This window comes from Aquarana catesbeiana, linkage group LG03 (assembly GCF_042186555.1).
Source record: "Aquarana catesbeiana isolate 2022-GZ linkage group LG03, ASM4218655v1, whole genome shotgun sequence".
Taxonomy (NCBI): domain Eukaryota; kingdom Metazoa; phylum Chordata; class Amphibia; order Anura; family Ranidae; genus Aquarana; species Aquarana catesbeiana.
In genome coordinates this window covers 133,370,290-133,442,378 of record NC_133326.1, presented here as the reverse complement: position 1 = coordinate 133,442,378, position 72,089 = coordinate 133,370,290, and the positions used below count along the sequence as shown (strand labels likewise).

At 45.4% G+C, this 72,089-nt stretch overlaps 1 protein-coding gene and 1 pseudogene across 2 annotated transcripts; both read left to right on the top strand.

Annotated features, from left to right (window-relative positions):
* The first annotated feature begins 15,367 nt into the window (after positions 1–15,367).
* Positions 15,368–44,234, top strand: GTF3C6 (general transcription factor IIIC subunit 6). Of its 2 annotated transcripts, none has more exons than XM_073619296.1 (7): positions 15,368–15,441; positions 23,879–23,992; positions 26,036–26,116; positions 31,835–31,898; positions 31,997–32,041; positions 38,807–38,914; positions 40,211–44,233. In XM_073619296.1, exons 1-7 carry the CDS (start codon positions 15,400–15,402, stop codon positions 40,528–40,530), a joined length of 774 nt encoding a protein of 257 aa, XP_073475397.1. In that variant the 5' UTR covers positions 15,368–15,399; the 3' UTR covers positions 40,531–44,233. The 2 variants fall into 2 exon arrangements, with proteins under 2 accessions (XP_073475397.1, XP_073475398.1); XM_073619297.1 differs by lacking the exon at positions 15,368–15,441 and adding an exon at positions 15,450–15,732 and having other exon boundaries at positions 40,211–44,234.
* Positions 24,466–24,590, top strand: LOC141135804 (U2 spliceosomal RNA; annotated as a pseudogene).
* Positions 44,235–72,089: the final 27,855 nt, after the last annotated feature.

Below are 72,089 nucleotides of genomic sequence, written 5' to 3'. Positions count from 1 at the left end.
TTCAGTTTTAATTTGTTAGTCGGGTCCCTCTAAATCAGGGGTCTCAAACTGGCGGCCCTCCAGCTGTTGCGAAACTACAAGTCCCATGAGGCATTGCAAGGCTGACAGTTATAAGCATGACTCCCAGAGGCATAATGGGACTTGTAGTTTCCCAACAGCTGTAAGGCTGCCAGTTTGAGACCCCTGCTCTAAATCTACTAGGACATCTAACACTACCCTCTCCACAGATCAACAATGCAGCTGTCCAAGAATGTCTCTGTTGGTCTTCCATCCAGAGTGGAGACACCCTAAGACAGGAAGTCTGTTATTGGCCAGATTGCCAGGTGAAAATAGGGGGGAAAAGGCCTAAAAAAAGAAGCCACTGTATTTAAAGCAGAACTGCACCCATAACAACTTGATAAAAATTGACAGTTACTTACCGATAACTGTTTTTCTAGGATATCTTCCAGGACGGCACACCTGAGAGATGAGAGGCTCCTCCCTACAGGAAACACAATCAATCGACAGCTGTTTTAAGTCCCCACCCTTCCCCTTGATCCTCAGTTTGTAGAGAAGTAACTCCTGAACCTGGTTCACAAGGGAAATCATTCCTCATAGGTACTCACCTTCTAGTGTTCTACCATTTTCCCTCCTCCAACGGGCGGGAAGTAGGCCTGCCGTCCTGGAAGATATCCTAGAAAAACAGTTATCGGTAAGTAACTGTCAATTTTCTCTAGTCATCTTCCAGGACGGCACACCTGAGAGGATAATCAAGTACCTCAGGCCTACCTTAGGGTGGGACCACTGCAAGACCCTCTTGGCGGACCTTGGTTCTGCAGTAAGTTTTACCTCCACTCCATATGCTTGATGAAGGTATTATAGCTGGATCATGCGGCTGATCTGCAGGTCTACTCCACCGATGTCCCTGCCTTCTCTGCTTCGGATGCAGGACCTAGGTGGGCTCTTAAAGATGGAATCAGAAAACATGTTAAACTTGTAGGTTATCAATGTTGCCTATCTCACACATCTAACAACCATGGCCTATTGTGCCTGTAGGTGCTACTTAGAACCCTTAAAGATTAATCAGAGACCTGTGTTGTAAGACAAGGACACTAATTGATCCCTAAGAGGGCCTGTCTTAAGCATACCCTGTTCAGGGAATTAAAACTGCAAAAAAAAGGTGGGCCCCTAACAGACAACCTTTTTTGTTCATTTTTATCTTTACATCAGCAAAGACTAAAGGGAAGCCTACTTAAGGGTAATAGATTAACCGAGGCTTAATCCCTGGGTTTAAGGCATGCCCACTCTGTGGCTTTACTTACGCCTGAGTGCCTACTTCAGGAGAATAAAGTCCATAGCAGGAGTATAACACTTATACTGCTACATCTAGTTCTGCTAGAAGGGTGAGATGAAGGCCATGCACCGAGCCGTAACCTATTCGGTCGGATATACATCTTTATACTTCATCTTCAGGTCATAATACTCCTCTGAACAGAACTTCCCAAGTTCTTACTAAGCAGGGTGATTCTTTATCGCCTTCCTCCAGTGTCCTATAACCCTACTGGGCTTCAACCCTAGGAAATGGTTCCAGCATCCCTGAATGTAAGGGGCTGAGGCTTTCGGACATGTGACGTCTGCAGCCAGAACTCCAGGCCCCTCCACGGAAAAGAGGGCTGAAATACAAAAGGTGATACATGCATTATTAATATCACAAATTAAAAAAGACCATAGATTGTGGACCCAGCACAATAGATTTAGACAGAAAGGACACAAGCATAGACAATAATGTGTATCTGAGTGTGGCTAGCTAAACCAACATATCAAATATGGGAGAGACCCAAATCTGAACTTTAATGTAGACAAACAGTCCTCACAGTCTGGTTTTCTGATGTGCAGCCAATCTGTAAAAACATTAAGATACACGCAAACCCTCAGCCTTGGTTCACACTGGGACGACTTGTCAGGCGACCTAGTCACCTGACAAGTAGCGTCCTGTTCTGTGCAATGGAGCCATTCTAAATCGGCACGATGCAAGTCGCTCCGACTTAGAAAAAGGTTCCTGTACGACTTTGGGGGCGACTTGCATTGACTTCTATACAGAAGTCGTTTCGCAAGTCGCCGCTGAGTCATGTCCTGGGTCGCCTGAGGCAGTCGCGCTGTAAGTCGTGCTGCCTCAGTGTGAACCGACCCTAAATGCTGCGTGTTTCTGAAGTGCAGCTAGCTAGGTCATAACTGATATATATACATAAAGGACGGGAGTCCTGTTTACGGTGGAGTTTTACTGATGTACAGCAAAACAGGGCCATAAATATAAGACAGAAAGACCCAAACTTCTATGTTGCGTATTTCTGATGAACCACCAAATACAGTTATAAGATCAATATGGCCCTGGCTAGCTAAACCAACATAAGACAATATCTTTTCTGTTATGCAGTTCTGTAGTGCAGTCACATAGAACCAACATGGAAAGGACCCAAGCAACCTGCAGCATTGTGTTTTTCTGAAGTGCAGTAAGGTAAGGCAATATGAAACAGAAAGCACCAACAAGCTTCAATGTTGAGTATTTCTGCTGTACAGACAGCCTTCCCAGCTGCGATCTTTCTGGTGTATTGCAAAGTAAGGCAATAAACTCCATGATGTCTATTCTTGTGTGTAGCAAAACCTCAACCAGAAGGGAACTTCGGGCTCCCACTCCTGTGCGACCCAACCTGCAACCGCAAAAACGCAAGAGAATCACTATGGCTTCCAATGGGAACCATTTGTGTCTGTGCAACTCCAGGTCGCAGCGCCACCAAGCAGACCCTGCTTTCTGGATCCACAGACCTCAAGATTACACAGGTCGCAGGTAACTTGCAATTTTCAGGTTGAACAAGCGAGGGGTCCCCAATGCTCTATCTCCCTGGAGGCGTGCAGCCAACAACACCCTGCTGTGTATCCCCAAGAAGCAGCAAGGTAGAACAATGAGAAACAGAAAAGACATCGCTCACTGCTGTGCCTTTCTGATATGCAGCCGATAGGGCAGTAAATATAGAACATACAGGACACAAACAATCTTCAATCTTTGTGTATGTCTAATGTGTAGTAATATACCAATACTGAGCAGATACGCCACCATCCTCAATGTGTCTCCCTGCTGAGGCAGCAAAAACAAATCAGAAAAGGACAAGCAACCTTCACTGCTGTGTCCTTTCTGATATGCAGCCAATAAGGCAGTAAATGTAAGACATAAAAAGGACAGACAACCTTCAATCTTGTATATGCCTGATGTGCAACAATATAACAATCTGAATAGAGATAGCACATCCATATTGAAGGGATTTGGCATGTGACTCAACATGTCAAATCGCATGCCTAAAATCGGCAACCTTTGCCGTTAATAGCACTGTCAGCCTGACGCCACTTTGCGGGGCTGCACCGATTACCAAAGGCAGTACTAGTACTACCCCTGGCACAGGTTCAATTTGTATTTCCCAACAATTCAGGACCATCAATCTTCACTACTGCCTATCTAATAAGCAACCAATAAGGCAGTAATACAGGACACAAAAAAACCCCAGACAGAACTCAATTTTGAGTATGTCTGATGTGCAGCAATATAACAAATATGAGCAGAGATGTCATAAGACTAAATGATGTGCATTTCCGCCATGCATCACAAGACCAGAAAGTACAGACCACCTTCCCTGTTGTATTTTTCTGATCTGTAGCCAAATAAAGCAGTACCTTTAGGATATAAACAGACAACAACAAAGCTTCAGTGCAGTGCATTTCTGATGTACAGCACTATACCCCTTATGAGCAGAGATGTCACAAATCTCAATGTGTATTTCTGCTGTGCCACAAAACATCCCAGCAAGGACAAACCTTCACTACTGAGGTCTACTGGTGTGCAACCAAGGAGGAGTCATGGTGTATCCCTTTATGAAATAACCAAACAGAGCAATTTGATCTCTAGGCATAGCCTGGGCTGTAGATACTAACACTTCACCCCCCAGTGAAGGAACAAATTCTAAAAATGGTTAGACACCTTACTATAGTATGATGTGCATTTCCGCTGTTTCCTACCTTACCTCCGTAGACTGAGCTGGCCAGCTCACACACAGGTGGGGCTGATCAGAAACTAAAGTCTCAATGAGCCCAGCCCTAGAGACCAGTTTAGGACAGCCTCTAGAAAAGGTGATCACCAATTTAGCCTGGAGGAAAATAGCCACCTGCAGGCTTTAAACAAGCAATCATGTATCTATCTAGCTCTTGCATATGTTTGCACAGAAAATCCTTAATTAAAGGATATAGGAAGCGATTTATGGTAAATCGCCTTTAGATCTGTCACTGAGTTGCCTGCAGCCCAAACCAACAAAAAGGTCTTTCTTACCTCCTGCACTTCAATATAACCACAATGTAAAGGTGGAGTGGGAGGTTGGAGCTTATGACTTCAGATTCCTAGCAGCTGGGCTAATAGGGCCATAACCTAGTGCACCTGCTGACCAGGAGAGCTTACTCCTGAATCCTTCAACCATTGCACAATCCATAAATTGTTCAGTGGTATACCTGGCCTGTAAGGAACTCTTTGTATCTACCAGGTCCTCCCCCCCGCTCTATTCATCCCTACTAATGTCCCACAACCGGACATGTAGGGAGAGTGTTGGAAACCTACTGTTGTGATCACCACAGTGTCTCTGCTGTAAGAGGGAGCTGTGGATGGTGGTTTTAGCAGTAGCTTCTGGGCTATTTTGTTATGCAGACCCCAGGTCCTGCACTGCACCACTTAGTAAATTCAGGGGGAAGGGGAAGAAATGCCTTACCTACCTCTTTCCCATCTGAGGTGGTTTAGGCACACTCACTCCGATGCACCACTTGTCCACCATACAGCATCTCTGATGTAAGAGGGAGCTGTAGCTGGTGTTTTTAGCAGAAGCTTCTGGGCTATTTGAATCCAGACCCCAGGGGAGATTATCTCAAATGCCCAGAAACCATCTGGCTGGGATTGGGGATTTTGCAGCTAAATTCCCAAGGTAAAGGAAAGTACTCACCGTTGTAGTCTTCCCCTTTTTCCACAGCCACAGGGCTTGCTTTTCCATCCTTATGGTCCACACGCAAGGAGGATAGCCGCCAAAGTGCCCCCCCCAACTGCTGTCCCCGTAGGGAGCTGCAAGGTTAGGCTGTGTCCTGCCAGTCAGTATATACATCTGGGGGGGGCAATGCCGTACGTTCCTTATTCCATTCTGAGGTGGTTTAGGCAGACATCCACCGTAGTGAACTGGTGCCTCCTCGAAAGGAGGATGTGGGCGCCTGCTCCTGCTGACTCTCAGCCTTCCCACCTGGGTAAGAACGTGGGTCGTTCAGGCGGCGCCCTCCCCAGCAGCCCACGCGAGCTACCAGGGGCCCAGGAGTCGGGGGCCCTGGAAAGAACTGACAGCCAGCACCCCTGTCTGAACGGACGCCCGGACAGGTAAGGGGGGGAGACAGGAAAAAGGCCCCTGAAGTTCTGGGGACACCACTGTACCCAGGGGCCTTCAGCTCTCAGGGGGGCTCTTCCAGTTTCTGCTGCCCCCCCTGAGGAAAGGATAGGGGAACCCCCCAGGAAGGATAAATATATCCGGCCAGACCCAGAGGCCCATCAGGTACTAACCAGGCCCGACCCTGCTTTGCCTCCGAGATCATACGAGATCGGGCAGGCGGCGCCCTCTTTCACTTTCAGGGTGATGTGGCCGTAGGCCTTCCCCAGGCATTTGGTCCGGCTCCCAGGGGGGGACCACCAGCCCCAGGCTTCGGGTCATTTGGAAAAAAAAAAACAAACGGTTTCGCTGCGTAGGGAGAAACACAATCAAAAACTGAGGATCAAGGGGAAGGGTGGGGACTTAAAACAGCTGTCGATTGATTGTGTTTCCTGTAGGGAGGAGCCTCTCATCTCTCAGGTGTGCCGTCCTGGAAGATGACTAGAGAAAAAATAACGTTCTTAAGCAAGGAACACTTTAATTCCACATTAATAATTATGCTACCAAAATTAGTGTGTGCTGTGAATTGCCTCCAGCATTGCTCCTGTTTCTTCTGGATGCTGCTATTTTGCTGAAGCCCAGAGCCCCTGAACAGCAGTAAATCATAAAGTGGAACTAAACCCATTGATTAGGTGGTTTAAAAAAGTTGTTACATTTCTGGAATGCCGGGATTGCTGTCACATTTGCTTGTGTCCTCAACCAAACTGTCAAACCATCAAATGGCTGTGTTGTAACTGACCACATGTGCAGCAACATGGCAGTTGCAGATCAAACAGAAGGAGCTTCCTTGGCTACCCCTTTCACACTGTAGCATGGCTGCGTCAGCAGTAAAGCGCCTCTAGTTTTAGCGGCACTTTTCGGCGCTAGCAGGGAGTTTTTAACCCCTGCTAGCGGCCGAAGAAAGGGTTAAAAGCGCCCTTGTTGCGGCCTTGCAGAAGCGCTTTGCAGGCGCTTCGGCAGCACTGTCCATTCATTTCAATGGGCAGGGGCATTTTGGGAGCGGTGTATACACCGCTCCCAAACCGCCCAAAAGATGCTGCTTGCAGGACTTTTTTCTTAATGTCCCGCAAGCACACCACCCCTGTGTGAAAGCATACTTTTAATATTAGGATACTTACCTGTCCAAGAATCCAGCGGTGTCTTCACCCGAGATGATTTTTCAATCGGCTATCTGGTGCTGCCACCACCATCTCCATTAAGGGAAACTGGCAGTGAAGCCGTATGGCTTCACAGCCAGTTCCCTACTGTGCATGCGTGAAGTACGCTGTGCTCTCTAATTTGGTCGGCTGCAAGGGAAGGATGAGGGGAGCTGAACTTCTGGCTGAGCTCACCGAGGCACCCTAGGCAAAACCTCATTTTGCCGCCCCCCTTGGCTCCACCCCTGACCCCACCCCCTTTGCCCTGCCCATGTATAACCCACCTTTTTAATGGAGCACCCATCTAATGCAGCTCATCAGCACCCATCAAATGCCGTCTACCAGGGCCCATGAAGTGCAGCCTACCAGCACCCATCAAATGCAACCCACCTGCGCCCATCAAATGCAGCCTACCAGCGCCCATCAAATGCAGCCCACAAGCGCCCATCAAATGCAGCCTACCAGTGCCCATCAAATGCAGCCCACCTGCGCCCATCAAATGCAGCCCACCTGCGCCCATCAAATGCAGCCCACCAGCGCCCATCAAATGCAGCCCACCAGCGCCCATCAAATGCAGCCCACCAGCGCCCATCAAATGCAGCCTACTAACACCCATCAAATGCAGCCCATCAGTGCCCATCAAATGCAGCCCATCAAATGCAGCCTACCAGCACCCATCAAATGCCGTCTACCAGGGCCCATGAAGTGCAGCCTACCAGCACCCATCAAATGCAACCCACCTGCGCCCATCAAATGCAGCCCACAAGCGCCCATCAAATGCAGCCTACCATTGCCCATCAAATGCAGTCCACCTGCGCCCATCAAATGCAGCCTACAAACACCCATCAAATGTAGCCCATCAGTGCCCATCAAATGCAGCCCATCAAATGCAGCCTACCAGCACCCATCAAATGCAGCCTACCAGCACCCATCAAATGCAGCCTCACCAGCGCCCATCAATAAATGTTTGCTTGCTTCCATTCATTCAGGAGTCAGGACACAGACACAGTCCTCTGTCCCCGCTGCGCCTCTGACACTATGTACGAACCGAACGGCAGCTGCCTGCTAATGCTGAGCCTTAGTTGCTTGCTGCAGAGAGAAGAGAGTAGGAACACCAGTGGCCGGTCGTCCTAGGCAGCAGTGCACCCTAGGCGGCTGCCTAGTTTGCCTACTGGTAGCACCGGCCCTGGGTATCTGTCAAAACCAGGTATCCGCTCCTTCCTCCCCCCTAAAAGGTGCCAAATATGGGAGCAGAGAGGGGGAGGAAGCAGATAAGCGGAGCTTCCCCTTTTGGGTGGAGCTCTGCTTTAACCCCTGTTTGACCTGCAGATATGATCAGTTATGACACCAGCTATTTGATGGCTTGATAGTTCAGGTGAGAACACAAGCAGCTGTAAAAGTTACCAATCAGGGCATGTCCTGAACGTGACGGTTTTGGGAAACGATTAAATTGACGGGTTTCTACTTTTCCTGAGCTGAATTAGTCTCCGTTCACATCCCTTGCATTACTGCTATGCACAGAACAGCACGCTCCTTGTGTTGGTGTCATTCAGTGCCATCTATCCTAAGTGGCATCCAATGCACCTTGCCAACAGACCTGTATTGCAGTGCAGCATGTTGTGGTTTAATGTGCTGCTAGAAAATAGAGCAACTTTTTGGGCTGTTGAATAGGCTGCCTAATGTGCAAAAAATGCACAAGCATTAACACAATGCACCTCAGCGGTTAGATGTGAACCTAACCAGAATTGTACCTGTGGTGTGCGCTCAGATACTTCTGTATAGAGAGCGGTGTGCTCTGAGCCACTCCTGTAGAGAGAGCGGTGTGCTCTGAGCCACTCCTGTAGAGAGAGCTGTGTGCGCTAAGTCACTCCTGTATAGAGAGAGCTGTGTGCTCTGAGCCACTCTTGTATAGAGAGCTGTGTGCGCTCAGTCACTCCTGTATGGAGAACGGTGTGCGCTCAGTCACTCCTGTATAGAGAGCTGTGTGCGCTCAGTCACTCCTGTATAGAGAGCTGTGTGCGCTCAGTCACTCCTGTATAGAGAGCGGTGTGCGCTCAGTCACTCCTGTATGGAGAGCGGTGTGCGCTCAGTCACTCCTGTATGGAGAGCGGTGTGCGCTCAGTCACTCCTGTATGGAGAGCGGTGTGCGCTCAGTCACTCCTGTATGGAGAGCGGTGTGCGCTCAGTCACTCCTGTATGGAGAGCGGTGTGCGCTCAGTCACTCCTGTATGGAGAGCGGTGTGCGCTCAGTCACTCCTGTATGGAGAGCGGTGTGCGCTCAGTCACTCCTGTATGGAGAGCGGTGTGCGCTCAGTCACTCCTGTATGGAGAGCGGTGTGCGCTCAGTCACTCCTGTATGGAGAGCGGTGTGCGCTCAGTCACTCCTGTATGGAGAGCGGTGTGCGCTCAGTCACTCCTGTATGGAGAGCGGTGTGCGCTCAGTCACTCCTGTATGGAGAGCGGTGTGCGCTCAGTCACTCCTGTATGGAGAGCGGTGTGCGCTCAGTCACTCCTGTATGGAGAGCGGTGTGCGCTCAGTCACTCCTGTATGGAGAGCGGTGTGCGCTCAGTCACTCCTGTATGGAGAGCGGTGTGCGCTCAGTCACTCCTGTATGGAGAGCGGTGTGCGCTCAGTCACTCCTGTATGGAGAGCGGTGTGCGCTCAGTCACTCCTGTATGGAGAGCGGTGTGCGCTCAGTCACTCCTGTATGGAGAGCGGTGTGCGCTCAGATACTTCTGTATAGAGAGCGGTGTGCTCTGAGCCACTCCTGTAGAGAGAGCGGTGTGCTCTGAGCCACTCCTGTAGAGAGAGCTGTGTGCGCTAAGTCACTCCTGTATAGAGAGAGCTGTGTGCTCTGAGCCACTCTTGTATAGAGAGCTGTGTGCGCTCAGTCACTCCTGTATGGAGAACGGTGTGCGCTCAGTCACTCCTGTATAGAGAGCTGTATGCGCTCAGTCACTCCTGTATAGAGAGCGGTGTGCGCTCAGTCACTCCTGTATAGGGAGCGGTGTGCGCTCAGTCACTCCTGTTCGGAGAGCGGTGTGCGCTCAGTCACTCCTGTTCGGAGAGCGGTGTGCGCTCAGTCACTCCTGTTCGGAGAGCAGTGTGCGCTCAGACACTCCTGTTCGGAGAGCAGTGTGCGCTCAGACACTCCTGTAAAGAGAGAGGTGTGCGCTCAGTCTCTCCTTTAAAGAGAGCGGTGTGCGCTCAGTCACTCCTGTAAAGAGAGCAGTGTGCGCTCAGTCACTCCTGTAAGGAGAGCGGTGTGCGCTCAGTCACTCCTGTATGGAGAGCGGTGTGCGCTCAGTCACTCCTGTTCGGAGAGCGGTGTGCGCTCAGTCACTCCTGTTCGGAGAGCGGTGTGCGCTCAGTCACTCCTGTTCGGAGAGCGGTGTGCGCTCAGTCACTCCTGTTCGGAGAGCGGTGTGCGCTCAGTCACTCCTGTTCGGAGAGCGGTGTGCGCTCAGTCACTCCTGTACGGAGAGCGATGTGCGCTCAGTCACTCCTGTTCGGAGAGCGGTGTGCGCTCAGTCACTCCTGTTCGGAGAGCGGTGTGCGCTCAGTCACTCCTGTTCGGAGAGCGGTGTGCGCTCAGTCACTCCTGTACGGAGAGCGGTGTGCGCTCAGTCACTCCTGTTCGGAGAGCGGTGTGCGCTCAGTCACTCCTGTACGGAGAGCGGTGTGCGCTCAGTCACTCCTGTTCGGAGAGCGGTGTGCGCTCAGTCACTCCTGTTCGGAGAGCGGTGTGCGCTCACTCACTCTTATTAGGAGAGCTGTGTGCGCTCACTCACTCCTGTTCGGAGAGCAGTGTGCGCTCAGTCACTCCTGTTCGGAGAGCGGTGTGCGCTCAGTCACTCCTGTTCGGAGAGCGGTGTGCGCTCAGTCACTCCTGTTCGGAGAGCGGTGTGCGCTCAGTCACTCCTGTTCGGAGAGCGGTGTGCGCTCAGTCACTCCTGTTCGGAGAGCGGTGTGCGCTCAGTCACTCCTGTTCGGAGAGCGGTGTGCGCTCAGTCACTCCTGTTCGGAGAGCGGTGTGCGCTCAGTCACTCCTGTTCGGAGAGCGGTGTGCGCTCAGTCACTCCTGTTCGGAGAGCGGTGTGCGCTCAGTCACTCCTGTTCGGAGAGCGGTGTGCGCTCAGTCACTCCTGTTCGGAGAGCGGTGTGCGCTCAGTCACTCCTGTTCGGAGAGCGGTGTGCGCTCAGTCACTCCTGTTCGGAGAGCGGTGTGCGCTCAGTCACTCCTGTTCGGAGAGCGGTGTGCGCTCAGTCACTCCTGTTCGGAGAGCGGTGTGCGCTCAGTCACTCCTGTTCGGAGAGCGGTGTGCGCTCAGTCACTCCTGTTCGGAGAGCAGTGTGCGCTCAGACACTCCTGTTCGGAGAGCAGTGTGCGCTCAGACACTCCTGTAAAGAGAGAGGTGTGCGCTCAGTCTCTCCTTTAAAGAGAGCGGTGTGCGCTCAGTCACTCCTGTAAGGAGAGCGGTGTGCGCTCAGTCACTCCTGTATGGAGAGCGGTGTGCGCTCAGTCACTCCTGTATGGAGAGCGGTGTGCGCTCAGTCACTCCTGTTCGGAGAGCGGTGTGCGCTCAGTCACTCCTGTTCGGAGAGCGGTGTGCGCTCAGTCACTCCTGTTCGGAGAGCGGTGTGCGCTCAGTCACTCCTGTTCGGAGAGCGGTGTGCGCTCAGTCACTCCTGTACGGAGAGCGGTGTGCGCTCAGTCACTCCTGTTCGGAGAGCGGTGTGCGCTCAGTCACTCCTGTTCGGAGAGCGGTGTGCGCTCAGTCACTCCTGTTCGGAGAGCGGTGTGCGCTCAGTCACTCCTGTACGGAGAGCGGTGTGCGCTCAGTCACTCCTGTTCGGAGAGCGGTGTGCGCTCAGTCACTCCTGTACGGAGAGCGGTGTGCGCTCAGTCACTCCTGTTCGGAGAGCGGTGTGCGCTCAGTCACTCCTGTTCGGAGAGCGGTGTGCGCTCACTCACTCTTATTAGGAGAGCAGTGTGCGCTCACTCACTCCTGTTCGGAGAGCAGTGTGCGCTCAGTCACTCCTGTTCGGAGAGCGGTGTGCGCTCAGTCACTCCTGTTCGGAGAGCGGTGTGCGCTCAGTCACTCCTGTTCGGAGAGCGGTGTGCGCTCAGTCACTCCTGTTCGGAGAGCGGTGTGCGCTCAGTCACTCCTGTTCGGAGAGCGGTGTGCGCTCAGTCACTCCTGTTCGGAGAGCGGTGTGCGCTCAGTCACTCCTGTTCGGAGAGCGGTGTGCGCTCAGTCACTCCTGTTCGGAGAGCGGTGTGCGCTCAGTCACTCCTGTTCGGAGAGCGGTGTGCGCTCAGTCACTCCTGTTCGGAGAGCGGTGTGCGCTCAGTCACTCCTGTTCGGAGAGCGGTGTGCGCTCAGTCACTCCTGTTCGGAGAGCGGTGTGCGCTCAGTCACTCCTGTTCGGAGAGCGGTGTGCGCTCAGTCACTCCTGTTCGGAGAGCGGTGTGCGCTCAGTCACTCCTGTTCGGAGAGCGGTGTGCGCTCAGTCACTCCTGTTCGGAGAGCGGTGTGCGCTCAGACACTCCTGTTCGGAGAGCAGTGTGCGCTCAGACACTCCTGTAAAGAGAGAGGTGTGCGCTCAGTCTCTCCTTTAAAGAGAGCGGTGTGCGCTCAGTCACTCCTGTAAGGAGAGCGGTGTGCGCTCAGTCACTCCTGTATGGAGAGCGGTGTGCGCTCAGTCACTCCTGTTCGGAGAGCGGTGTGCGCTCAGTCACTCCTGTTCGGAGAGCGGTGTGCGCTCAGTCACTCCTGTTCGGAGAGCGGTGTGCGCTCAGTCACTCCTGTTCGGAGAGCGGTGTGCGCTCAGTCACTCCTGTACGGAGAGCGATGTGCGCTCAGTCACTCCTGTTCGGAGAGCGGTGTGCGCTCAGTCACTCCTGTTCGGAGAGCGGTGTGCGCTCAGTCACTCCTGTTCGGAGAGCGGTGTGCGCTCAGTCACTCCTGTTCGGAGAGCGGTGTGCGCTCAGTCACTCCTGTACGGAGAGCGGTGTGCGCTCAGTCACTCCTGTTCGGAGAGCGGTGTGTGCTCAGTCACTCCTGTTCGGAGAGCGGTGTGCGCTCAGTCACTCCTGTTCGGAGAGCGGTGTGCGCTCAGTCACTCCTGTTCGGAGAGCGGTGTGCGCTCAGTCACTCCTGTACGGAGAGCGGTGTGCGCTCAGTCACTCCTGTTCGGAGAGCGGTGTGTGCTCAGTCACTCCTGTTCGGAGAGCGGTGTGCGCTCAGTCACTCCTGTTCGGAGAGCGGTGTGCGCTCAGTCACTCCTGTTCGGAGAGCGGTGTGCGCTCAGTCACTCCTGTTCGGAGAGCGGTGTGCGCTCACTCACTCTTATTAGGAGAGCTGTGTGCGCTCACTCACTCCTGTTCGGAGAGCAGTGTGCGCTCAGTCACTCCTGTTCGGAGAGCGGTGTGCGCTTAGTCACTCCTGTTCGGAGAGCGGTGTGCGCTCAGTCACTCCTGTTCGGAGAGCGGTGTGCGCTCAGTCACTCCTGTTCGGAGAGCGGTGTGCGCTCAGTCACTCCTGTTCGGAGAGCGGTGTGCGCTCAGTCACTCCTGTTCGGAGAGCGGTGTGCGCTCAGTCACTCCTGTTCGGAGAGCGGTGTGCGCTCAGTCACTCCTGTTCGGAGAGCGGTGTGCGCTCAGTCACTCCTGTTCGGAGAGCGGTGTGCGCTCAGTCACTCCTGTTCGGAGAGCGGTGTGCGCTCAGTCACTCCTGTTCGGAGAGCGGTGTGCGCTCAGTCACTCCTGTTCGGAGAGCAGTGTGCGCTCAGACACTCCTGTTCGGAGAGCAGTGTGCGCTCAGACACTCCTGTAAAGAGAGAGGTGTGCGCTCAGTCTCTCCTTTAAAGAGAGCGGTGTGCGCTCAGTCACTCCTGTAAAGAGAGCAGTGTGCGCTCAGTCACTCCTGTAAGGAGAGCGGTGTGCGCTCAGTCACTCCTGTATGGAGAGCGGTGTGCGCTCAGTCACTCCTGTTCGGAGAGCGGTGTGCGCTCAGTCACTCCTGTTCGGAGAGCGGTGTGCGCTCAGTCACTCCTGTTCGGAGAGCGGTGTGCGCTCAGTCACTCCTGTTCGGAGAGCGGTGTGCGCTCAGTCACTCCTGTACGGAGAGCGATGTGCGCTCAGTCACTCCTGTTCGGAGAGCGGTGTGCGCTCAGTCACTCCTGTTCGGAGAGCGGTGTGCGCTCAGTCACTCCTGTACGGAGAGCGGTGTGCGCTCAGTCACTCCTGTTCGGAGAGCGGTGTGCGCTCAGTCACTCCTGTTCGGAGAGCGGTGTGCGCTCACTCACTCTTATTAGGAGAGCTGTGTGCGCTCACTCACTCCTGTTCGGAGAGCGGTGTGCGCTCAGTCACTCCTGTTCGGAGAGCGGTGTGCGCTCAGTCACTCCTGTTCGGAGAGCGGTGTGCGCTCAGTCACTCCTGTTCGGAGAGCGGTGTGCGCTCAGTCACTCCTGTTCGGAGAGCGGTGTGCGCTCAGTCACTCCTGTTCGGAGAGCGGTGTGCGCTCAGTCACTCCTGTTCGGAGAGCGGTGTGCGCTCAGTCACTCCTGTTCGGAGAGCGGTGTGCGCTCAGTCACTCCTGTTCGGAGAGCGGTGTGCGCTCAGTCACTCCTGTTCGGAGAGCGGTGTGCGCTCACTCACTCCTGTTCGGAGAGCGGTGTGCGCTCACTCACTCCTGTTCGGAGAGCGGTGTGCGCTCACTCACTCCTGTTCGGAGAGCGGTGTGCGCTCACTCACTCCTGTTCGGAGAGCGGTGTGCGCTCACTCACTCCTGTTCGGAGAGCGGTGTGCGCTCACTCACTCCTGTTCGGAGAGCGGTGTGCGCTCACTCACTCCTGTTCGGAGAGCGGTGTGCGCTCACTCACTCTTATTAGGAGAGCTGTGTGCGCTCAGTCACTCCTGTTCGGAGAGCGGTGTGCGCTCAGTCACTCCTGTACGGAGAGTGGTGTGCGCTCAGTCACTTCTGTACGGAGAGCGGTGTGCGCTCAGCCACTCCTGTTCGGAGAGCGGTGTGCGCTCAGTCACTCCTGTATAGATAGTGGTGTGCGCTCAGTCACTCCTGTACGGAGAGCTGTGTGCGCTCAGTCACTCCTGTATAGATAGTGGTGTGCGCTCAGTCACTCCTGTATGGAGAGCGGTGTGCGCTCAGTCACTCCTGTATAGATAGTGGTGTGCGCTCAGTCACTCCTGTACGGAGAGCGGTGTGCGCTCAGTCGCTCCTGTTCGGAGAGCGGTGTGCGCTCAGTCACTCCTGTATAGATAGTGGTGTGCGCTCAGTCACTCCTGTACGGAGATCGGTGCGCGCTCAGTCGCTCCTGTACGGAGATCGGTGCGCACTCAGTCGCTCCTGTACGGAGATCGGTGCGCGCTCAGTCGCTCCTGTACGGAGATCGGTGCGCGCTCGATCGCTCCTGTACGGAGATCGGTGAGCGCTCAGTCGCTCCTGTATGAAGAGCGGTGTGCGCTCAGTCAATCCTGTATAGAGAGCTGCAATTCATCCCTCAAAAAACAAACGTCTCCCTATGGCGGGGTCATTGTAGGACGGGTCCCTTCACACAACAGGACTGTACCAGAACAGTGTGTACAACTGAAACGTATCTACTATGGGACGGTGACTGACACCTTATCACAGACTCACTCCACGCAGCCTGACCATACTCTGCCTAACCTCAGCTTTCTACGCCCACTCAGAAGGTGCATTTTCCAGACCCAGCTCTCTCCCATGACCACCAATCAACCGGCGTGACGTCAGCGGAAGCAGTGCCCATGTGCTCTGTCTCAGCTTCCGGAGTGGCTAGAAAGGAGGAGGTAGGTTGATATGAAAAGTGTAGCGTGGTGGGAGGCGGTGTTTTGTACAGGTCATGTCAGATACTGCATGCAGGCTGACGTGGGACGAGCTGTGTACATGTGAGAGTGTCCAGGGAGGACAGCGCCGTGTGTGCATCATTATTGTCTTCCCAGCATTAACAGGGAAACATAGAGAGAGTCACCGGCGTTCCTTTTCTGAAGAGGCATAACTGCTCTGTGACCGACACCTGACACTTCTGTTGTGTAGACGGGGTGGGAAGTCAATCCCTGGAACGCAGAACCCTGTTGGAGGTTGGGCTTTGCCTTATTATTATTATTATACAGAATTGATATGGCGCTAACAGTTATAACAGTATGAATGGACACTGTTTATTTTAGCTCCTTTCACAGGGGGAGGTAAAGCTGACAGTTGAGGCTGTGTTTTTTTTTTTTGCTCTTCCTGACCACACACTGAAATTCTGCATTTTCAGTTGAATTGGGCTGTACACAATGCATTGCACAACTAAAGGGTTAATACTTTTTTCTACCAGTCCCTCGCTGGCACCTGCATCTTCTCCTGTGTGCCGGGTTTTGTTTATCTTCATTGGCCGGTGTTCTGACATATAGTGTCCTCCTATCAGATAGTGTCCGCCCCGTACTGCGCAGGCGCAGCACGGAGCAGCAGGAGATGCCGAAAATGTCCGAAGTTGATCAGCTGACCATCAGCTGTACACGGCGCTCGGGCACCTGTTAGCGATGGCTGTGTAAGAGGGCCCCTCGCGGGCTTGCTTCGCTCGCCACGCTTCGGGCACTGCCTCGCTGCGCTCGGCAACTATTTATTCTAACTCTATGTCCACTTGGATAGTAGGGAATGATCCTGGACATAGGGTAAGAATAAATGCGCAGGCGCCATGTACAGCTGACGATCAGCTGTTGAACTTCGGAGACTTTCGGCGTCTCGTTTGTCCTCCGTACTGCGCCTGCGCAGTACAGGGCGGACACTTCTGGATAGGGGACTGTATTCGACAAGACACCGGTGCAGAATGATGTCACTTCTGTGCATGCGCAGCTCAGTTTACAGTCCAGACATTGCATGTCTCTTCTGCAATAAAATGGGTGCCTGCTCACAGTATGGATTTAGTTCTGCTCCAGCTCTGCCCAGTTTTATAGACAGCACTGCCTGTAAGACTCGCCCATGAAGGACAAAAGGCTCACGCTACAACCGCGAGCCAAGTGCTTGGCCGGCCGTGTGAAGGAGACCTTGTATAATTCTAGATTAGAGGATTAATAAGACCCTATTCATGACCGCTTAAAATCTAAAAGGAATACACTTTCAAGCGCATTAAAAACAAAAAAGTTATATGTTCTAGCTTGCTGATTCTTGATGTTATGGCTGCATTAGTTTTTTCTTGTTTTTTTTTTTCTGTCTGTTAACTGGCCAGTAAGTCTGTTTTTCTGTCTTTAGCAGAACAAGCAAAGAAGCAGAGGGTTGAGACAAATCATTATTACTGATAGGGGTGCTTACAACAATCAATTTTTTTATATAAAAACCCAAATCTGTTGCGTTGGGGACATATAATCATATAAGTTGAATTTAAAATAAGCAGCTGGCACAATATGCATAGATGAACATAAACAGGAATATGGAAAAGGGTGCCGCGTTAATTAGATAACAATCAACATTTATTTATGTAAAAATGTATTCCAAAAAGAAAAGAAAATTGTTGCTGTAAGTGCTTAAAGTGATCGTAAAGTTATTATTTTTTTTTTTTAAATGACAAACATGTTATACTTGCCTGCACTGTGCATTTGGATTTGCACAGAGCTGTCTGGATCCTGCTCTTCTCAGGTCCCTCTTCGGCTCTCCTGACGAGTGCCCCCCCTCCGCAGTAAGCAGCTTGCTATGGGGGCACCTGAGCCAAGCTGCAGCTCCGTGTGTCCATTCAGACACAGAGCTGCCGTTCGGCCCCACCCCCTCTCTCTCCTGATTGGCTAACTGACTTTGACAGCAGCGGGAGCCAATGGTGCTGCTGTGTCTCAGCCAGTCAGGAGGGAGATTCTTGGATGGCAAAGACAATCGTTTACATCGCTGGACAGAGATGGGGCTCAGGTGAGTATTAAAGGGTGCTGAGGAGGCTGCTGCACACAGAAGGCTTTTTATCTTCCTTCTGCCTTTACAACTTCTTAAAGCAGAACTAAATGCATTAATTTAACGGCTTCAAAAATCAGTTACCCGGCATGTTCCCAGGATGCTAACTGTCATATTGTTTGTGCTCTCAATTAAACTGTCAAACTATCAAATGTCTGGTGTCATAACTGATCACATGTGCAGCATCATGGCAGTTGCAGATCAAACAGACTAAGATGGCAGCTTCCTTGGTTGAAAAGGATAGGGGGGTTAGTTGTGCTTTAAAACGTGTTGTCTGGAGTTTAGTTTTTAATTTGTCAGTCACATCCCTCTAAATCTGCTAGTACGTCTAACGCCGCTTACACACGAGCGGGCTTCTCATCCGCCTGAACTCCGAAGGACTTTTCAACGGAGTTCCAACGAAACGGACTTGCCTACACACAATCACGCCAAAGTCCGATCGTTTTGAACGTGATGACGTACGACCGGACTAGAATAAGGAAGTTCATAGCCAGTAGCCAATAGCTGCCCTTGCGTCCTTTTTTGTCCGTTGGACTAGCATACAGACGAACTTCTTTTTCGTTCGGACTCGAGTCTGTCGGAAAGATTTGAAACATGTACTATTTCTAGGTCCGTCGGAATTTTCGACAGAAAAGGTCCGATGAAGCCCACACATGATCGGAATGTCCGACGGAATCGTTCCACTCGTGTGTAGCATTACACTACGCTCTCCACAGATTAACAATACAACTGTTCACAGATGTCTCTATTGGTCTTCCGTCCAGAGTGGAGACACCCTGAGACAGGAAGTCTGTTACTGGTCAGATCACCAGGTGAAAATAAGGGGGAAAAAGAGAAGCTACCATATTTAAAGCGGAATTTTACCCATAACAATTTAATAACAAATAATGTTCTTTAGCAAGGAACATACGTTCCACATTAATAATTATGCTACCAAAAACTAGTGTGTGCTGTAAATTGCCTGCAGCATTGCTCCTGTTTCTTCTTGCTGGAGGCTGCCATTTTGCTGAAGCCCAGAGCACATGAGCAGCAGTAAATCATAAAGCGGAATTAAACCTGTCAATTTAACTGTTTTAGAAAACAGTTACATTCCTTGAATGCCAGGATTGTTAAGGCCCCTTTCACACTGGGGCGGTTTGCAGGGGCTATTGCGCTAAAAATAGCGCCTGCAAACCAACCCGAAACAGCCGCTGCTGTGTCTCCAGTGTGAAAGCCCGAGGGCTTTTACACTGGAGCGGTGTGCTGGCAGGACGGGAAAAAAGTCCTGCTATCAGCATCTTCGGAGCAGTGAAGGAGCGGTGTATACACCGCTTATGCCCATTGAAATCATTGGGACAGCTCGGCTATACCGCCGGCAAAGCGCCTCAGCAGAGGTGCTTTGTGGTGGTTTTTAACCCTTTCTCGGCCGCTACCGGGGCGGTTTTACCCCCACTAGCCCCGGTAGCGGCCGAATACCGAAGGTAAAGCGCTGCTAACAATAGCGGCGCTTTACCGCCGGCCCCGCCCCACTGTGAGAGGGGCCTAACTGTCACGTTTGCTTGTGTTCTCAACAACACTGTTAAACCATCATATGGCTGGTTTTGTAACTGATCACATGTGCAGCAGCATGGCCGTTGCAGATCAAACAGAAGCAGCTTCCTTGGCTGTAAAGGATAGGAGGGCTTAATTCTGCTTTAAAGCTGTCAGCAGATCGGCCTCAACAAACTTGTGCCTAAAAATGGAGAGCAGCTGACCATCTGCAGAGCAGGGTGAGAACAGTGTATTACTGGATTTTACACAGTATTGGCGCACATTTTTTTTACGTTTTACATAGCTATAACTGCAAAAGGGGCCAGCCTGAAGGGATCTGATAGCAGGTCTTAGTTTTCTGACTAAAGTTCAATTTTAAGGATTGGTAAAAAATGCAATATATTAAAAACATGCTTTGGGGTTTAATACACCTCTAGTGTTACAGCCCTGGAGACTTTTGCATTTTTGTTTTGTTTTCCCTATCCCTGTGAAAGGCATATTAGATACAGGCATGAAAAAGTCTAATTGAAAGAACTAAAATACATATGAAGCTGCTGCCACCTTGTGGCCAAAAAGTAGCATTTATATAGTAAATGTAACCATTTTGGTCTTTTTATAGTTGATTTAATTGTTGCCGTATTAGTGTAATTGTGACAGAGAAAATTGAGTACTATCCGTGATACTTTTTTTATTTGCACTAACATACAATTGTTCAGGACAAGCTTTCGGGGTATGTCCCCTTCTTCAAGGTCCAAGCAGTACTGGTTCACAAATTTTTAAGCAGCATGTTAAAGAAGAAGGAAAAAAAAAAAGAGAAAACCAAACATATACAAATCAATGGTAATAAAGATAGCAGCAGAGTTAGTGAGATAAGACAGAGGGAGAGCTATACAGAGGATGAAACTCTGAAATGAATATTCCAACAACCCCCATTATTGGCTTTCAGACAACCACCCAACCTCAGACACAAACTAATCAGCAGGAAACTTCACTCTGATTATGAAGTCACAAATAATGGAAGCAAACCCTGCAATAAAAAAATGCTGCAAACTATGCAACCAGATCAATCTATCCAAAAGTGTTACACACACAAATGGGACCTTCAATATCATGGGATCTTACAGCTGTACCTCCAGTAATGTTGTGTACCTCATCCAATGCAAAAGGTGCAGCAAAGGATCTTATGTTGGTGAAACAGGACAGAAGTTGCAAGTGAGGATGAATTTGCACAGACATACCATCAAAGAACATAAAGAAGACAGTTTATGCACACCTGTGGGACATCATTTCTCACAACCGGACCACACTATAGAAGATCTCAGTGCTTTAGTTCTTAAAGGGAATTTCAGAACTATCCAGGAAAGGAAAACATTTGAACTAAGAATGATACTTCTTTTTCACACGAAAAATAACGGCCTGAATTTAGATATTGGTTTCCTTACACATTATGCTAAAGTTTTACGACCCCTCTGTGACTAGTATCCCCCCCTGCATTCTATAGCTCTCCCTCTGTCTTATCTCACTAACTCTGCTGCTATCTTTATTACCATTGATTTGTATGTGTTTGGTTTCTTTTTTTTTTTTTTTCCTTCTTTAACATGCTGCTTAAAAATGTGTGAATCAGTACTGCTTGGACCTTGAAGAAGGGGACATACCCCGAAAGCTTGTCCTGAAAAATTGTATGTTAGTGCAAATAAAAAAAGTATCACGGACAGTACTCAATTTCCTCGGTCTGTTATAGTAAAACTCCAAGCGTTTTTTTAAAATCATCTCTCGTATTGGAAAAAAAACATATTACTAATTTCTGCTTACCTTCTCCAGGCTCCATTGCTGTCCCCAGCTTCATGGGGTGGTAAAAAGCTGCAGCTCTGCTTTAAAGATATAATTGGAAGCATTTTGTTATCTATTAAAGCGGAAATTTACCCATTACAGTTTGATAACAATTAATGTTCTTTAACAAAAGACCTACAATCCACATTAATAATTGTGTTACTAAAATTAGTGTGTGCTGGAAATTGCCTCCAGCATTGCTCCTTTTTCTTCTTGCTCGAGGCTGCCATTTTGTTGAAGCCCAGAGCGATCACTTTCTTATGGAAACTCTCCCCCTCTCCTGGTCTCAAACTATCTCACTTTCTTCAATTAAAATATGTACATTTCCAGTCTTGTATATCTTGGCAAAGTTAAAGAGGAAGAAACGTTAGTGCTGATGTTAACAGGCTTCCTGAGGGAAATATTCGGGAGATAAAAAGACGCAATCTTTTTAAGTTTCACTTATTTGTGTCTCTGTTACCTCTTCTTCTGCTTTTCTTTTCTCTCTCCCTAATCTGTGTTCCATCATCATAGTCTGTGTCATTTTTGTTGCTTCCTTCCCCCTTCAGCAACAGTATATCCTAAAGCTGTGAGCTAATCAGCCTCTAGTGGCACAGTGCCGAGAATAGAGAGCAACTGAGCATGCGCAGAGCAGGGTGAGACAGTGTGTTGCTGTATTTTAAACATTTATAAACCAGCCCTCAAATTTTCCACTCACATTTTGATTGGCGAGTGTGCGCTGCCTCGGAGGGTGGGGGGGGGGCGAGCACCACTGGCAGGTGGGGTTGAAAGGGAACCGTTCTCCCAGCGATCACCAAGGGGCAGAGAGAGGAGAGCAGGCAGCCGGATCATCGGAGAAAGGGAACATCTCTGTAGCAGCTTTCATTTGAATTGCCAAGTGTTCCCCGTGCTCGCTGTCACATACAGCCCCGCCTCCTGGTCCAGGTACATTGATAGACAGAACACCCGTCCAATGCCGGACCGTGTGACGTATAGCAAAGTACCTGGGCCAGGAGGCGAGGCTGTATGTGACAGTGAGCGCGAGAAATACTTGGCAATTCAAATGAAAGCTGCTACAGCGATGTTCCCCACTTCTGTGATGATCCGCCCGGCAATCCTCTTCCTCTCCTCTCTTCCCCTGCACAGGTGAAGCAGCATTGATGAACACAGGTAGGCTGCGTTGTTGGGCACGGGTGAGGCTGCGTTGTTGGGCACGGGTGAGGCTGCGTTGTTGGGCACGGGTGAGGCTGCGTTGTTGGGCACGGGTGAGGCTGCGTTGTTGGGCACGGGTGAGGCTGCGTTGTTGGGCACGGGTGAGGCTGCGTTGTTGGGCACGGGTGAGGCTGCGTTGTTGGGCACGGGTGAGGCTGCATTGTTGGGCACAAGTGAGGCTGCATTGTTGGGCACAAGTGAGGCTGCACTGATGGCCATTGATAAAGTTGTTAATTATTTTTATAACTTAACTCTACATAAAACATTTAGGTGCCATTTCATTAGATGATTTATGAGGGCGTGTTTAGGGGTGGAATTAGGGGCGGGGCAGGGTGGGGCAACTGGTGGCGAGTAACCCTTAAAGCCTGGCTAGTAGCTCAGGACTTAAACTTTTTAGCCCCGGTATAGACACTTATTTTTAATGTTTTACATAGCTATATGTGAAAGAGGCCAGCCTGAAGTGATTTATCAGGGCTTTTTCTGACTAAAGTTCCACTTTTAAGTGGTAAACAAATACCTGTTGATATTGTCAGGAATTTTAGAGCTGTAATGTGTCCCTCCCTGCATTATCTGAAGGAGTTGAATTGGCCTTCCTAGTTATCATGGAACTTCAGGATAGTTGGTGTCCCATGGTAGAGAGTATTATTGGGAGAGTGTTCAACCACTTGCGGACCGCCCGCCCGCAGTGTGCTGCAGACAGGCCACCCGTACAGGCAAAGCAACATACCCATATGTCACTGCCTGCTTCCAGGTTTAGGACGTGTCCCCCACGCCACCTGCTGTGATTGTACACAGCGGGCATCTGTCAACAAGTCCCGGCCAATGATTCTTTGCCAGGACCTGCTGATTGACTGTGTTGAGAAACATGGAGCTCTAGTAGTGAAACAAGCACACTTTACATATATTACACATAGTTGGGCACACATTTAACCCCTTGATTGCCCTAGATATTAACACCTTCCCAGCCAGTGTCATTAGCACAGTGACAGTGTACTGTATAATCCCTGTCCCTGATTACTGTATTAATGTCAGTGGCAGTTAATCAGTCCCCCCCAGTGTCACTTAGTGTCAGATTGCTCTCCGTACTATCGCAGTCCCATTATAATTCGCCAATCACCGCCATTGCTAGTATAAAAATAAATAATAAAACTGCCATAGTTTGTAGCCGCTATATCTTTCATGCAAACCAATCAATATACTGTTCACTTATTGGGATTTTTTAAACAAAGACATGTAGCAGAATACATTTTGGACAACATTTATGAAGATTTTATTTCTTTTTTTCCTTGGATATGTTTTGTAGCAGAAAGTAAATTTTTTTTTTTTTTTTTTTTTTTTTTTTTTTTCCAAATTTTCGGTCTATTTTTGTTCATATTGGGGAAAAAATAAACAACACGGTGATAAAATACCAGCAAAAGAAAGCTCCATTTGTGTAAAAAGAAATGATATAAATTTAGTTTGGGTACAGTGTTGCATTACCGTGCAATTACCAGTTGAAATAGTGCAGTGCTAAATAGCACAAAATGCCTGTTATGAAGGGGACAAAATCCTCTGGAGGTGAAGTGGTTAAGTAGTTTAGAAAACACAACTGGCAGGGACTGATGCCACTTAGCCGCTAAAATGCTGTGGGACCTGAGTGCATTTCTGGCAGATCAACAGGTGTTTTTCTGTACATACTTATTTCCTCATCTTTTATCCTTTTTAGAAACCTGCATGTATTGCAATGACTTACTGCATATGTTTTGTTCTTTGTCTTTATTTTGGTCTAAAAAATTATAGCTGCTGGCTGCTCCTTCCAACATGACCTCCAAAAGTCTTGGGAACACTGACGTCCAGCAGGGAAGTTTGGAAACAGGTTGTGTACATGACAGCGATGATGAGTATGAGGAGGAGGTAAGAGAGAAAGTCACACTGGTTATATTTAAAAAACGTTAAAGGAGAAGTCCAGCCTGAGCTTGTTTGGCTGGACTTCTGCTATGGGTCACTGGATGCAACTAGTTTTGCACTCCGGTGACCCGTTTTCAGCAGAGAGTGGTCTGAAGTCTGCTCTCTGCTGACGTCACACAGATCAGCCCAGGCATCGCAGCATCCTGACTCTGGAAGTCTGGATCCACCAGGTACCTTGACTGATGGCTGTCTTAGCCTCTCAGCGAGCTGCTGAGACGGCCACTCCCCACCCCTCCATAGCTCAGCGCACCAGTGAGAGCGTGGGGGAGCAGAGCAGGAGAGCTTCTGATTGACAGTCAGCAGTGCTACGGTGGGTTGTGGTTTACTGCAGCTTGCTGCAACACATATTGTTGGGGTGCCGTTTAAAGCACATTTGTCTAAATGGTCCCTCAATAACTTATAAAGTAAGTATGACGAGTATCGCTTCTCGGCCTTTTGGCTAAGATCAAGTGTAGTATCTGTTCTTATCAGTTTCCAGGAGGTGGCGCTTGCTTCCGTCCCTGATCTATGGCGAAGTAGAGATGGTTGCTATGCAAAACCTGCTGGAGTAAAGGTGACCTGGAGCAGTTCGTAGCCGAAAGGGAAGCCTTCTGATTGGGATGGAGACCACGGGGTCTGATCCGGAGGGTCCGGTCCCTGGCCTTCTGGCCTAGATTGGGGTAGCTCTAGCTCCAGCCAGTTTTTCGGGAGAGAACGCTCACTCCTCCTTTGGGGGGGGGAGTGGTCAGTATTTCCCGAATGTAATTAGGCAGGAGGGATGGAACGACTGTGGAGCCTGATGGTAAAGGGCTCTCACCAAGTTTCCTCCAGGCCTTCCTGGTTGGGGTGGGGGCTGCTGTGGTCTGGGCTGTGGGTCAGGGTTGATTTGAAAAGCCAGTGGTGAATGTGCCCCTGAAGTGGCAGTTCAGTGGTGCCGTACAGTCACTGTGTTTAGGCACTTGATTTTATGGCACCATGGTCACTTCACCACTACACACGTTTTTCACACCTGCCTCTTGGGCCAAGCCTTTTAGCTAGGACCAGGGGAAATTTTTATTCCTGGCCGGAGGGCCGGCCATTGTATTACACAATGGTCACTTTCACTCTCCCACCTCCCTATCTCCCCACTCTTTTTATTTATCCCCGTGTTTGTCACTTTTTTTTGTATTTTTTTGTTTGTAGTGTATACACGTTTGTCACTGTGTGATGAGTAGGGTGTGGGTCCTCGGGCCTACTCTGAAAGTCTTGGAAAGGGGTGGACAAAGGCCTTCTGACTTGGTTCGCCCTCTCCTTTGGGGGTCTCCCTTCGGGGGAGCCCCACCTAGTACTTGGGTGGGTCTGTTTCGGCAGACCTTCCAGAGAATGGGGGCCTGCCTGGTTTTGACCAGATGGACCCATTGTAATGTACCTCAGTCCCTGTCGAGTCTAACACCCCGGGGGATCGGGGTAAGGTCTTTCCCTAGTGGAGGACACTGAACACCTGTTGCACGTTTTTGTGTTTCACTGTTTATGTGTGGGCACTTTTTTTTGGCACCGGGTGGAAGTTTTTGGGTGTGTTTTGCACGCCACTGGCTTTTCAAAAAGAAGAAAAAAAAAAAGTCAGCAGTGCTATAGTGGGTTGCGGTTTACTGCAGCTTGCTGCAACACATAATGTTGGGATGCCGTTTAAAGCACATTTGTCTAAATGGTCCCTCAATAACTTATAAAGTAAGTATGACGAGTAGTATTTTCAGAAAAATGGCAGTACCCACATTTCACTCATGACAGGTTTGCTTATAAATACATTTAATAATATTTAGCACAGGTAATGAGAACTACATCCATTGCCTGACAAATGCCTGACAAATATAATTTGCATTGCTATGTCTTTCAGTGTTTTATTAGTTAATTAAGAACCAGAGTGCATTGTGTCAAGTCAAAAAGAGGTGGTGTTTTCTTTGAATAGTTTTTGTATATTAGCTGTAATTTAGGTAATGTTTTAAAATAAAGTTTTCATGTTCATATTTTCAGGAACATTTGGTGTCAGTGGAGTTAACAGGAATTCTAGATTCAGACATTTTGGAAAAATGCAACAACAAATGTAAAATTTTGGTAAGATACTTGTGGGCTAGGAAAAAATGTGTTTAAATCATCGTACATTTAAATTACTTAGTGTGTATTTGCTGTTAAGTGAGGATTTTATTTAAATAAAATAAAATAATTTGTTTTTATGTTATCAATTGACTACCTACATAGTGCATAAACAGAAAAAAAAAAAATTAAATCAAATCTGTATATGATGTGTCAACCTTTTCGCCTTTTAAAGCAGCACTAGTCAAGCTAACCTTGCACACAGTTAAAGTGGTTGTAAACCCACATTAAAAAAAAAAAAAAAAAAAGACCTGCAAGACAAAGGCATAATAAGCTAGTATGCATAGCATACTAGCTCATTATGTAATACTTACCTGATATCGAAGCCCCCGCTGCGGTGCCCGTACACAGCACCGGCCAACGTCATTTCTCCCCGGTGTTACTTCCGGGTATCGCGGCTCTGGCGCTGTGATTGGCCGTAGCCGCAATTACGTCAGACGTGGGAGCCACCGGTAACGGCACACTCACTGAAGCAAACGACATGTACGTGCCATTGCTTCACTGTGTATGTGCCGATGACGTTGGCACATGCAGATACAGGGGATATCTCCTAAACCGTGCAAGTTTAGGAGATATCCATGGTAGTTACAGATAAGCCTTAGTATAGGTTTACCTGTAGTCAAAAGTGGTCTGTAAAGGTTTACAACCACTTAAAGATTTTGCCGGTCTATGGTCTATTGCATGGTTAAAGATTTATGCTAAACAGGTAATACCGATCAGCAAGATAACATGTAGGTTAAATAAAATCATTAAATGAGCCAATTCCCACCCGGCCTATAGTCAAATGACGCCCGGGGGGAGCTCTCTTGTTCTGCATGGACGTCTTATGAGGTCCTCCCCAGAATACGCCTTGAGGGCGCCCCACGGGCCGTGCTGCAGCAAAATCATATGGCAATTATACACAATGGATGACTTTCATTCATGACATTTATTGTGTGCTATTGTGTTGATCCTTGTGATTTGTCACAGCTAATCACATGGTACAAACTGGGCCAGTCACAGCTAATCACAATAGTAAACACTGAATTAATCAATTTCAATAAATAAAAATGGCTGTGTATAACAGTGATGTTCACAGTTATAGGCAATCATAGTGTGCAAAAATAAATCCATCCCCAGTGTAGTACTGTGTTACTCTAGTCAAAGTATGCACAAAATAAGAAAACCTGTAATAAAAAATGTAAAAACATGATTAACACTTCAGCCCCGGAAGGATTTGCCCCCTTTCTGACCAGAGCACTTTTTACAATTTGGCACTGCGTCGCTTTAACTGCTAATTGCGCGGTCATGCAATGCTGTACCCAAACAAAATTTGCGTCCTTTTATTCCCACAAATAGAGCTTTCTTTTGATGGTATTTGATCACCTCTGCGGTTTTTATTTTTTGCGCTTTAAACGGAAAAAGACGGAAAATTTTGAAAAAAAAACATATTTTCTACTTTTTGTTATAAAAAAAAATACAATAAACTCAATTTTAGTCGTACATTTAGTCCAAAATGTATTCAGCCACATGTCTTTGGTAAAAAAAATGTCAATAAGCATATATTTATTGGTTTGCGCAAAAGTTATAGCGTCTACAAACTAGGGTACATTTTCTGGAATTTACACAGCTTTTAGTTTGACTGCCTATCTCATTTCTTGAGGTGCTAAAATGGCAGGGCAGTACAACCCCCCCCCCCAAATGACCCCATTTTGGAAAGTAGACAACCCAAGGAAATTGCTGAGAGGCATGTTGAGCCCATTGAATATTCATTTTTTTTGTCCCAAGTAATTGAATAATGACAAGAACAAAAAATGTTCAAAAAGTTGTCACTAAATGATATATTGCTCATACAGGCCATGGGCATATGTGGAATTGCACCCCAAAATACATTTAGCTGCTTCTCCTGAGTATGGTGATACCACATGTGTGGGACTTTTTGGGAGCCTAGCTGCGTACGGGCCCCGAAAACCAAGCACCGCCTTCAGGATTTCTAAGGGCGTAAATTTTTGATTTCACTCCTCACTACCTATCACAGTTTCCAAGGCCATAAAATGACCAGATGGCACAAAAACCCCCAAATGACCCCATTTTGGAAAGTAGAAACTCCAAGCTATTTGCTGAGAGGCATGGTGAGTATTGTGCAGCTCTCATTTGTTTTTGAAAATGAAGAAAGAAAAGAAAAATGTATCTTTTTTTTTTTTTCTTTTTTCAATTTTCAAAACTTTGACAAAAAGTGAGGTCTGAAAAATACTCACTATACCTCTCAGCAAATAGCTTGGGGTGTCTACTTTCCAAAATGGGGTCATTGGGGGGGTTGTGCCATCTGGGCATTCGAAACTGTGATAGGCAGTGAGGAGTGAAATCAAAAATTTACACTTAGAAATCCTGAAGGCGGTGCTTGGTTTTTGGGGTCCCGTACGCGGCTAGGCTCCCAAAAAGTCTCACACATGTGGTATCCCCGTACTCAGGAGAAGCAACAGAATGTATTTTGGGGTGTAATTTCACATATTACCATGGCATGTTTGAGCAATATATCATTTAGTGACAACTTTGTGCAAAAAAAAAAAAAAAAAAATGTGTCTTTTTCCCGCAACTTGTGTCACAATATAAAATATTCCATGGACTCGACATGCCTCTCAGCAAATAGCTTGGGGTGTCTACTTTCCAAAATGGGGTATTTTGGGGGGGGGGGGGGGGGTTGAACTGTCCTGGCATTTTATGCACAACATTTAGAAGCTTATGTCACACATCACCCACTCTTCTAACCACTTGAAGACAAAGCCCTTTCTGACACTTTTTGTTTACATGAAAAAATATATTTTTTTTGCAAGAAAATTACTTTGAACCCCCAAACATTATATATTTTTTTTAAAGCAAACGCCCTACAGAATAAAATGGTGGGTGTTTCATTTTTTTTTTTCACACAGTATTTGCTCAGCAATTTTCCAAACGCATTTTTTGGGGTAAAAACACTTTTTTTTTATTTTAATGCACTAAAACACACTATATTGTCCAAATGTTTGATGAAATAAAAAAGATGATCTTAGGCCGAGTACATGGATACCAAACATGACATACTTTAAAATTGCGCACAAACGTGCAGTGGCGACACATACATTTTTAAAAGCCTTTACAGGTTACCACTTTAGATTTACTGAGGAGGTCTACTGCTAAAATGACTCCCCTCGATCTGACCTTTGCGGTGATACCTCACATGCATTGTGCAATTGCTGTTTACATTTGATGCCAGACCAACGCTTGCGTTCGCCTTTGTGCGAGAGCAGGGGGGACGGGTGTTTTTTTTTTTTTTTTTTTTTTGTTTTTTTTTTTTTTCTTTATTTTTTTTTTTGCTTTTTTTTTATCTTATTTTTAAACTGTTCCTTTCATTTTTTTTTTTTTTTTTTAATCATTTTTGCTGGTCCTTGTTGGGCATATATTGTAATCTTCCTTTTTTTTTTTTTTTTTTTTTTTAGATAGTTAGGACTGCAATACACTGGGGTGACATGGCCGCTGCAGCTTACGCATATATTTGCAAATATGTGCACCTAAACCCCTTGGTTTTAACGTGAACTGTTGGGGTCAATTCCATTTGTTGCAGGCTGGTAATTTTTGTTTTTTTTTTTTAATATCTTGCCAATCGTGCAACAAATGTGTTATTGTGTTTATGTGCATAAGGTTGTGCAAGATTCAGTTGAAGTATAGTTGGAAACATTGTTTACACTGATAGCAAATGTACCCAACCTACCAAGCTAAGAGTGCAAACAGCCATGAATAGCTTCGGCCATCGACAGCCTGTCATTATAGTGTATGGGTCTAGCAGGTGCAGCTAACTGCTTGCAGTTGTGAAAAATAGCAGTAGGGTTCAGTAGAATCCTGCCACTGGTATATGCACCATGCAAAACTCTCATGTGAATGTACCCTAAAGGAAAAACGGAGCAATGGATATCAGTTGTTGACTTAACATACTCTTGAACTGCCTTTCTCCACCTCGGATGCATACCTTTTTGCTTTTCTGATTATTTCTTCAGTTGATGTTTGTCTTTGTCCATAGTTCTATGCCAAGGAAACATCTTGGCATAGAAATATGTAAGTTGCAATTGTTGACTGTATTTTAAGGTGCCTACTCCAGGGTGATCATCTTTATCCTTGCTTCAATACTGTATGTAGTGATTCAATATTCAAGTGTGAACATTTGCATATTAGATGTGCAGACACCTGGCATGTGCTTGTTTCAGCTTGGTGAACTCAGGAGCCACTCATTTTGATCTCGTAGTCAACAGGAGCCTAAATCGATGTTTTTCCATCGGCATTGGCACTGCAATTATGTGATTTACACCTGCCTAATAATGCTGAAAGCCAGTATACCTTCCAACTTTTTTTTTTTTTTTTAAAACTCTGCTTACTGAAAACAAGGTAAGAGCACGGGAAAATCCACATGTACAAAAATGATCTCATCATATAAAAAGATATGAGTATTAGATTAGCAATTGAAGAGTTGCAAAAGGCCCATATTTAGTGCTCGTATAGCTTGAGCCTCTTTATACGTTAAAGCTTAAGGAAACTAAGAAAACTAACTTAAATTTGGTGGGATAAACAGGGGATCCTTTTTCATCTAACTGCACGTTGCACCATGTTCAAACTTTCTTCTATATAACAACTGATCCTTAAGGATTTGTTGTCTGTGTACTGTATATAGCTTAGATTTGACTGCAGGGTTTTGTGTTGCAAATTGATTCTTCAGCTCAACCTTCAGGATTATCTTGCCGCCGCATCTGTGGAGGAGCATTATGGTCTTTGAACTGCCAGCACACCCTCACTGTTTTAAGGACATTTCTTTTATTTTCACCTGGTCACCATGCTAGTAACACACTCCTTGTCCTAGGTTGACAAAGCCCACTCACTGTACTGCATTCATGGAGGAAGCAGCATGGTCACCCTGTTTTGCACTATAGAATAACACTCCCACTCCATAACATAGGGGAAAGATGTAGTTTCCTGAAGATAACTGAGAGCTGATAACAGTGCTTTTTAGATGTCAGTGCAGCAAAGGAAATTAAACTGGCTACACGTGGATCCAAATCATCCTGTCCACAGGGACCAGCTGAGATTCAATCAATGTACGGGCGGGCTGATTGTACCCACGTCGATCCATCCTTCGGTCAACTTGGGTACAACCAACCTGTCGAATTGTTTTATATAGGATTACTGCCGGCCACCATAGCCACTAGCAGTAATCATGTTCTGCTGGCCAGGAAGGATCCCCGCCTACTTCTAGCTGGATCAATAGGTAGAACAAGCAGATTGAACAAATCTTTTCAATATTTTTTTTTTTTAGACAAAAAGGACCAAATAAGTCCATTGTTGAGAGAAAATATATATATATATATATATATATATATATATATATAATCAACTCGCATCAAAGTCGGACCAAAGTAGTACAAGGACTACTTTGAAGTTGGTGTTACTTGAAGTTGCACAGATATGAATGGTACTTATTGGAAATCATGTGGTACGACTTGGGACTGCACAGTCGCATGACAAGTCGCACAAGTGTGAAAGGGGCCTTGCACCTCAGGGAAATGCAGGTAATGGTAAATACAAACCAGTAGGAAACATTTACATGCAAGCAACCCTGTATTGACATAAAATGGCGTCTGCTACATTTTCTCATTTTTCTTTTTTCTTTTAATTCAGGGGATTAACACAGAGAAGCCCTTTTTACAAGTTGACAAATATGTGTTTGCAGGGGAATATGAAGGTAAAATTCTAGTTGTGTGTAGCCCATTTTTCTGTGGATTAGCAGGCTTTGTTATAGTTTAATGTTAGTATTATACCTTGTCTGCTTTTTTTTTCTAGATGCTTTGGGCACTTGTGTTATCTTTGAAGAAATTTTGGATCACGGTACATTAAACCATAGTTTTATTTACATAGTTTATGTGATGTGCATCGTGGTGAGGCAATATATTGATTGCCTCTTTTATAACATTCTGTGACAGAGTCTGGGTGAAAATGGTACACAAGGTGGTGGGATGGGATATATTTGCTGCCCAGAATACTAATTGGGGTGCTCCAGGGAAGCCTGTTAAGAAATTGAGTTCAGGCCTGTTTTAAGAGGCTGATCATAAGATTCTGCTTTTGGGCCTGGAGTTTGAACTGTGGAAGGGTTTGGGTGGGACTGCAGCTTTGCCGCCCTGGTCCACAAATCCACCTGCCAGGAAGCCTGACTCTAATGCTGGCCATACACTATACGAAAAATCGGCCGAACACATTTTCGAAAAACGAACGTTCGACCGTGACCGCAAACGATCGTGCCATCATGTAATGACCGATAAATTGTTCAGTGGACATGAATAAATAATTTTTTGTTCGTTTTTTTACATATACCTAGTGCAGACAGTTCGGACGGGAAACACATTAACCTTGCAATTTATCGTACGTTCGGCAGAAATTTTCCAAACTTCCCGTTCGTTTTTTCTCCACAAAAACGTCACAAACGATTATCGATTTGTGCCCGAAACTTGCCGAAAAACGAACGAAGTGTCTATACGAACGATTTTTCGGCCGATTTTTTTGTATAGTGTATGGCCAGCATTATAATGACTGGAAACTCTGACTGAAAACTCACAGGTGAGGAAGCTATGCTGTGAGTTTGAAAAACGTGCCTGATGCTGACAGATGGTCATTTTGCTATGTGCTGTGCAAGAAGCCTTTGAAGGGTTCACCTATTAGTCTGGTACTTGTTGTGGCTAAGTAAAAGAGGCTAAGATTTGCCTTATGTATTTTTTTTTATTTTATTTTTTTTATGTTGAAGCGAAGCTGTTTTGTTTGGACACTTGAAAATAAATGGATACATTTTCCCAAAAGCTATTTTGGCCCTAATTCTTCTATGGGTCCCAGGAGTACATTTTGTTCTGCACTTATGTGATGTCACTCAGCTGGTCCAGGCTCTGGATCAATCCCGAATTTACAGTCCGGATCCAGTCAGATGCCTGAACCAGCAGCTGGCTAAACCTCTCAGCGAGCCGCTGGGAGACTGAGCCATCTGCTCCCGCCCCCTTCACAGCCCAGCGGTTTAGTGAGCAACGGAGGGGCAGAGAGCCAGTGACTGGATTATAGAAAGACTCCTTGTGTAATAGTCATCACACTCTTTATTAAACACCAATAAATTATACTTACAATTATAAGTAAAATTACGGGCTAAAATTCAATATGCTTCCAGAGACGCTTCAGAAGAGGTCAGACCTGCAATTCACAGGAGCAGACACATACTGCCGGCTGCTCTGTTCCCGCAAGGCTCACACTGAACTCCTGGGCTCAGAGCAAGTAGGCTCCACCTACATGTTTCATCCTGTGTGGACTACATTGTCAATGGGACATTTCAAACATAGCACAGAAGAGTGATAAAGATACTAAAGTCTCTTGTTTTGTTTTTTTTGTTTAAAAATAACAAACGTTATATTTGCCTGCTCTGTGTAGTGGTGGTTTTGTACAGAGCAGCCCAGATCCTCCTCTTCTCGGGTCCCTCGCCAGCGCTCCTGTCCCCTCCCCTCCTGCCGAGTGCCCCCCAGAGAAAGCAGCTTGCTATGGGGGCACCCAAGCTGAGCCGCTGCTCTGTGTGTTTATTCATTCACCCTCTCTTTCCTAATTAACTCACTGAGTTTGATAGCAGCGGAAGCCAATGGCACCCACTGCTGTGTCTGAGCCAATCAGGAGGGAGAGTCCCAGATAGCTGAGTCTCTCATGCAACATCGCTGGATTGAGATGGGGCTCAGGTAAATATTAGGGGGGCTGCTGCACACAGAAGGTTTTTTATCTTAATGCATAGAATGCATTAGGATAAAAAAATCTTCTGTTTTTAGAAACACTTTTTTAATTATTGTTTGGAGATTTCTGTACATTGAAAAATTGTCTATATGGTCTGTATGTTAATTGTTGCATATCTGCATTATGTTTGCATCCAAAACAGACTAGCTATAGATGGCTAAGTGGGTGCTACTATGATGCACCTCAAGCTGGTCATACACTAGTAAAATTGCATTCTAAATTTTTCTATTGTGGAATGTTTTTGATTTTCTAAGAGTTAAACCAAATTTAAGCTCATTTGCAACTGCCCTGACATCTCAAAGGAGCAGGGTGGATTTTTTTCTGAACAAATTTGTGAATGTGGAAATCGTTTTGTAAATTCTACTCATTTTAAAACTGAGTATTAAATGCAAATTAAAATAAGATACATTTTACAAACCATCAGATGTTCTGATGAGAATTTTCATATGAATGTCCCTTCAAAAATCTACTTGTGTAAAGCCAGCTTTGCTTACAGAGGTGTCCTAAGACAAGAGAATGGAACATGGGTGGTACTTTTTGGTTTGTGAAAGCTCAGAAATACATATTCATGTTGCCCTTGTAGTTGGGATACCGCATTTTGTTATTTTTCTACATTTTCATAATGCCTGGTGCTTTTTGACCATGCACAATGTGTTAAACTGCACAAATAATTATGTATAAAATAATCTGCTTTTACAAGACCATAAATGGCTTGCTGGATGAAGGTCCAATCTTTGGAACCTTTGTTGCCTTTGCACAGTTTAGAATTTTGCACTGGCATTTAAAGCCATGAACAGAGAGGAAAACAGGTGCCCACAGCACAGTTCTAAACCTAAAGTCCGCTTTATTTTTCAGCAAACAGGACATTTCCTTCAGTATCAGTGTAAACAAAACAAGTAATGGCTTCTTTTGCCGTGAACACAGGTTTAGTACATAGGGCTCACCAGGCAGGATAGAGATTTCAAGACAGCCCAGTGTGGCAGCTTTTCCTCCAGAGTCGGGCTTATAAATGACTATCTCTCCTCTTCAGACACAACACAAAACCGTCTCTCTGAGCTCACGTCTTTTAATAGGCAAGGCTGTAGTGGAAGTATCTGCCCTCCCAATTAACCACCTTTTTATATCTATCTTCAGTTCAGTCCTTGCATAGAAGATACCTGTCTCTTCCTAGAGCCCACCTGAAACACCGTAGTGCATAGGCCTTCTCACATTTATCTCCAGCACTGAGAGGGTGTATCTCATTTAGTCTGAGGGGATATATATATAGATATATAGATATAGATAGATATATAGATATCTAGCTATATCTATATATCCACACAGTATCTCACACTGTAAAAATGTTTTTATATCTTTTCATGTGACAACACTGAATAAATTACACTTTGCTACAATGTAAAGTAGTGAGTGTACAGCTTGTATAACAGTGTAAATTTGCTGTCCCTTCAAAATAACTCAACACAGCCATTAATGTCCAAATCGCTGGAACAAAAGTGAGTACACCCCTAAGTGAAAATGTCCAAATTGGGACCAAAGTGTCAATATTTTGTGTGGCCACCATTATTTTCCAGTACTGCCTTAACCCTCTTTGGCATGGAGTTCACCAGAGCTTCACAGGTTGCCACTGGAGTCCTCTTCCACTCCTCCATGATGACATTACGGAGCTGGTGGATGTTAGAGACCTTGCGCTCCTCCACCTGCCATTTTGACAATGCCCCACAGATTCTCAATAGGGTTTAGGTCTGGAGACCTGCTTGGCCAGTCCATCACCTTTACCCTTGTCTTCTTTAGCAAGGCAGTGGTCATCTTGGAGGTGTGTTTGGGGTCATTATCATGTTGGAATATTGCTCTGTGACCCAGTCTCTGAAGGGAGGGGATCATGCTCTGCTTCAGTATGTCACAGTACATGTTGGCATTCATGGTTCCCTCAATGATATGTAACTCCCTAATGTCGGCAGCACTCATGCAGCCCCAGACGATGACACTCCCACCACCATGCTTGACTGTAGGCAAGACACACTTGTCTTTGTATTCCTCATCTGGTTGACGCCACACACGCTTGACACCATCTGAACCAAATAAGTTTATCTTGGTTTCATCAGACCACAGGACTTGGTTCCAGTAATCCATGTCCTTAGTCTGCCTGTCTTCAGCAAACTGCGGGCTTTCTTGTGCATTATCTTTAGAAGAGGCTTCCTTCTGAGACAACAGCCATGCAGACCAATTTGATGCAGTGTGCGGCGTATGGTCTGAGCACTGACAGGCTGACCCCCCCCTTCACCCCTTCAACCTCTGCAGCAATGCTGGAAGCAGTCATACGTCTATTTCCCAAAGACAACCTCTGGATATAACGCTGAGCACGTGCACTCAACTTCTTTGGCCGAACATGGCGAGGCCTGTTCTGAGTGGAACCTGTCCCGTTAAACCGCTGTGTGGTCTTGGCCACCGTGCTGCAGCTCAGTTTCAGAGTCTTGGCAATCTTCTTAAAGCCTAGGCCAGTGATGGCGAGCCTTGGCACCCCAGATGTTTTGGAACTACATTTCCCATGATGCTCATGTACTCTGAAGTGTAGTTGAGCGTCATGGGAAATGTAGTTCCAAAACATCTGGGGTGCCAAAGTTCGCCATCACTGGCCTAGGCTATCTTTATGTAGAGCAACGATTCTTATTTGCAGATCCTCAGAGTTCTTTGCCGTGAGGTGCCATGTTGAACTTCCAGTGACCAGTATGAGAGAGTGAGAGTGATAACACTAAATTTAACATACCTGCTCCCCATTCACACCGGGGAGGGAAAATGGCTAATTGGGCCCAATTTGGACATTTTCATTTAGGGGTGTATTCACTTTTGAGGCCAGCGGTTTAGACATTAATAGCTGTGTGTTGAGTTATTTTGAAGGGGCAGCAAAAAATTTACACTGTTATACAAGCTGTACACTCGCTACTTTACATTGTAGCAAAGTGTCATTTCTTCAGTGTTGTCACATGAAAAGATATGATAAAATGTGTACAAAAATGTGAAGGGTGTACTTACTTTTGTGAGATACTGTGTGTATGTGATATATATATATATATATATATATATATATATATATATATATATATATATATATATATATATATATATATATATATATATATATATATATTACTTGTGCATAAGTTTATATTTTCTTGGCCATTTTTTAGAGAATATGAATAACACAAAAACATTTATTTTTTGTTTACATACCCTGGTGATTTTGGCCTGATAATATGCACACAAGTTGACCCAAAGGAGTTTAAGTGGCTATTAAAGTAACCATCCTCACCTGTGATCTGTTTGCTTGTAATTAGTGTGTGTGTATAAAAGGTCAATGCGTTTCTGGACTCCTGACAGACCCTTGCATTTTTCATCCAGTGCTGCAGTGACGTTTCTGGATTCTGAGTCATGGGGAAAGCAAAAGAATTGTCAAATGATCTGTGGGGAAAGGTAGTTGAACTGTATAAAACAGGAAAGGGATCTAAAAAGATATCCAAGGAATTGAGAATGCCAATCAGCAGTGTTCAGACTCTAATCAAGAAGTGGAAAATGAGGAGTTCTGTTGAAGCCAAACCACGGTCAGGTAGACCAACTAAAATTTCAGCCACAACTGCCAGGAAAATTGTTCGGGATGCAAAGAAAACCCCACAAATAACTTCAGGTTAAATACAGGACTCTCTGAAAACGTGTTGTGGCTATTTCAAGATGCACAATACTGAAAGATGGGCTGCATGGTCGAGTCGCCAGAAGAAAGCCGTTACTACACAAATGCCACAAAGTATCCCACTTACAATACACCAAACAGCACAGAGATAAGCCTCAAATCTTCTGGCACAAAGTCATTTGGAGTGATGGGACCAAAATTTAGCTTTTTGGCCAAAACCATAAACTCTTCATTTGGAGAGGAGTTAACAAGGCCTATGATGAAAGGTACACCATTCCTACTGTGAAACACAGAAGTGGATTGCTGATGTTTTGGGGATGTGTGAGCTACAAAGGCACAGGAAATTTGGTCAAAATTGTTTCCAAGATGAATGCAGTATGTTATCAAAAAATACTGGAGGAACATTTGCATTCATCAGCCAGGAAGCTGCGCATTGGGACATACTTGGACATTCCAGCATGACAATGATCCAAAGCACAAGGCCAAGTTGACCTGTCATTGGCTACAGCAGAATAAAGTGAAGGTTCGGGAGTGGCCATCTCCATCTCCTGACCTCCAATATCATTGAGCCACTCTAGGGAAATCTCAAACGTGCAGTTCATACAAGACGGCCAAAGAATTTACAGGAACTGGAGGCTTTTTGCCAAGAGGAATGGGCAGCTTTACCATCTGAGAAGATAAAGAGCCTCATCCACAAATACTAAAAAGACTTCAAGCTGTCATTGATATTAAAGGGGGCAATATACGGTATTAGGAACGGGGGTATGCAAACTTTTAAACGGGGTCATTTTGGTAGTTTCTGTTGTGATTATGATTTTAAAAGAGTAAACAGTTGATTGATAATAAATGGCTTCAGCCAAACATAACCATGAGTGAAAAAGGTTTTTCTGTTATTCATGTTCTCTGAAAAATGGCCAAGAAATCATAAATTCTGCCAGGGTATGTAAACTTATGAGCACAACTGTGTGTGTGTGTGTGTTTGTGTGTGTGTGTGTGTGTGTGTGTGTATATTATTGATCCAATAAAGACAACCAATGAAAGGGCTTGGAATCCTGTGGAAGAAAGGTTCGATAATAATTATCACAATTTTATTGGGAACTGGTACATTTATTTTGCTTTTTTATATTGGCTGTACATATTTACCTGTTTTTCTTACACAGGGGATGCAGATCATTCAAAACCAAAGCTGAAGTACAAATGCCACACTGTAAAGAAGCTAAATATGACCAGGACATTTTTAACTGAAAAAAAAGAAGGCGATGATGGAGGTCAGTATGTATTTGTATTTATTTAGAAATATGACATTCATAAATTGTGTTTTACATACATGTCTACTGCTAGCTAAGTGAGAATTGGGGGAGACAGTAAACCATTTTGCGTAGTATGCAGGAAAGAAGAGGAAATTGGGACTTTAAATGAGGCCCACCATGTAAAATAAAAATAGAAAAAGTACATATGTGTATATATAAATAAGTTGGTTTATTATTACAATCCAAAATTCATACGAAACTCTTGAAAAGACATTGTATCGAATAAAATGGTAGTCGCATGACTTGCACTTGAATTATAATGCTCATAGCATGAAATACAATTAATGAGTTGACGTGATAGACATACAGTAAATAATGGATACGTAAAAATTATATACATAATGGAACCAGATGTATCTTGGTATCTAATAGCACTTGACGCGTTTCATGGCATTACAGCCACTCATCAGGAGTGTAGTACGACAATATACTGTAAAGAATTATCAATTGTTAATAGTGCCCTCTAAAAAAGGGGAGAAAAGTTATTTTCCCAAAAAGTGGTGACAGGTCAGTGACTTACAACTCTGTCCCAAGGCTGGGCCCAATCTCTGCACGGGAACTTGTGGGGATCTCAGGTAAGGTGTCTCCCCCGGAGTTGAGGTGGGAAGACCCTCCAAGGTCCAGGAAAAGCAGCCAAAACAAGGCCGGAAGGCCACAGCACAGTCCAAATGCGATATGTGTGCATTTATTGTGCATGGTGTCCTACAAGTAATGTATAAGAAAAACGTAAATGAAAAAATGGTAGTGTGTGGATGTAAAGAGTCATCAAAGTGTTCCCTCGAAGGGACTACATATGGGGTGATGATAGGTGTGAATGTGCGCACTAAACAAATTTAATGTTGTCCCACAAATGGTGCAAGCCACCCAAAATAAGTGGGAAGGAGGTCATGAATTAACCCCATTAATTACCTGTAATATATGGTGCATGGACCAACTCATGTCTGAGTATCCTTCCAAGTGATGGGATCATGAAGAGTGAACCACCAGCCAGCTCAGTCTGATATATACCCCCAGTCCAAGGCGGTGACCCGCCAACGTCATGCTGAACAGGCCAATGCAGCACGAGGGAGGCGAGGCAGCAATCCCATTTTGAGTAGTAGATTAGCTGATACTTGTGAACCCCTTAATTCTTTATGTCTTGGAGCTGTTATAATAAAAATAAACTGGCAAGTTTATATGTGAGTATTGTTTTAAAAGCATTGTAGTTCAGTATATTATGGATTGATAGATCTTGTTCATAAATCTTTGTTGTAGGAGGAAAAATAGAATGGTTTCAGATTAAAGAAGACAGCAATACTAGCTGGCCTCAGATGATATGCAGCTTTGCTCAGGAAAATGAGGAAGCAGATGACTCTGCAAGTGAGGAGGAGGACCATGAGCAGTTAAATGAATCAACTGAGGATGTTGAACAGGCAGAGCAGAGTCTTGGTCCAAGTGTTAAACCACACTCTAATTCTGAGGAGGGGAATTCTAATGTGGAGGGGAAGGAACAGTCAGATCCTGAGAGAGAGGTACTCAATAAGGAGCAGCATATGGACACTGACAAAGTAGATGGTGGTACAGACAAACCATGATGTACAACAAAGCAAACTGAGGCATGCGTCTGAGGATTCTGGATGTGCTCAACAAGAAGATAAAATATGCCCTGAGCAAACTACTTCAATTTTCCCATACACACTGATTCTGACTGCCTTTTAAACAAAGTTTATGTATGTTCTTTCAAAGACCATGTTAAAAAGAGTGCTTGACATTACTTGCAACTAATAACTAAATGCTAGAATTTATGTTTCTTACTAATTGTATTCTGTAGGTTCTAGAAGAATAATTGATAGATTTCTGAAAAAATTATTCCTTCTGTGTATGGTAAATCCACCCAAACCTATAATTTAAAATTTGTGAGGAAGATGGCTAGCACTGAGATCTCTCTGCTGGAGAAAGATTTACATAAAGACAGGGAAGAAGATTGGGGATTTCAAATTCCTGGACCGCTACGTCAGCACTGACAGCTCATCACCCATGAAGGAAAAGTACAGTGGGGACAGAGGGGGCTGGGGAAGCTGTAGGGTGTTTGATCATCTTTTAATTTTTTTCTGAAAAGACGAGCTTACATTTTAACATTTACATTTATATAGCTAGCTTTCTTTGACCTTAGTCTGTAGATTAACCAATTCCTGCCCGTAGGACATCTTATAACATCTTGGACTTGAAGTGAAGATATCGGGATGATACCAGCAGCTACAGGCATCATGCCGGTATTTTTTTTTTTTTTTTTTTTCCAGCCAGGATTCCCTTCAATGTAAAAGCCGCTAGATTGTTTTTATAGGCAATGGGGAGGGGATCTTCCTCCATCCACAGGCGCCTCTTCGGGCTCTCCTGTGCGATTAGGGAGCCCAGGATCCAGTGCCTCCAGCTCTGGTCCCTGGCCAGCTCTATGATCCTGGGAAGCTGGAAGTGTTGTTATCACTGCGATTTATTTTTTCTGGAAAGCAGAGATCGATGTTTTGGGTTTTTTTTTTTTTTTTTCTCCAGGGTAGAAAGATCTAGGGTCTTATAGACCCCAGATATCTCCATAAGGAGGACCTGTTATACCTTATTACTTTTACAAGGGATGTTTACATTTCTTGGGATAGGAATAAAAGTGATCAGAAAAAAAATTCAATTGACTGTGTAAGAATATAATAAACCAAAAAAACGTTTAAGCGCCCCTGTCCTCTCGTGCTCGCTTGCAGAAGTAAAAACACACGTAGGTCACGCCCGCAAATGTAAACGGCCTTCTCACCATGCATGTGAGGTATCTCTGCGAGTGTTATAGCAAGAGCAATAATTCTAGTGCTTGACCTCGTCTGTAAATCTAAACTGGTAACCTGTAAAAAAAATAAAAGGTTGCCTATGGAGATTTTAAGTACCGTAGTTTGGTGACATTCCACGAGCGTGCGCAATTTTAAAGAGTGACACGTTAGCTATGTATTTATGGTTTTTAGGCTACTTTCACACTGGGGCGGGTGGGCGCCGGCCCGCTTTACCGTCGTTTTAGTGGCACTATTTGGCCGCTAGCGGGGCGGTTTTAACCCCCGCTAGTGGTCGAAAAAGGAGTAAAACCGCCGGCAAAGCGCCACTGCCCCATTGTTTTCAATGGGTAGGGGCGCTTGATACACCTCTCCTACAGTGCTACAAAGATGCGGCTTGCAGGACTTTTTTGACCGTTCTGCAAGCGCACCGCTCCAGTGTGAAAGCCCTCAGGCTTTCACACTGGAGACACAGGAGAGGCTCTTTACAGGCGCTATTTTCAGCGCTGTAGCACCTGTAAAGCGCCTCAGTGTGAAAGTAGCCTAACATGTAGGAGAGAAATGCCCGAATTGGTGGCTGCTATGAAAGTAGTTAATAATCCACTGCCATTTGCTGCAGGTACAGTACTCAACATCTCTTTGACAGGTAACACCCTTCAATTTGTGTCACTGTTTCCTGTCAAATCAGGTTTTAATAGTCCCCTATAGTCCCCACTAATGGAACCAATTTAAAGTGCTTACTTATCATGTGAGCCTCATGTCAACTTTAAGTAATCACATGCGGGCTTCATTCACATTGTAAGCCTTCAACCTGCTGATGCTGCTACAGGCTAAAAAATACCAGTGTGCATCTGTTAAACACAACTACAGTATTAAAAAGAATGAATTAAAAAATAAAAGTAGAAACATTTTACATTTTAAGCCTATAATAAAAAAAAGCAAAATTTGTATTTCAACAGTGTACCAAATAAAAGCCATATATGCTTCTATCCTTATAAAAAATATTAATAAAATGACTTGGGTATGCAAATGTATTCATAAAGTTACAGTCAAGTTAACCAACATGGTCATGCTGCTAAATTTGGCCTGGGCATCTTGGATTCAGTGATTTCAAGTTAGAAGAAGGTTAAATATCTGTTCATGCACTTATATGGGTGCACAACCACAAAAGAGTATAAGAATGGAGTGTGTGCTCTAATATTATATTAGGAAAATGTAGTAAACTTGTTATATATACACAAGCTTTGGGTTTTTCATATTGAAAATGTACTTGTTACTATTTGTGACGTCAGTCATTTTGTATAAATAATTAAATACCACCTTGTTTATTTGTTTGCATGTGGAATTGCTCTGGGTGTTTTAACTTTATGGGGGGCTGTAGTTTTCAGCATGTGTTTTTTGTTGCTGTATTTTTTTAGTCCATTAGGACAGATTCCTTTAAAGCGGTGTTCCACCCTAATTTTCAACCAGGGCCACATTTGTTGCCGATCCCTTTGCCATTCATTTTTGAATAGTGATATTTTTATTTTATGTAGTTCTTTTGGTTTGTAGAAATCGCTGCACTTCCATTGTTCCTCATCGCGGCTAGTTACGTAATTTCCTTTTTCCCCATTGGCTCCAGGGATACCAGTGCCAGAATTCAATGAGCATCCTCCGCTTTTAGCATCGCGGTATTTCAAAAACAGAAATTACGAGATGCAAGGCAGAAGTAGGTGCCATTTTTGAATGGGGAGCTCATTGTTTTTATTGTTACGGCAACCTGCAATACACATAGTGGGCTGTGATTAGTTCCCACTGCCCATGCGTGAGATCAGGAGGTTCATGCTGGGTAGCCAGCTGCACCCAATGCCGGAAGAGACTCCTAGCAAGCTTAAAATGCCCACACTCAGGATGGATGCTTGCTGGTTAAGGAGGGTACAGTGAGTCCTAATACCTTTACAAAGACAGAAAACTTTGTCATATGCCGATTATAGGTTGCTCAAGCAGCAACTGTCACGTGTGTGATTTTTAAAATTTAAAAAAGGGCGGAGCTCCGCTTTAAGGTCAAATGGTATTGTTGGCATTATTGAAAAAATACTACATGCCTATCAAATGGGCTTTCCTATTGTTCCTGTGAATGGAAGCAAACATAGTTATTGGCTATTAAAAAAACAAAACATACATTTTAAATCCGATCAACATTTCAGTACATTTCTCACTGCAGCATTTATTTAAACAGTGCAAGTGTACAGCTTTTTATTTTTGTGCAGATACACATTGCCCTACATAATAGTGGCAATGATATCATTTCATTCACCACAGGGCGTCAAAGTGTATGTGAGCTGATGAAAAATTATTTTAATCCTATGAGAATTCAGTATCCCCGCGTATACTTGGGCATTTTTTACACATTCCTCTGGGTGTAGATGACAAATTCACAAAGGCCAATCACATTCAAACTCATGTTAAATAGGAGTCTGTACATCATTTAAAGTGCCTCTGATTAACCCCAAATAAAGTTTAGCTGTTCTAGTTAGTCTAGGTTTTTTTCTCTTTTCCATTTTCTTAGTCGCATCCTACAGCAAAAGCCATGGGCTGCAGAGCGCTTCCAAAGCATCAGAGGTATCTCATTGGTAAAAGGTATCAGTCAGAGTACAAAAGAATTTCCAAGGCATTAGATATACCATGAAACACAGCAGGGCTCAAAATTTCAAGTCCTGAGCTACTAGCCAGGCCTTAAGGGTTACTCGCCACCAGTTGTCCCACCCAACCCCCGCCCCTATACACAACCTCAAAAAGTTCTCATGAAATGACACTTAAATGTTTTATGCAGAATTAAGTTGCACAAATGAATATTAACAACAACTTTATCACCCGTGCCCATCAATACAGCCTTACCCATGTCCATCAACACAGCGTGACCAGTGCCCGCTAACGCAGCTTCACCTGTGTCCATCATTGCAGCCTCACCCGTGCAGCCTCACCTGTGTCCATCATTGCAGCCTCACCCATGCAGCTTCACCTCTGTTTATCATTGCAGCCTAACCCATGCAGCTTCACCTGTGTCCATCATTGCAGCCTAACCCATGCAGCCTCACCCGTGCAGCTTCAGTGTCCATCATTGCAGCCTCACCCGTGCAGAGAGGGCGTCCGGATCATTATAGCGTGGAGGAAGAGGAGAGCCGGCTTTATCACAGAGCCGGGTTTGCACGCTGTATTAGCTTACATTACAATTGCAGCCCCACCCTCCTGACCCCGCACCTGTAACAGACAGAACCCCGGTCCAATGCCAGGGCGCGTTCTGTCTGTCACAGGTGCAGGGTCAGGAGGGTGGGGCTGTGTGTGACGGTGCGTGGACTGCAATTGCAATGTAAGCTGATACAGCGTGCAAACCCCCGCTTTGTGATAAAGCCGGCTCTCCTCTTCCTCCACCCTCTCTGTTCCTTCACACTCTTTTCCCATTCATCCCCGCTCGCCGCTCCCAGGCAGCCCAACTCCTCGCCAAACCTCATTTTCCACTCCTGTGGAAAATTTGAGGGCTGAACACAGTGAAGGCAGTCATCAAGTGGAGAAAAAAATGGCACAACAGTGACATTACCAAGAACTGGACATCCCTCCAAAATTGATGCAAAGACGAGAAGAAAGCTGGTCAGGGAGGCTGCCAAGATGCCTACAGCAACATGCAACATTAAAGGAGCCGCAGGAATATTTGGCAAGTACTGGCTGTGTGGTACACGTGACAACTATCCCCCATATTATTCATGTGTCTGGACTATGGGGTAGTGTCAAGATGGAAGCCTTTTCAAAAACATCCAAGCCCGACTAAATTTTGCAAAAACACATCTGAAGTCTTCCAAAAGCATGTGGGAAAATGTGTTATGCTCTGATGAAACCAAGGTTGAACTTTTTGGCCATACTTCCAAAAGACATGTTTGGCGCAAAAACAACACTGCACATCACCAAAAGAACACCATATCAACAGTGAAGCATGGTGGTGGTAGCATCATGCTTTGGGGCTGTTTTTCTTCAGCTGAAACAGGGGCCTTAGTCAAGGTAGAGGGCATTATGAACAGTTCCAAATACCAGTCAATATTGGCACAAAACCTTCAGGCTTCTGCTAGAAAGCAGAACATGAAGAGGAACTTCATCTTTCAGCATGACAACGACCCAAAGCATACATCCAAATCAACAAAGAAATGGCTTCACCAGAAGATTCAAGTTTTGGAATGGCCCAGCCAGAGCCCAGACCTGAATCCGATTGAAAATCTGTAGTGTGCTCTGAAGTGGGCTTTGCACAGGAGATGCCCCCACAATCTGACAGATTTGGAGTGTTTTTGCAAAGAAGAGTGGGCAAATATTGCCAAGTCAAGATGTGCCATGCTGATAGACTCATATCCAAAAAGACTGAGTGCTGTAATAAAATCAAAAGATGCTTCAACAAAGTATTAGTTTAAGGGCGTGCACACTTATGCAACCATATTACATTTTCATTTTTTTTTTTTTTTTTTTTTGTTTTTTTTATCCTTCCCTCCACCTAAAATATTTCAATTTGTTGTTCGACTGAGCTGTACAGCTTATAGGTCACATTAACAACTTAAGGACCACCCCACGTACATATACTATACCCTTTAGCGCAAAATCACATACCTGTATGTGATTCTAGTACGCGCTGCCAGAGCCCCGCTGCCGCTGTGATTGGACAGAGCAGGAGCTAATCAGCGGGGCCGCGATGGCCCCTGGCCACCCGTGATCGTTCGGGGGAATGACAGAACGGCGGTCTGCCTATGGAAACAAGGCAGATCGTCATTCTGTCAGCGAGGGAGAGACAGATCTGTGATTCCTGTTAATCCAGAACAGAGATGTATCTCTTCCTCGGGTCAGTCCATCCCCCAAACAGTAAGAAAACACACCCAGGGAACACAGTTAACCCTTTGATTGCCCCTAATGTTAACTCCTTCCCTGCCAGTGTCATTTATACAGTGTAGGTGCATTTCTTTTAACACTGATTACTGTATTTGTGTCACTGGTCCCCAAAAAGTGTCACTTGGTGTCAGATTTGTCCGCCGCAATGTCGCAGTCCCGCTAAAAAATCACGGATCGCCACCATTACTAGTAAAAACAATTAAAAAAATTAAAAGTCCATAAATCTATCCTATAGTTTGTAGACGCTATAACTTTTGCGCAAGCCAATCAATATATGCTTATTGGGATTTTTTTTACCAAAAATATGTAGTAGAATACAAATTGGCCTAAACTGATGAAGACATTCGATTTTTTAAAAAAAAATGTTTTTTAATTGTCGGTCTTTTTTTGTTTATAGCGCAAAAAATAAAAACTGCAGAGGTGATCAAATACCACCAAAAGGAAAGTCTATTTGTGGGAAAAAAAGGACATCAATTTTATTTGGGTACAGCGTCGCACGACCGCGCAATTGTCAGTTAAAGTAATGCAGTAATAATTAAAGATAAAGTACTTGTGCGCTGCTATGGACCTCGCAACCAACCTAAACTGATATACAAAATAAATACCAAAGAATAATATATCGCCCTAAAAATACACATGAAAAAATTGTAAGCATTAGCAAGTGACCTCAACACTCTAAAACAAATAATGATAATAAAAATGGTGTTCTAATTCAAGGAGCTATGCAGCAAAAAAAAGGCAAAAATGCAGTAATAAGTGATAATGTGCGATAATGTTGTGAAACAATGATAAAGTGTGCTAATTTAAGAAGCTATGCAGCAAAAATAAATAAGAATGAATGTTTATCACTAATATAAATAAAAAAAGCAATAATATGCGATATTAAGTGAAACAGTAATAAAGTGCGCTAATACAAGAAGATATGCAGAAAAATTAGACAAATATGTAAGAATGACTTCCCCTAATTTGAAAAAAAAAATAAAAATGTAGTGATATGAGATATGTGAAACAGTGATAAAGTGCATTAATTCAAAAAGCTAAGCTACAAATACAATATATGCGATAATATATGAAACAGTGATAAAGTACTCAGATCAAAAGCAGATATTCATCTGATTTTACATAAAAAATATTACGATAAGTCCCAAATAATAAAGTGCATGTGCATCAAAAAGTGATGGGATGTGAAGTTCAAGTGCTCAAAAAAACAGTTCTTGAAAGCTGTGAACACAGTTGCTCCCACTATCCAGGTATCCACCAGGAGTGTGTTCTAGCAGCTCGCCTTAAACAAAGACCACAACAGGTCTAGTGGCGCTTTGGTATAAATATCCTTAACGGCAGTTCATGTTCCACTCTCCTCTCCTGCAACGAAATCCATACCTGGTCTGACAGGGCTTTATTATATGGATCCTTTATGAACAATCACATTCCACTCTCCTCTCCTCTCCTTATAGCATAAATCCAGGGATGTAGTATATGGCTTCGTAACTGAGGATAAATATCCGCTATGCTGTATTAGATCGTCTCCTCTCCTCCATTCACAGGCCATACAAGACAAATAAGAATAGTATAGTAATTTCACAGAAGAAATGGTTTTATTAAAATATATCTTACATCTAGGTTAAAAGCAAGCAGTATTGATAAAATCCCTACTTCCAGTCTCGGCCGTGACCAGAAGTGATGTCACCGGCTCCTCCTACACATTACGTCACTGGTCACGTGAATTTTTCAAGGATCAGTGTATCGTATCGCAAAAAATGGCCTGGTCAGGAAGGGTGTGAAACCTTCCGGAGCTTAAGTGGTTAAAGGTGAAAAACGTTCTAAAATTATATATATATATATATATATATATATATATATATATATATATATATATATATATATATATATACACACACACACAATATCTCACAAACTCAACACACAGCCATTAAACCGCTGGCAACAAAAGTGAGTACATCCCTAAGTGAAAATGTCCAAATTGGGTCCAAAGTATCAATATTTTGTGTGGTCACCATTATTTTCCAGCACTGGCTTAAGCCACCTGGGCATGGAGATCACCAGAGCTTCACAGGTTGCCACTGGAGTCCTCTTCCACTCCTCCATGATGACATTGCGGAGCTGGTGGATGTTAGAGACCTTGCGCTCCTCCACCTTCTGTTTGAGGATGCCCCACAGATGCTCAATAGGGTTTAGGTCTGGAGACATGCTTGGCCAGTCCATCACCTTTTACCCTCAGCTTCTTTAGCAAGGCAGTGGTCGTCTTGGAGATGTGTTTAGGGTCGTTATATTGGAATACTGTCCTGCGGCCCAGTCTCCGAAGGGAGAGGATCATACTCTGCTTCAGTATGTCACAGTACATGTTGGCATTCATGGTTCCCTCAATGAACTGTAGCTCCCCAGTGCCGGCAGCACTCATGCAGCCCCAGACCATGACACTCCCACCACCATGCTTGACTTTGCAAGACACACTTGTCTTTGTACTCCTCACCTGGTTGCCGCCACACCCGCTTGATACCATCTGAACCAAATAAGTTTATCTTGGTCTCATCAGACCACAGGACATGGTTCCAGTAATCCACATCCTTAGTCTGCTTGTCTTCAGCAAACTGTTTGCGGGCTTTCCTGTTCATCATCTTTAGAAGAGGCTTCCTTCTGGGATGACAGCCATGCAGACCAATTTGAAGCGGTGTATGGTCTGAGCACTGACAGGCTGACCCCCCTTCCACCTCTGCAGCAATGCTGGCAGCACTCATATGTCTATTTCCCAAAGACAACCTCTGGATATGACGCTGAACACATGCACTCAACTTCTTTGGTCGACCATGGCGAGGCCTGTTCTGAGTGGAACCTGTCCTGTTAAACCGCTGTATGGTCTTGGTCACCATGCTGCAGCTCAGTTTCAGGGTCTTGGCAATCTTCTTATAGCCTAGGCCATCTTTATGTAGAGCAACAATTCTTTTTTTCAGATCCTCAGAGAGTTCTTTGCCATGAGGTGCCATGTTAAACTTCCAGTGACCAGTATGAGAGAGTGAGAGCGATAACACCAGATTTAACACACCTGCTCCCCATTCACACCTGAGACCTTGTAACACTAATGAGTCACATGACATCGGGGAGGGAAATCAGATAATTGGGCCCAATTTAGACATTTTCACATAGGGGTGTACTCACTTTTGTTGCCAGCGGTTTAGACATTAATGGTGTGTTGAGTTATTTTGAGGGGACAGCAAATTTACACTGTTATACATGCTGTACACTCAAAAATTTCAGATGAACTCGCATGATTTCAAAGCCATGTTCAGTGTGAACGAGGGCGTAATCCTGAAGCTGTACCGGAGCGAAGACAAAAGGAATACTGTGGAGGGGAGGACCTCTCAATTTATTCTATGCAGGAAGGTTGTCCTGTTGAGTCATGGGGGTGGAGCCAACAGAAAGTTAGGTTGACATGATGAGCTACAGGAAATGTGTGTTGTTGAAAAACCAGTGGCATGTTTCTCTGTATAAACCAGGAGCCTTTTTGCATTTCTGTTGTTCCTTCTTGAACTGGTAACGAGTCTAAATTACACCCTGACCAATTCAATTTGGAGATGGAGCAGATACTGTATGATGCATTTGCATCTACAAAATTTCAACTTAGGGAAACTCTAAAATTTTCTATTGCCATCAGAACAGGAATAGGGGGGTAATCACCCCCGTTTCTGTTCCCTGACACTATTTCTTGCAAATACTGGCAGCCAAATGAAAACTGGCTGCAGCTCAGTTTAGATGCTTCAATGGGAAATACCATGTAACAGCAACATTATTGCCACACCATATATTTACACTGTTTCTGTGGAGCTGTAGTAGTATAGATGGAGGAATATAATAGAATCTAGTTGTATTGTTGAAATAAAACAATCCAATATTGTATGGCCAGCTTTCCTATATTTCTTGTAAATGTAAGAGACCTATTGAATGTTAATTTGATGCCCCTTAGGTACTGATGAGTGTCCCTTTAGGCCCCTTCACGCTGGACATCCTTCCTTTTAAAAATTAAAATCGAATCAGAAAATTGTCAGCCTATCAGCTGCTGCATCCAGTCAGATGCAGCCACTTTCAGGTATTCTGACAGCCGCTGGTGCTGTATAGCATGGTTGCAGGAACCTGTTGGATTCTAGCCAGCGGGCTGAATGGAAGCAGTCTATATAAATCTTGTATTATTATAATAAACATAAGAATAATAATGTATGGCCAGCTTTACTATATTACTTTAACATAAGTGAACTATTGAATGTTAGTTGCTTCTAGCCCTTACCAGTGTTCATAAGTGCCTCCCAGGACTTTCCTGGCCTCTGCTAATGACAGGTCTGCAGCATGTTTCCAGCAGATGAATGATACTCTGGGGAATCCACTTAGCAACCTTGCATGGAACAAGCACTTCTCTCAAGAGAAACAGTGTGTTTTCAAGTCTATAGTTGCTTAAACACACAGATTAAGTACAGGCTCAACAATATTTCAATGTCTTTTTTGGGGGATTCCCTTATGCCAGTGTTTCACTTGTCATCCTGTCAGGTATCCTTTTATGTTTGATATAAGCAGAGCACTCATAATGTGTAATTTTACCTTAACTTCAGAACCACGTGCAAATATTTTAAGGTAGGTTGGGAACCCATACATAATCACACACGTTCCTGACCCACAGGCAAAATGTGCTACTCTTTAGTAGACGTGTGGGGGGGGGGGGGGGGGGGCATTAATTCTTAATGTCACCATCATGCATTGGAAAACGCAGCAAATTTTTGGGTGGGAGGTACCTGCATGGTGCTGCACCAATCACATTTAAAAAAAAAAGGATCAGGGACTTTTTTTCCCGTGTTTCCCACAGGTACAGAGGCCAGTGGGCTGAAGTGCCACCAAAAATGTCACACACAGGACCCGCACAAGTTTGGACCTACATGAAGTATTGGGTTTTGAACACATGGCTGGATTCTGTATACTGTGCTTCTTCAATGTAAAGTTTCAAATACATGCTAATACTTAAAGTGTTACTAAACCCAGGACCCTACATTCACTAGATCTGTTCACCCACAGTACACAGAACATGTAAATGCAATTATTTTATTAAATATAAATTGCTAAATACCTTTTCTCCTCAGCGGTATATAGCAGTCTTGTAACTTCTATCAGTGTCTGGTTAAAGCTTGTTGGAGGAGTTTTCATTCCCCCTGATTGCCCTATGAGGATGCAGTACCCCTGGCCCTCTGGACAGTGCTGATTGGCCCTGTGATGATCACATGCACTCTAGCAATACACACCAAACTGACAATGTGCAGCCTGTCCCCTAGCTCTATACTATCAGGAGATATATTAGGGACAGTGGAAGAAGGAGAGAATCAGGGGAGACGGGATCAAACAGCCGTTTTACACAATGCAGAGGGCAACCCCTTAGGTTCCACAGTGAGTTAAACAAGCATGCGTTACTGCATATACAGACTTCTTTTACTGTTGTGGGTTTAGTAACACTAACTTTATCTGTGGTCCTGGTCTGTCTAAGCCAGCAGTTCTCAACCCTGATACCTTGATAAGTCCAATTGTTGGTATCAGTGACAGTATTAATATTCCCAAACATTGTTGTCAGTGGCCACAATAATAAGTCCCAGCATTGGTGTAGTAGCAATAATAGTAATTTCATGCACTTTTGTCAGAGGCAGTATTATTAACTCCCAGCACTGGTGTCAGTGGCAGTATTAATAAATCCCAGCACTGGTGTCAGTGGCAGTATTAATAACTCCCAGCACTGGTGTCAGTGGCAGTATTAATAACTCCCAGCACTGGTGTCAGTGGCAGTATTAATAACTCCCAGCACTGGTGTCAGTGGCAGTATTAATAACTCCCAGCACTGGTGTCAGTGGCAGTATTAATAAATCCCAGCACTGGTGTCAGTGGCAGTATTAATAACTCCCAGCACTGGTGTCAGTGGCAGTATTAATAACTCCCAGCACTGGTGTCAGTGGCAGTATTAATAACTCCCAGCACTGGGGTCAGTGGCAGTATTAATAACTCCCAGCACTGGTGTCAGTGGCTGCAATAATAACCCGCACCAGTGGTTTTAGTGACTGCAGTAACAACCCCCAGCATTAGTGCCAATAACAGAAATAATAAATATTGCTGGTCACTGGCAGTTCTGTTAATCCCCTCTTACACTGATGGTCAGTGGTAGTGCTACTTAACCCCTTCTGCATTTGAGGTCACTGGCAGTATTATGCAACCCCCCTGCTGCCCATAGAGTAGAGAAGGCTGTGTCCATGTCCGCTCTGCATACGTAGAGTGGACACAGACTGTCATCTGGACATTCCACTCAGCTCAGCAGGAGATCAGCAGACGAATCCCCTCCTATAGGACATATCCCCGGATATGACCTATGTGAAAGGGACCTAAGATGGGACCTGGGTACTGCTAGAAGTGCCCATCCACATTTTATCACTGATGAGTAAAGGAGGAGACCAGCTGTCATGAAATTACAGGTTCCACAGAAAAAATGCTATAGATTAATGAAGAGTATAGATGGGTTGGAGTGTTCTTATTTGCAGACCTTTAGCAGATCATACTCCTAACATTTCTAAAAAAAATAAAAAAAAGTTAAAGCTACAGTTTATGGGAAGGATTAGTTTACCTAACCCTCTAACTACTTATTGGCAGCCCAGGCTCATTGTAAGGTCTAAATGCAGATACCTCTGTAAGTAGTAAACAGCAGGCGAGTGTAGATTCACCTCAAACAGCACCCCTTTCCTTAAAGCTAGGAGGACTTACAGTAGTGAGTTGCCCCCAGGACTCAAAACACAGGACTTAATTAACTATATACTCTGGCTGTAGACTGTCACTAGCATTCCCATATTAGAAGCATATGTACCATACTGCAATGTGAAAAAACAAGATTAAAGCTGCTCTAAAGAAATCAGGATAGGAGACTGGCAGCAGGTGTAATCGGTGAAAGTAGAAAAGGTCAAGGCAGGTGGCAAACTGTGGAGATATCTATTAAACATACCAATGGTAGGGGCAGGCAGTAGACAGGAAATCATCCATAAAATGTAGCAATGGACAGCAACAGGAATAAACATTCAAAGATATGGGCACACTTGGTCAGCAGGAAAGCACTTTTAAAAGCACTATGGCAAAGGCTGATGTACTCTAAATAAGGCAACTTCTGTGCCATTGATTAATGCCAGAGCTAGGGGGTTTATGACCAGAGTAGTTACCCTGGAACTGACAAGGAAGACTGGGAAAGTATAGGGTGGCAGCCAGTATACTCTGGGTGGCTGCCTAACAATCGAAGAGTTGGGAGGGTGTGTGGCCAAATGCATTATCCCACAGCTAGCAAGGCAGACAGCAGGAGCTGGGAGACAGTATTAGTGTATACCTAGGACGAGACCAGGTGTGCGCTCTGTCCTGTTTACAGCCAGCTGCAGGGTACTCTAAGAGCTGGGGACAGGTGTCCTGAGTCGTTAACACCAGTCCATGGAAAACCCTGGGTAAGGTGCCTGTTCTGTGCAGATCCTAGATGCAGAGTGGAGGGAAGCTCTCCAAGGCTGCACCCTAGCTCAGATATGCCATATGACGCAAAGCCTGGGGACGTACCCTCAACCCATGCTGGTTACTGTTTTTGTTTCTGAGGTTTGCTTAGTTTCTTTGCATTAAGGAAAGGTGAGATTCTTTGCTGGAAAGGGGAGGGAGATATTTGCTTGGGGAGAAGTAAATTCCATACTGGAGAAATTGCTCATGTTTTGTCAAGATTGTTGACAGATCAAGAAAATATGTTAGTAGCTACAGAGAGATGGGGGGGGGGGCAGTTTGGGAGGTGAGTGTGTCATAATGTGCAAATATGCTGTGCATGCTTTCATATTATGGCAGGTGCCTTGGGGGGCCCCAAAGATTAGGCTCCACTTTAACAGACTATACAGTACACAAGTGTTTTCATATAATATGGATCCAGTTAAACTTCCATACTGTGTATGAGACATTTGAGTTCTTAAATTATAAAAAAAATCAAGCCAGATACAGTCATGGTATATGATTTCCCATTCCATGTTTTCCTTTGGTTATGCTTAAGGTTCTTGACCAATCAGGAAAACTAGGTTTTCTATGCACACAACAACAGTCTCCAAACTACAGCCACTGGCTACATCTGGCCCGCTACAAGGTTTTATCTAGCCCCTAGCTATGGTCAGTGGCATATTGTCAATATGCACATATTGAGGATTAAGGTCAGCAGAGACTGTTCAAGGTTGTCTGCTTCTGATGTAAATGAGGACTTTAATGGGGAACGTAATGTTAGAGGGGACATTGATGGGAACCCTGATGAAAGAGGGGGACTCTCATAGGGACCAGTGTTGGCAGATGCAGTGCCCCTTTAAGTTCATTCCTTCCTGTTATGTCATAGATGAAGTGCCCATATACTATAAAGGCCAGGTGTGGGTGAGTCTGTCAGGGTATGGGAGCTGAATGACCCAGAGCTGCCAAGATGTAGACCTACACTGAGCTCATCTAAAGGTCGCTCGCTATGCAGGGCTGAATTCCACGGCGAGGTGGTGCAGATCATGTGGAGTTGCTCTGTCTACCCCTAACCTTCTGCTGCCGGTCCTGTACTGGGGTGCATATGGCCTTGGGGACAGAGTCCTCTCTTGTATCAGTAATAGCTGAAACCTCAGAAAAGATGTTCCTGCTTGGGCAAAGCTATAGAAGGGACATTTGGAGGAGACTGGTATACTAACTGAAGGGCCCTGACCCTCATGAGTCCTGTGACTCAGTGGTGGATGGCCTAAGGCTGAGAACTTAGTATATCGGAGAAAGTGGTCCAAATGCTGCGGTACTTCCTAGGAAAGAAACATAAGGAAAAGTGGCTCAAACATGTGAGTTGTGCTCTACACCAATGCTCTCAACTCCAGTTCTCAAGTACCCCCAACAGGTCATGTTTTTAGGCGTACCATTATTTTGCATAGGTGATTTGATCAGTTTTACTGCCTTAGTAATTACCACAGCCGTTTCATCTTGGGGAAATCCTGAAAACATGACCTGTTGGGGGTACTTGAGGACTGGAGTTGAGAAACATTGCTCTACACTATAAAGACTGCTACAGAATGTCTATTCATGCTCATGGTGTTCCAGGCAGAAGGTTCTGACAGTATGTTGAATGTGATGTGTTATGGAAGAATCATGAAGTTGCAGTAAAGTGCTGTAAATGCAGTTATGTGTGGACATTCCTTTATTCCAAGTGCTGGACCTCAGTCTCAGACACTAGTTCCGGTGGCCTGGGAGTCCCCAAGGGATTCCCCTTAATTTGCAGGGATTTCCTCTCACTTTCTGGTTTGATTTTGGGACAGGAAATAAAGGGAAATCTCCCCGATGGGGCACAAATGGCTAAAAAGGAACCTAAAGGGGTTAGAACCAGAACTTTCTGTATCCAAAATGAAATCATAGTTTTGCGTAAAGTTTTACTTTAAATTTTGGTTTAAGTCTAGTGGACCAGAAAAAAAACAGTTTTACTTACCCGCTGTCGGAGAGGTTCTCGGTTCAGGACACTTGCTGGGCACTCTGGAGTGCGCCGGCACGCGCGTGCTCGCGGTGTTTGGCGCCGGTTGCCCTATTTAGGCTGATGGGATGCTGTGCTCGGTGCTGTCCGATCATCAGCTTCCTGTTTCCGAACTTCCTGTTTCCTGTGTATTGCTCTGTTTTCCCTGTGACCTGGCTTGTTTACTGGACTCTCTCTCTCTGCTATCCGCCTGCAAATTGATCCCGGCCTGCCTCTGACTTTGAACCTGCCTGACCCCTTGTACCATGCTGATTGCCTGTTGCCAAAACCTGCCTGTGACCTGGACTTTGTATCTGCCTGCTCCCTTTGTACCGTGCTGACCGCCTGCTGCCAACTTTGCTAGTGACCGGATCTGCCTGCTCTGCACCTGTTAGCTGATCTCCAGCCTACCTATTACCACCTGCCAGCTTGTTTTAGGAGCCTGGGCCTTATCCCTGCAAAACACCCGCCAGGCTCTCATACCATTCTGTGCTCCCGTGCCTTCTGTGTACTCTATCAGGGGCCGGGAACCAGATACGTATGGGAGGCCATCCTATGCTACATCGGGTTCGTTAGTCTGGTACGGGTAAGTCTGACAGTATCGGACAGCCATGTCCGAGCCCGAGCAGGGGACCTCTCCCATGGATGAATTATGCAGACACCTGGCAGGTCTCACACAGGCGGTGAAAAGCCTTCAAGAGGGCTATACCAGACTGGAGGAACGAGTTCAGGTGTTGTCCTCACCTGCGAACCCACAAGTTGCTTCCTCTGCTGGACTCTCACCTGCACCCTCAGTGGTTATGTTACCCCCTGAACCCAGGGTCCCTACTCCCGAAAGATTTACCGGTGAGCGCAATAAGTATCGAGCGTTTCACAACGCTTGCGAATTGTACTTCGCATTGCAACCACGCACCTTTTCTTTGGAAGCAACCAAGGTGGGGTTTGTCATCTCCCTGCTATCTGGAGAACCACAGTCCTGGGCCCACCGCCTCTTGGAGCAAAAAATCAATCTGTCTGGATAACCTGGATACTTTCTTTACCGCCATGTCTCAATTATATGAGGACCCTCAGTTAAAAGCCACCGCTGAATCCGCCTTACACGCCCTACAACAAGGGCGCAGGCCCGCGGAAGACTACGTTCTGGAATTTAGGCGGTGGAGTTCAGACACGGAATGGAACGATGCAGCCCTCCGTTACCAATTCCGTTTGGGGTTATCCGATGCACTCAAGGACGAACTAGCACGGGTTGGCGTACCCCAAACCCTGGAAGATCTCATTAACCTGTCGGTGCAGATTGATCTGCGCTTGAGAGAGCGTCGTTCCGAGAGGTCTGTTAGCCAGTTCCGTCCCACTTGGGTCCTCCCCAAGGTCCCAAGTGCTACCAGCTCTGTAAGCCAAAGTCTTCATGCACCAGCTGCCTCAGCCTTTGATACTTCTGAACCAATGCAACTGCGGGTTCTCCGCCCGTCCCTCACTTCTGAAGAACGACAGCGCCGACGCGTCAATAACTTATGCATGTATTGCGGAGAACCAGGTCATTACGTGAGGTCTTGCCCAAATAAGACACGTAAGTCTCTTTCAGCTACTTCTAAGTTTGCACCTGCCTTGCCTAACCTTGCTAACCATCTGGCTCTCTCCGTTATCCTCCAGCTTCCAGGACAGGATCTGCTTAAATTGGCCATCATTGACTCAGGAGCCTGCAGTTGCTTCATTGATCTCGCCTTTGCGGCCCATCATCGCATCCCTCTTCAACCAAAGTCGCAGGGACTTGCTGTCCACCTCGCTGATGGGTCCACCCTTAGCTCTGGTCCGGTCACTCAGGAAACCATCCCACTGCTGGCTATCCTGAACACCTGTCATCGGGAGTTTCTCCAGCTGGACGCCATTTCTTCACCACTCTTCCCTATTATTCTTGGAATGCCTTGGTTGCAGGCTCATAACCCCAGCATTGATTGGGTTTCTGGAAAAATCAAGTTCCCGTCCAGTTACTGCCAACAGCACTGTTTATACAGAACTCTTGCGGAACCCAGTCAACTCTTGTGTCTGAACACCGACATGGAATCGCAGCAGGCGATTCCTGCCGCTTACCGAGACTTCTCCGATGTTTTTAGTAAGAAAGGGGCAGAAACCCTTCCGCCCCATAGACCCTACGACTGTCCCATAGAGCTGTTGCCGGGATCTGAAGTTCCCTTTGAGAGAATATTCCCTTTAACTGAGCAGGAGTTGGTTACCCTCAAAAAGTATATCGATGAAAATCTTGAGAGAGGCTTTATCCGCCCTTCTACCTCACCAGCAGGAGCTGGCATCTTTTTTGTTGAAAAGAAAGACCACTCGCTACGACCCTGCATCGATTATAGGAAACTCAATAAAGTGACCATCAAAAATCGCTATCCCTTACCTCTCGTGTCAGAGCTGTTTCAAAGATTGGGTTCAGCCAAAATCTTTACCAAACTCGATCTCCGTGGGGCCTACAACTTAATTTGCATCAGAGGGGGAGATGAGTGGAAAACGGCCTTCCGTACCAGGTTCGGATATTTCGAATACCTCGTCATGCCCTTCGGCCTGTGCAACGCACCGGCGACTTTTCAACATTTTGTCAATGACATTTTTCGTGACCTTCTAGATTTATACGTTATAGTATACCTGGACGACATCCTGATCTTCTCCCCCTCAGTTGATGAACACCGCAGGCATGTCAGGAATGTGTTAACCCGGCTCAGGCAGCATGGACTTTATGCCAAATTGGAGAAATGTGAATTTGAGCTCCAGAGCATTCAGTTCCTCGGCTTAATCATCTCTACCGATGGTGTTAAGATGGACCCTCAAAAGGTTGCAGCTATCCTGGACTGGCCCGCTCCCTCCGATAGAAAAGGGGTCCAACGCTTTATCGGCTTCGCCAATTTTTATCGGAAATTTATAAGGGGCTTTTCTGCTATAATCGCCCCCATCACGGAACTGACGAAACAGGGAAATCAATTCTGTTGGTCCCCTCAGGCACAATCGGCCTTTGGAAGGCTCAAGGAACTCTTTACATCCGCTTCTATCCTGAAGCACCCAGACCCTGCTTTACCGTTTGTCCTTGAAGTGGATGCATCGGAGGTCGCGGTGGGGGCAGTGCTTTCTCAGCGGCAAGGTGCCAAGGCTCTTCTTCACCCCGTGGCCTTCTTCTCACGAAAACTCTCTGATGCAGAGAAAAATTATGATGTAGGAGATCGGGAGTTGCTGGCCATTAAAGCCGCACTTGAAGAGTGGCGCTACTTATTGGAGGGGGCTGCTCACCCCATTTTGGTCTACATGGACCATAAGAATCTAGAGTACTTGAGGTCAGCCAAGAGATTGAGACCACGGCAGGCAAGGTGGGCTCTGTTCTTCTCTAGATTCCAATTCCACATAACGTACAGACCAGGTACCAAAAACACCAAACCAGATGCATTATCTCGTATGTTCCATGACTCCAGGGAACCTTTGCCTCCAGACACCATTCTGCCGGCTGGAAACTTCCTGCTTCTTCAAGGAGATCTCATATCCCGAATTAAACAGGCCTCAAGGAATTGGTCCCCTCCTGTGGAAGTTGATGTAAGCTCGCAAGACGGCCTGTTCCGATACAAGGACAAAATCATGGTCCCAGAGGATCTGAGGATTGCTGTACTGGAACTCTGTCACGACCACAAATTGGCTGGGCATTTTGGTGTGTTGAAGACAACAGAGCTGGTGCAACGTACCTTTTGGTGGCCCCAGCTGGTAAGCGACTGCAAGAGTTTTGTGGAGTCTTGTATCACCTGTGCTCGGAGCAAGAGCAGTCGAGCGAAGGCCTGGGGTGTATTAAGACCCTTACCCGTGCCGGAAAGGCCATGGAAAATGATCGCGATGGACTTCATCGTTGAGCTCCCACCGGCAGAAGGCTACTCCACCATCTTTGTCATTGTAGACAGGGGCAGAAACCCTTCCGCCCCATAGACCCTACGACTGTCCCATAGAGCTGTTGCCGGGATCTGAAGTTCCCTTTGAGAGAATATTCCCTTTAACTGAGCAGGAGTTGGTTACCCTCAAAAAGTATATCGATGAAAATCTTGAGAGAGGCTTTATCCGCCCTTCTACCTCACCAGCAGGAGCTGGCATCTTTTTTGTTGAAAAGAAAGACCACTCGCTACGACCCTGCATCGATTATAGGAAACTCAATAAAGTGACCATCAAAAATCGCTATCCCTTACCTCTCGTGCCAGAGCTGTTTCAAAGATTGGGTTCAGCCAAAATCTTTACCAAACTCGATCTCCGTGGGGCCTACAACTTAATTTGCATCAGAGGGGGAGACGAGTGGAAAACGGCCTTCCGTACCAGGTTCGGACATTTCGAATACCTCGTCATGCCCTTCGGCCTGTGCAACGCACCGGCGACTTTTCAACATTTTGTCAATGACATTTTTCGTGACCTTCTAGATTTATACGTTATAGTATACCTGGACGACATCCTGATCTTCTCCCCCTCAGTTGATGAACACCGCAGGCATGTCAGGAATGTGTTAACCCGGCTCAGACAGCATGGACTTTATGCCAAATTGGAGAAATGTGAATTTGAGCTCCAGAGCATTCAGTTCCTCGGCTTAATCATCTCTACCGATGGTGTTAAGATGGACCCTCAAAAGGTTGCAGCTATCCTGGACTGGCCCGCTCCCTCCGATAGAAAAGGGGTCCAACGCTTTATCGGCTTCGCCAATTTTTATCGGAAATTTATAAGGGGCTTTTCTGCTATAATCGCCCCCATCACGGAACTGACGAAACAGGGAAATCAATTCTGTTGGTCCCCTCAGGCACAATCGGCCTTTGGAAGGCTCAAGGAACTCTTTACATCCACTTCTATCCTGAAGCACCCAGACCCTGCTTTACCGTTTGTCCTTGAAGTGGATGCATCGGAGGTCGCGGTGGGGGCAGTGCTTTCTCAGCAGCAAGGTGCCAAGGCTCTTCTTCACCCCGTGGCCTTCTTCTCACGAAAACTCTCTGATGCAGAGAAAAATTATGATGTAGGAGATCGGGAGTTGCTGGCCATTAAAGCCGCACTTGAAGAGTGGCGCTACTTATTGGAGGGGGCTGCTCACCCCATTTTGGTCTACATGGACCATAAGAATCTAGAGTACTTGAGGTCAGCCAAGAGATTGAGACCACGGCAGGCAAGGTGGGCTCTGTTCTTCTCTAGATTCCAATTCCACATAACGTACAGACCAGGTACCAAAAACACCAAACCAGATGCATTATCTCGTATGTTCCATGACTCCAGGGAACCTTTGCCTCCAGACACCATTCTTCCGGCTGGAAACTTCCTGCTTCTTCAAGGAGATCTCATATCCCGAATTAAACAGGCCTCAAGGAATTGGTCCCCTCCTGTGGAAGTTGATGTAAGCTCGCAAGACGGCCTGTTCCGATACAAGGACAAAATCATGGTCCCAGAGGATCTGAGGATTGCTGTACTGGAACTCTGTCACGACCACAAATTGGCTGGGCATTTTGGTGTGTTGAAGACAACAGAGCTGGTGCAACGTACCTTTTGGTGGCCCCAGCTGGTAAGCGACTGCAAGAGTTTTGTGGAGTCTTGTATCACCTGTGCTCGGAGCAAGAGCAGTCGAGTGAAGGCCTGGGGTGTATTAAGACCCTTACCCGTGCCGGAAAGGCCATGGAAAATGATCGCGATGGACTTCATTGTTGAGCTCCCACCGGCAGAAGGCTACTCCACCATCTTTGTCATTGTAGACAGGGGCAGAAACCCTTCCGCCCCATAGACCCTACGACTGTCCCATAGAGCTGTTGCCGGGATCTGAAGTTCCCTTTGGGAGAATATTCCCTTTAACTGAGCAGGAGTTGGTTACCCTCAAAAAGTATATCGATGAAAATCTTGAGAGAGGCTTTATCCGCCCTTCTACCTCACCAGCCGGAGCTGGCATCTTTTTTGTTGAAAAGAAATACCACTCGCTACGACCCTGCATCGATTATAGGGAACTCAATAAAGTGACCATCAAAAATTGCTATCCCAACAACAAATTATTGCAGGAAACCATGGCTAAAACCCAAGAGCACAATAAGAAGATGTATGACAGGAAGAAGCGAAGACAATTGTTGTTGGAACCTGGCAACCAGGTCTGGCTGTCTACCAGTAATGTAAGGATGGCCTGTCCCTCAAGGAAGTTAGGTCCCAGGTTCATAGGTCCCTTTTCAGTCAAGAGGAAGATCAATGATGTGACCTATGAGCTGGACTTACCTAACTCACTGAAGATCCATCCGGTATTTCATGTGTCTCTACTTAAACCCGTTACCCCCAATTCCTTCTTGGGTCGCAATACTGGCCCGCCTGAACCTGTAATTATCGACAACGAGGAAGAGTTTGAGGTGGAGGCAATTTTAGATTGCAGGAAGAGACAAAACCAAATCCAATATTTAATCAAGTGGAGTGGGTACGGACCAGAAGATAATTCTTGGGAGCCAGAGGGTAACTTACACGCTGAAGAACTCTTGAGGGATTTTCGGAACACCCATGTGGATAGACTGGCCCGGCTGGGCATCCGGAGGCTGCACTTAAGGAGGGGGCATTGTCAGAGAGGTTCTCGGTTCAGGACACTTGCTGGGCACTCTGGAGTGCGCCAGCGCGCTCGTGCTTGCGGTGTTTGGCGCCGGTTGCCCTATTTAGGCTGATGGGATGCTGTGCTCGGTCCTGTCCGATCATCAGCTTCCTGTTTCCGAACTTCCTGTTTCATGTGTATTGCTCTGATCTCCCTGTGACCCGGCTTGTTTACTGGACTTTCTCTCTCTGCTATCCGCCTGCAAATTGATCCCGGCCTGCCTCTGACGTTGAACCTGCCTGACCCCTTGTGCCGTGCTGATTGCCTGTTGCCAAAACCTGCCTGTGACCTGGACTTTGTATCTGCTTGCTCCCTTTGTACCGTGCTGACCGCCTGCTGCCAACTTTGCTAGTGACCGGATCTGCCTGCTCTGCACCTGTTAGCTGATCTCCAGCCTACCTATTACCACCTGCCAGCTTGTGTCAGGATCCTGGGCCTTATCCCTGCAAACCACCCGCCAGGCTCTCATACCATTCTGTGCTCCCGTGCCTTCTGTGTACTCTATCGGGCCGGGAACCAGATACGTACGGGAGGCCATCCCCTGCTACATCGGGTTCGTCAGTCTGGTACGGGTAAGTCTGACACCTGCTTTCATAGGCCCCCTTTGCGCAGCCTTTTCTGCCCTATGCTCTGGTGGTAGCAGGTCCTCTGATGTCATCAATTACAACGCAGAGTCCATAGCACTTGCCCATACATGTGGACCCAAGGGACAGTCAGGGCATAGTAGAGAAGAAGAGAGTGCTGGTGCCAGCTGCATTTGTTGGTACCCTAGATGTAAATGAGTATTAACCCTTGCAATACAGAGGAAGCCCCACTGCAAAATAGGATTGCTTCTTTCCCTGGAAATAGAGTTTTAAGCCAGACACAGCCAGGCAACTAACATTTTTTTTTTAGAAGGAGGCCAGATTTCTGTATTTCTCTCTCTGTGCAGGTTTCCTTTGAGGAATCATTTATGAATATATTCACCCTAGATGACACGTTATATTCGTGGGGCAAGTGTTTATTTTGCTAACAGATGTAAGCTGGCCTACACATGTGTTTCATGGAATTCTGGTTATGCAGAGTGCATATAAACACCATACATAAGACATAGCATGAGCCTTACTCACAGGTCAAGTCCTTGTTTGCCTTTATTGTTTATAAGAAGTCTTTTCCAGTAATTTGGGTTTATTATATTCCTTTGAACTTGGTTTCTAGTTCTGCCTCTAGTCCTCTACATTTTTCTGGCCTGATTCAGATAACACATTTTTCTTGGAATCCTTTTTCCCCCTTACAAAGCCCAAACTGTCTTTCCAGTGTGGATTACACAGCCCAAATTTAAAAAATAAGTTCACTTTTAATACCATGTTACATGTGACAGGCATATTCAGGGTGAAACATGTTATGAAAGTACCGTCCCCACTCCCCACGCTCTGACAGCTAGTGGGGTATTTTCTCCTCCCCAAAAGCTGTCAAAATTTAAGAAAAACGCGGCCTCTGTGCATTGAAAACTACAAGACCCGACAAGTTTTACCTATATTTCTACTTTAAAGTGCTAGTGATCTCTGCAGTGTTTCACTTTGCTTTACAACACACAGTAGGCGATCTCAGCACATTTACTGTAAGGGCTCATTCACATGGGGAGCCCCGACTGCCAATAAAGAGTAATTCTGCCAATATTCTATAGAACTGTACACATGCAATGGTTTGCACCACCCACCCGCATCATTCATTTGCGGTGTTCTGTAAATGTGAAAACTACAAGTACCGACAACATTTGTGGCTGTCTGCTTGTAGTTCTCAATGAACTACCATTTTTTTATATAAAGGCATTGTTTGTTATAATTTTGCTCATAAGCTACAGCAACTGTTTCTCTGCAGTGCCATTCATCTGCATGCATTGCTTTTTTTTTCTCCAGTTTACTAAATTCACACTTGTCATATAAATAAAAATAGATACAATAAATGGTTGGGTGCATTTTGTGTTGTTTTTGTTCTCTCTTTCAGCTATCAGCATATTCCAGCATATTGTACCTAGGCTGAGGTTTCTGTTATCTCCAGCTAAGTCTGAGACAGTGGATATTTCATAACTTGGAGAGAAATGAGATAAACAGACCTGCTGTGACCTTAAAAACCACAGGGAAACCGTGTTATCTAGCTGTGTGTATATTATAAGAAACCCAGGCACATTACAATCCCTTCAACTAATTGTACATTTTCATAGGTAGGAAGAGGCCTCTTCTAATGCAAGAACCAAACACCCTTAGACCAATTGTCATATATGACTTAAAGTAGATAATATGGGGAAGTAGTGTCACAGATGAATTATAACTTTGGAGAGTATAATCCTAGTGAAAACATGTGGAAAAGTGGTATTTAAATATACTTCCAAGGATTATAACCGCAACTCATACAGGAAATCATTAAAACATATTACGACTTTATTTGCACATTTAAAAACATATCACATAAAATGTGCACTGTCTAGTCGGACACCAGTTCTACCACTAAGTAAGCATACAGATAGTGGAAGAGGAACATTCTATAAAATAGTCAAAAGGGCTGCTGTTAGAAACCATGGGGCCCCATAAAGTCTACTATGCTTCAGTTATGAATGAACACAGTGAGTGATCGGTACCGATCACTCATTGTGTTCATTCGTGAAAGGAAGGGGCTAGTAAATATGACATATTTACCAGACCCTTCCACCACTCTCCATCCTGAAAGATCCTATTGTAAGCTTGCAACTGCCTGTGGGAAGGAGAGGAGGGAAGCCGGCAGCACTGAAGGGGTTGGGGGCCTCGGGGCAAGGGGGAACGTATGGTGCACAGGGAGGGTGATTAGTGCAGTGGGGGGTGGAGAGGGCAAGCTGGCGGGAGAGAGAGAAGACGATGCCAGCTTTCAGCTGCTGCAGAGGGAGCCATACAGTGGACCAGTTCCAGTAAGGCTAGGTTCACACATATGCGAACTGGATGTGGTTAAAACCACATCCAATTTGCATGACATGTGAAAGCACATTGCTTTCTATTCTGCCTGTTCACATGTGTCCGGTGCAGTCAGTGTGAATTGAAAAAGAGGCCTGTCAGTTTTTTGAGCAGTGCAGTCCGGCTCAGGTGCGAATTCAGGCCCATTGACTCAGAGATCATATACTGTAGGTCGACACATTTCCAGGGGTATCCCACTTCCTAAGGACCTTGGATCTCAGATAGACAGAGTAGCAACTAGAATGATATGAAAAATACATACCAAATTGTATGTAAATGTGTTGCAAAACATCCATGATTTATATGAGACATATCAAATATACAAAACAATCAATAAAGCCTGTACCCATCCAAGGGGGAAAGGGGAAAGAGAAAAAAAAAACGAAAACAAACAAAAAAATCCAATATGGAAAACAAAACGCCAATAAACATAAGTACCTAGAACAATATAGTTCCTTATCTTCTTAGATACAGGCAGTCCCCGAGTTACGAACGACTCCTACTTACGAACGGCCTCAAATGCCGGCCACTTGTGCTCCACACTGGTCCTGGATACCTCCGTACACATCCCATATTGCAGTACTACATGTGCTGCATGGCCAGAAGAGCCCCAGATAACATAACAAGCACCCAGGCACATCCCACATCCATGCACAGGCGGACGTTACACTTACAAATGCAGTGTTGCGACTTACCAACAACTTTGCCTTACGAACAAACCTACAGTCCCTATTGTGCTCGTAACTCGGGGACTTCCTGTATAGCCATGGGACATACACCATAAACTGGATAAAGGAGGTACACTGGTCCTGGCATATATGACTTAGTTAAAGCAGAACTTTACCCAAAAGAGGAAGTTTCGCCTTTTCACTTCCTCCCCCTCTCCTCTATCACTATCTATCGATCCGAGCTGAAGTCCCCTACCGGTTGCCTGCAGCCTTCTGGGACATGTCACAGGTCTCAAAAGGCTGCAGGACCATTCACAAAGTGCAGCGCAGCTCGCACATGCACAGTGGAAGGATAGCCAGCACCAGGGACCTGAAGATTGGTGAAGAGCCTGCCCAGGTAAGGACTATTTGTGTGCAAGGGTTGAGAGTTTTTTACTTTGTCCTAGTAGTATTAGTATCACTGTTGAGGTGAGGCCATTGAAACCCACTATTTCCATAAGTAAAATAAAAGTACTTTAGATTGGGGAATTTACTAAAACTGGAGCAGCTGTGTATAGTAAACAATTAGCTTCTAGCTTTAGCTTGTTTAGTTAGGCTACATTCGCATGGCATTTAGCCATGGTGTAAATCCCCGTGGAGGAATCTACTAATTTCTGCTGCTGGGTTTGATAGCTGTGAGGCGATGGCTGTGGTCACCGAGCCCATACACTATAATGACAGGTTGTCATCAGCCACAGCTATTCGTAACTGTTCAAACAGCCAGAGATTACCTGAGGTGATTGCTGCTGGACGCGCTGCAGCCGCTGACAGCCTGTCATTGCAGTGTACATGTTCAGTGGCCACAGCTATCTGCTCACAGGGAACCTGTAATGAAAGAAATCTGTACATCCATAGCTAGCATCCTAAAATGCCAGTTGTTGAGCTCTAATGCTATTTCATTGGAGCTATTGACTTAGTAACTGACCCATGAAAAGTAGCTCTGCATTCCTGTTATGGATGGATGACTTGGAAAGTATTGAATCCAGAAGATATTGAGAATGTTTTAGGAGACCTCCATAATGTCATACTTGTATGTAATTGACAGAAGTAAATTTCTGCTGGTCCTTAGCTGTCGAGTGGTTATGGGAAACACTAATGCAGACTCTTTTAAATAATGTTCCTTCATTTCAATGTCATATACTGTATACTTTAAAACTGTAATTTAGCAAGTTTTATGACATCTCATTGTGCTGTTAATCTCCTTCTTAATTTCAATTTGATATATAGTTGTCTATAATGTTTTCTACAGTAAAGTTAATAGGTATTTCTTCTTTAATAGGAAAAATGTATTTGGATAACTGTAATAAATTAAGCGTGTATTCGGGTTGATTTATGAATGGCAATTAGGCTGTTCACTTTGCAAGGGAATTTTCCCTTAACATAGTGAAGGTGGTTTGCAAAGAGTACCCAATCACATTAAAAAAAAAAAAAGATTTTTGCTTCCACATGATTGGATGATGGAAGTCAGAAGAGATTCACTAAGCTTAGAGAAAATTCCCTTGCAAAGTGAACGGCCTATTTGTCTTTAGTAAATCAACCACATTGTGTTTATTACAGAAGATTCAGAGAAATTCTGTTTAGAATTAAAGATAGCAAGCTCTTATATTCCTTATTAGTGAGCATCAAGACCAGAGAAGGCCTGTTCTATACATTACAAATACCTACACAAATCATTTAGGAAGCAGGTACATACTGTGGACCCTGCAGTAGCAATAGCAATCTTTTTCAAACATTCACGCTAAACCAAATACGAGTTCTTTCTGTACTCTTCTAAACCAGCATAACTGTATATCTATAATGAGCAGACATTTAAATGTCTATGTAAGCAGACTTTCTGTTTCAAGAGTACCTACGTCTGTTCAAGACACATAAATGAACTTAGGGAAGCAGCTGTTATCTTCACATCACCGCTGTATGACCTTGGCCAAACCCCTTTTCCCCAAGAAATGCTCAGTTAACAGATTTAAATAAATTGTTCTCAAACTTCAGAGGGATAACAGAATGCCACTCAATATTGAATAACACCTTATTCAGGCCTTCAACAATTACGAAAATCTTTCCAAAGGAGGAAGTCATAAAAGAATCATGTCCTTATATTACTTTGTATAATGCTTAACTAAATGGGCAGGATGATCTAAGGAACACCTGTTGGGTGACATAGTTCACTAGTTATTCACAATGCGGAAGAAATATTTTTAGAATAATTTATTTGCATTCATGCATTTGCAAGGAATCTTGGCTCAGTAAACTTTTCTTTCATTGATAATACAAATTTGACAAAAAAATCATGGAAGTCAATTTCAGGGAAAAGGGAAGCTGCTGTCACAAAACGCAAAAGGTGTTAATTTTTTTAACTATTTATATTTTATATAATGATATTAAATTAACCTTTTCTGGTTCAGGTAGTGTTATATTGATACCATGGAGCAAACATACCATATCATGTCACTACACAACAGCAAGTCTTACTTGATAGACTACAATGTATACTTATGCTTTCCTAGAGGATGCACATGTACTTAAAGTAAAAGGGGAATTTAGCATATAGAATACCATGTAATAATGTGCAATTTAGAAAGATGAGATTACAGTATGTCTCAGGCAACTATTAAAGAAATGTAGAATTTGTTTGACAATTAGAGTTGTACCAATCCCTAAGTTTTGGGTTTCTTTCTTTTTACACAGTTAAATTATTAAAGGGTTTGTAAAGTCACTATGTATCCCCTCCGGAGCATGCTTCCATTAACAATAGTGTGGGTTTTTTTTTTTTATGAAAAGGCTAAATAACTCTGCTGTGCGGTCATGTGATCCCCCTCCACTGGTCTTCCCCGACCTAAGGAGAGAAGTGGGAGGGGCTGAGATTCCCCTGTGACACCAGCCAGCCAGCACGTGATCGCACGACAGCAGTGTAGGAAAAGGTAATTAGCCTTTTTCATTTAAAAAAAATCACATACACTATTGTTGATGGCAGCCTAAACCGGAGGGGTACATGTATTTATGCTGCATATTGCAGCTGAATAACAGTGGGACGGGCAGGGAGGAGAGCCACTCTCACGCTAACAGGGAGGGAGGGGGAGAGGGAAGAGGCTGGCAGAGCAGAGCAGTGGAATGATGGAGGCACATAATCTGACTACTAGGGATGAGCCAAACACCCCCCCGCTTCAATTCCCACCAGAACATGCGAACAGACAAAAAATTTGTGTGAAAATGCGAACACCATTAAAGTCTATGGGACATGAACGTGAAAAGTCAAAAGTGTTCATTTTAAAGGCTTATATGCAAGTTATTACCATAATGGGGGCTCGGGTACTGCCCCAGGGGACATGTATCGATGCAAAACTCCCGCCAACTGCTGTCTTTTTGCTTTAACAGCTGTTATATAGGCAACCCACCCGGTGATGTAAACGGGGGACCCCACCCCCTCTGACCTCCCATCGAGGCGGAGCTTTTTTTTTTCCTATTTTTCGGGTCCGTCGGCGCCGTGATTGAAGATGGATGAACATTGCGGGACACTTTTTTTTAATTTTAATAAATTTCAAAAACTGTCTCCTGTCATTTTTACTTTTTGAACACTTTTTTTGGTAAATGGGTAGGGGTACAATGTACCCGATACCCATTCACATAGGGGGGGCAGGATGGCCCCCCTTGTTAAAGGGGGCTTCCAGATTCTGATAAGACCCCCTGCCCGCAGACCCCCACAACCACCGGGCAAGGGTTGTGGGGATGAGGCTCTTGTCCCCATCAATATGGGAACAAGGTGCTTTGGGGGGACCCCAAAGCACCCTCCCCATTTTGAGGGCATGTGGCCTGGTACAGAGGGGGGTGCTCTCTGCTCTCTTGCCCCCCCATTTCTGCAGCTTGCCAGGTTGCATGCTGGGATAACGGTCTGGTATGGATTTCGGGGGGACCCCCACGCCATTTTATATTTTTAGTTTTGGCGCGGGGTTCCCCTTAAAATCCATACCAGACCTGAAAGGCCCGGTATGGATTTTGGGGGCCCCCCCCACACCATTTTTTTTTTTTTACATTTTGGCAAAGGGTTCCCCTTAACCACTTCAATACACTGTGTTATAGAAACTACACTGCCTGCATTGACTGGATATAGAGTCTACACTAAATGCAGAGTATATATATATACAGTGGGGACGGAAAGTATTCAGACCCCCTTAAATTTTTTCACTCTTTGTTATATTGCAGCCATTTGCTAAAATCAGTTCATTTTTTTTCCTCATTAATGTACACACAGCACCCCATATTGTCAGCAAAACACATAATTGTTGACATTTTTGCAGGTTTATTAAAAAAAAAAAAAACTGAAATATCACACAGACCCTTTGCTCAGTATTTAGTAGAAGCACCCTTTTGATCTAAGACAGCCATGAGTCTTTTTGGGAAAGATGCAACAAGTTTTTCACACCCGGATTTGGGGATCCTCTGACATTCCTCCTTGCAGATCCTCTCCAGTTCTGTCAGGTTGGATGGTAAACGTTGGTGGACAGCCATTTTTAGGTCTCTTCAGAGATGCTCAATTGGGTTTAAGTCAGGGCTCTGGCTGGGTCATTCAAGGACAGTCACGGAGTTGTTGTGAAGCCACTCCTTTGTTATTTTATCTGTGTGCTTAGGGTCATTGTCTTGTTGGAAGGTAAACCTTCGGCCCAGTCTGAGGTCCTGAGCACTCTGGAGAAGATTTTTGTCCAGGATATCCCTGTACTTGGCCGCATTCATCTTTCCCTTAAAAGTCAGAAACCAGTCATCCTGTCCCTGCAGCTGAAAAACACCCCCACAGCATGATGCTGCCACCACTATGCTTCACTGCTGGGACTGTATTGGACAGGTGATGAGCAGTGCCTGGTTTTCTCCACACATACCGCTTAGAATTAAGGACAAAAATTTCTATCTTGGTCTCATCAGACCAGAGAATCTTATTTCTCACCATCTTGGAGTCCTTCAGGTGTTTTTTTTAGCAAACTCCATGCGGGCTTTCAGGTGTCTTGAACTGAGGAGAGGCTTCCGTCGGGCCACTCTGCCATAAAGCCCGACTGGTGGAGGGCTGCAATGATGGTTGACTTTCTACAACTTTCTCCCATCCACCGACTGCATCTCTGGAGCTCAGCCACAGTGATCTTTAGGTTCTTCTTTACCTCTCTCACCAAGGCTCTTGTCCCCCGATAGCTCAGTTTGGTCGGACGGCCAGCTCTAGGAAGGGTTCTGGTCATCCCAAACGTCTTCTATTTAAGGATTATGGAGGCCACTGTGCTCTTAGGAATTATGCCTCTGTGTTCCTCACTGTGCTCTTAGGAACCTTAAGTGCAGCAGAAATGTTTTTGTAACCTTGGCCAGATCTGTGCCTTGCCAAAATTCTGTCTCTGAGCTCTTCAGGCAGTTCCTTTGACCTCATGATTCTCATTTGCTCTGACATGCACTGTGAGCTGTAAGGTCTTATATAGACAGGTGTGTGGCTTTCCTAATCAAGTCCAATCAGTATAATCAAACACAGCTGGACTCAAATGAAGGTGTAGAACCATCTTAAGGATGATCAGAAGAAATGGACAGCACCTGAGTTAAATATATGAGTGTCACAGCAAAGGGTCTGAATACTTAGGACCATGTGATATATCAATTTT

Excerpts from the sequence above, each read along its gene's own strand:
- GTF3C6 (XM_073619296.1), top strand. The coding sequence starts at position 15,400 with ATGTGCTCTGTCTCAGCTTCCGGAGTGGCTAGAAAGGAGGAG. Across the intron at positions 15,442-23,878 it reads GAGTGGCTAGAAAGGAGGAG|CTGCTGGCTGCTCCTTCCAA; the intron begins GTAGGTTGATAT and ends AAAAAATTATAG. Across the intron at positions 32,042-38,806 it reads TGAAGAAATTTTGGATCACG|GGGATGCAGATCATTCAAAA; the intron begins GTACATTAAACC and ends TTTCTTACACAG.